At 39.7% G+C, this 72,089-nt stretch overlaps 1 protein-coding gene and 1 long non-coding RNA gene across 6 annotated transcripts in view; both read left to right on the plus strand.

Annotated features, from left to right (window-relative positions):
• Nucleotides 1–1,237, plus strand: part of LOC136571514 (uncharacterized) — a 4,131-nt gene extending 2,894 nt beyond the window's left edge. The window contains exon 2 of the long non-coding RNA XR_010785710.1: nt 1–1,237. This exon is cut by the window's left edge and continues 761 nt beyond it. This is a non-coding gene — a long non-coding RNA (uncharacterized lncRNA).
• Nucleotides 1,238–5,450: 4,213 nt separating this feature from the next.
• On the plus strand, nt 5,451–47,582 carry EMSY (EMSY transcriptional repressor, BRCA2 interacting). Of its 5 annotated transcripts, none has more exons than XM_066571964.1 (20): nt 5,451–5,547; nt 6,519–6,627; nt 9,965–10,064; nt 10,702–10,776; nt 12,992–13,167; nt 14,410–14,562; nt 19,118–19,377; nt 23,821–24,088; nt 26,143–26,418; nt 28,549–28,698; nt 30,452–30,625; nt 33,047–33,183; nt 34,771–34,944; nt 35,849–36,047; nt 37,344–37,508; nt 37,770–37,925; nt 40,702–40,853; nt 42,302–42,865; nt 43,706–44,218; nt 45,853–47,582. In XM_066571964.1, exons 2-20 carry the CDS (start codon nt 6,558–6,560, stop codon nt 46,045–46,047), a joined length of 3,957 nt encoding a protein of 1,318 aa, XP_066428061.1. In that variant the 5' UTR covers nt 5,451–5,547; nt 6,519–6,557; the 3' UTR covers nt 46,048–47,582. The 5 variants fall into 5 exon arrangements, with proteins under 5 accessions (XP_066428061.1, XP_066428057.1, XP_066428058.1 ...); XM_066571960.1 differs by lacking the exon at nt 14,410–14,562 and adding an exon at nt 39,612–39,671 and having other exon boundaries at nt 37,767–37,925; nt 43,850–44,218; XM_066571961.1 differs by lacking the exon at nt 14,410–14,562 and adding an exon at nt 39,612–39,671 and having other exon boundaries at nt 43,850–44,218.
• Nucleotides 47,583–72,089: the final 24,507 nt, after the last annotated feature.

Here is a 72,089-nt window from a genome sequence, read left to right on the forward strand (position 1 = left end):
TATTTTAAGCTTTCTTTGTTTAGTATGAGCAGGATTAAAGCTGTCTTTTACATGAGAAAGTCTTGTCATCAAGTAGTCCTGACCAATCATAATAACATCTGCTTGAATTGTTTGCCTGAATTCTACCTTGGATATGTAGCTGAAGTAGTTTTGAGTAGTCATTTAAGCTAATACTAAAGAAAACTGCTGCACCTCGTTGGTTTGACTTTACTTGGCAGTCACCAACATTCATGGACACTGAACTGTATAAATGTGTTAATCAGATAAGTAATCTTTTTTAAAATAAACTCAGGTTAGATTTAGTCCAGATAACTGCCGTCTGATCTGTGGTGCAGGTTGCATAAATGTTCATGCTGATACAAGGAAACACAATAAAGAAGAGAGCAGGATCATTTTCAATTGTAGCAATAGTACAGGAACATGATTGCATAATGTTAGAGTGAATTTTAAAACACTGAAAATTTGTTTCAGTAGGAAAAAATTACTTCTCACATAACTAATAAGAAAATTGTATGTTCTGCCCAATATTGAAAGACCTTTTCACCTCCAAATTGCTTCACAAAACAGAAGTACTGGCATGCTAAACTCCTTTCTGGGGCTCTGAGCAAGCCAGACCAGAATGGCAGTATTAAAATTAAATTAGCCATTGCATATATTTCTGAGCTCCCACTTCTGACCAAAGTCTCCATTGATATTGGTTGTATCATTTGAAGGACTATACAAGTATGTTATGGCTGTTACCTTCTAGATATGTGTATATTTGCATAGGAGCTATCGAAATGAAATTAAATTAAATTAAGTTAAATTAAATTAAATTAAATGAAGGCAAGGACTTGTTTATAAAGTGGACTTACTGAGGTCTGCTGGATGGTGATTTTTATGAGGACATCATTCTTAAGTGCTTTCTACATAATGGAAAGAAAATAGACTTAATAGTTTTCAAAACCCAGTAGTGATACTAGAAGCACTTTCTTTAAAAATAAAATTTAGTTTATATTACTACTTATTTAGAAATTTCAAAAATTATCTTCTGTTGTAGAGTGCAGAAATCGTGAAATTGTTCTTCTTGCACAGTAGCCTCTGAAGTGTACATATATATTTTAAATAATCCTCTTGATTATTCAAGTCTTATTCACAGTATGTTTCCAAGTGTGTCTATAGAACATTTAACAGGGATTATATACTGCATTAGTGTTGAACATATAAGCTGTATTCTAATAAACTATTCTTAAAGGAATTTTGTGTGTTAGTGTTGCTTTTCTCTGTGTTTTCAAAGGTTAGTTGTATCTTAAATACAGGATTCCCTTTCACATAATAGTGGGTATAAAATAACTTTTTCTGTTTGCTTCTGGAAATGGACTGTATTTCTTTCCCAAGGTGAAAGTTCATATGCCTTAATTTTCTGAGAGTACTGTTAGTGTGACAGAGTACTCCTGCAGGTTTCCTGCTATGAAAAATTTATTTGCAAGAGAATATTTAGAGTCTGAAATGCTTCCATGATTCTTTGTACTGCTACATTTCTTTTCCAAGCCTTACAGCCCTATTGGGATAACCCGGGTGTAAGACCTAAATGGACATCAGGTTAATCCCACAGAGCTAGTTTTGTAGATTTGTATCCAGAAGTGTCTATTCACAATAACTCTGTGAACCCCAAGATAACTCTGTCCACAGGGTTCACAGAATCACAGAACCAGGAGGTTGGAAGAGACCTTCAAGATTGAGTCCAACCCAGCCCTAACACCTCAACTGAACCATGGCACCGGGTGCCACATCCAGTCTTTTTTTAAACACATCCAGCGATGGTGAATCCACCACCTCCCCAGGCAGACCATTCCAGTACTTTATCACTCTTCCTGTAAAAAACTTTTTCCTAATATCTAATCCATATTTCCCTTGGCGCAGTTTAAGACTGTGTCCTCTCATTCTGTCAGTTGCTGCCTGGAGACAGAGACCAACCCTCACCTGGCTGCAGCCACCCTTCAGGAAGTTGTAGAGAGTGATAAGGTCACCTCTGAATCTCCTTTTCTCCAGGCTAAACAGCCCCAGCTCCCTCAATCATTCCACACAGGGCTTGTGTTCCAAGCCCCTCACCAGCAAGTAATTTGTTGGTGAGTTGATTTGAACTTTAAAGCAATAGATGCTCTGTGGATGGGTTCAAAGTGCAACTTGAAAAAGAAAATGCAAGCTTCCCTAGAATACAGGGCAAATTGGCTCCCAGTGTGACTGAATTCTGCTAATTGCTGGTCTGGGATATATATCTGGAATATATATATATATATTCTTTGAATGGCAGAAGCTTGTTAGAGATACCCAGTGTTTGTATAACACACATGTCGCCATAGATAAGGACTCAAGTGGCTCAGTGGAGCAATAACTTCAATACTTTGCTTCATTCCTTAATTTCCTGTTCTGAGCAGGCAAATTTAAGTGTTCTTTGCCAATACAGCAAGCCACAAAGAGGACTGAGGTTTTTATCTGCCTCCCAAGATTGCAGAGGGTACCAGGTTTAATTCCTGCTTTGATATGTCGCAAAATGTCACAAGTGATTTTTTCATTAGCTGAGGTTCCGTTGTTGAGTTTGCCTCAGTGTAGCAAACTGTTTAAATAGATGCTTAACTCGATACACAGTGGCATTTTGATGCATTTTTTTAATGTTTGCTGAATTAAGATACTTACAGCTCAGAAGCTCTTAGGATTTTTAAAACAAAAAGCATCTGATTAATAGAATATGCTTACAATAGGGGGGGAAATATCTATTAATTGGCAACACAAAGATATCTTTAGTAAAAGTAGTTGAAATATCTTTGTGATTTTAAATACAAATAGTCCTGGCTGACAATCTGTCTGACAAGGCTGTGTATAAAAAGCTCCTCTGTAAGCTGCCAGCACCGAGGTATTGTTGTGGCTTCTGCTTTTCTCTTAGCCAGGAGGAAAAATGTGATGGGAAAATGTTTGAGGAGGAGGAGAGATTACCAGTGGTCTGAGGGAAGAAGAATGCCATTAAAACAGAGATGCTCATCTTAGGAAAATGTATTGAGTCACTGAATAACCTATTAGGATAAGTGGAAACTCCATTGATTAAGCCACTGGGAAACAAAGGCCAATTTAACTCATATTAGAATCTAGTCTATTTCTCTCTTATGCAAGACATGGAAGATACTTTAAACTATCCTCAAATTCCCTAATATATGAAATTATCTATCGTGTTACGTTCATCTTAGTATCAAAAGCATAGTGGATTTTTTCTACTTCTTTCTCAATTGCTGGCATACTGAAACAAATACAGTTTTTCCTTTGATTTTCCAATTATACTTTTAAAATTACTAGCATAAGTCTCTTGGAAGCTGGAAATTCACTGTTTACCTGATAAAAGCAGCAGCTGTCGTAGCTGTGCCTGGTTCCCATACAGTACCAAGCTGAAGCACCTCTCTTCAATCCATGAAAAGCTGTTCTGAAGAAAAGGGATTATTGCAGAGCCTGTATCAATCAGGTTGCAGTGATGCAGGGGAGATGCAGTTAATAACCCAGTGAGAACTACGGAGAGGCTGCTCCACTCATTTCCTATGAGCCCCTAAAGAGCTGAGAAACACAGCTTTGTCCCGGTGACCTGAGCTGCATACAAATCACCTCTCTGGGAAAATCAGAGCTCTTCCTTGGGCCATCTCACAGCTGAGGCTTCCAAGCTTGCTTCCTTCTCTCTTCCATTGTCTTTGAGGACAAAAATAAGTGTGGTGAGACAGAATATTCTGTTAGCATCCAAAAAGTGTGATTAATTAGACCAGTTACTTATGAGATTCATATTGCTTAAGCCAATGGGGAATCTGAAATTTTTGAGTTGTAGAGAACATAATAAAAAGAAGTAGAGATTTCTTTCCCTTTCTGAAAGGAGGAACAGATTTTGTTTAAATGTATATAATTGAGCAAATTCTTAAAAAGAATACCCAGCAGCATGCTTTTATAAAATTAATCATGGAATCCTGGAGTGGTTTTGATTGGAAGGGGCCTGAAAGATGTCCTGGTTACAGCCCCCTACCATGGGCAGGGACACCTTCCACTAGACCAGGTTGCTCCAAGCCCGATCAACCTGGCCTTGAACACTTCCAGGGATGGGGCATCCACAGCTTCCCTAGGCAACCTGTGCCAGGGCCTCAGCACCCTGCACATAATGCCTAGCTGTTATATATCATTGTCTGTTGTTAGTTTTTAAAGTGCATTATAAAAATGGGAAATGAAGGCACAAGAGAGATCACAACAACTTGAAGAGTGTTGCTCATCAGGTCACCATAATATTTGATCATCTGAGTTATAAAAAATTTGATCATTTGGTTATAAAAATAGCAATATAATTAGAGTAATAAAATTTTGGACAATTTGGATTAGGATAATATGAGACAATAAAAACAAAGAGTTACGGACATCCAGGTACCTTTTTCTGGGCAAAATAAGCCCGAAAAAGGACACCCATTAACAGAGGATTAACCCTTAAAAGCAACAGCCTGTTGCATATTCATACACCTCATACATGATGCATAAATTCCGTTCAAACACAGGATTCTGTCTGGTCAGTGTCAATTCCTTCCTCTGAATCCTGACGGCGTCTCCTATCCTGAGCGAGGCGGGAAGTTTGTTTCTCCTGATAATAGGGCAATAAATTCTCTTTCTCTGAAAGATTTAGGTGTGCTGTGGCTGCTATCTCGTTGCAAGTCCTTTCTTTTAAAAAAGTATCTTACATAGCATAGTTTCTATTTTAACATTTTTATAACCTATGTTTAAGACACTACTTAAGAAATTAATACAGCATAACTTTCTAACATAGCACATATAATATTCATTTTAATATTTGCGAAAGCCAATCATAAAATACGCATTTTTCACAGGTGGTTGCTCTTCTTGGGGGAACAGAAACACCCGGAGCGGCTGTGACGGGGCTGTAGGTGCGGAATTTATTCCCTTATTGGTCCCTACAAGCGCTTCGCTGCAGCCCCGCGCGCCACCTGCATCCGTTTCAAGTTAGAAAACTGCAGATAGCCCAATGGCGTTGGGGTGATGTTCTCCCCTGCCATATTTCGTTCCAGGAGTGGTGGCCAGCTGTTATTTCCTAGACTTCTGCGGTACGCGGCTGCGTTCGAACCGCCCTAGCGCGCCCCAGCCCGGCAGAGAACGCGCAACGTGTTTTGTCCCTTCCGGCTGCCCGTACCCGCCCGCCGAGCCACGGCGGGACGGTGGGCGCCGCTTCCTACGCATTAACACCGAGAGAACTATCGTTCCCAGCATGCTCCTCGTCAATGCGCATGCTCATTGTTCATTCGAGCGTCCATCTTGGCACCCGTTTCCTCCAGCTCCTCACGGCAGAGGGGCGGCAGAGACTACAATTCCTAGCGTACCTCGGGGCGCCCGCGCATGCGTAGCGCTCCCGTCCGCCATCTTGGCCCGAGTAAACGCCGTCGCCGCCGCCACTAAACAAACCTGAGCCCGGCAGTGGCGAGCGGCGGGGGGGAGGGGTGCGGCTGCTGCGGAGCCTTCGATGTGCTGGGCACGGCCGGGCAGGTGGGTCCTGCTCCCCGCCACACCTGGGGCGGTCCGCCTCAGGGAGAGGGGCAGCTCCGTTTCCGGGACGGCGGGGACCCGCCGCCCCCTTACGGGCCCAGGGCAGCGCCCCGGCCGATGCCGGGAAGCAGCGCCAGCCGCCGCCCGCTCCCTCTCTCTCTTTCCCCGATCCCGGCGGGAACGCAGCGCCACTGGCTCCGGCCAGTCCCCAGGGCCCAGGGCCGGGCAGGGCGGGCGGGGATGCCCGGGTGGCGGCTGCCTTCGGGCGTCCTTGTAGGAGACCCTCCCCCCTTCCGAGCCCACGCTGGAAGCTGCGACGGCGTCGGGGCTTTTGTTCCCGGTGCCCAGCCCTCCCCACCCCCGCTCCTTGCCCGGCCCAAGCCCCGCTTGCCCAACTCGCCTCCGGCTGCTCTTTTCCCTTTATTATCCTCGTCGCATCGCGGAGATGCGCCCTCTCTCCCCGCCACCCACGAAATCTCGCTTCGTTGGGATCCAGGGGTTCCCGTGTTTGGCTGATTTTTTGGGGGAGGGGGCTGGTGTTGGTATGTGGAGAGCAAATTTTCACACATCATGTTTTTGCTATCCTGTCATATAATATATGCTGGCGCAAAACGCGTTCTCCGGGGGGAAGGGGAGCGTGCGGTTCGCTGGAAGAATTCTTTTAATAGGTACTCTGCATAAAGAGAGGGAGGAGACTTAAACATCATTTCGGAGAGCGTTTCAGCCTGAAAAAAATAGGCTTCAGAAGGAGATAGGACACTGTAAAAAGGCTTGTGTGATGCATTTGAGCTAGAGAGCATAGGAAGTGCATGCTCTTGTGAAACTGCCGAATTCCTTCATGCCACTACAAAGATTGTGGCGGGGATGGGAGCGAATGTGTCGGTGGAGTTGTGAGCAGGCTGAGGAGTTCACATTAATCGGCTTGGGAAATCAATAAATGATGGGCTTGAGCGTTTATATTCCTTTTGCAGCGAGGCTGAGCTCTGTGGGAGCACAGACACAAGGGAAGGATGCCTGTGGTGTGGCCTACTCTTCTGGACCTCAGTAGGGATGAGTGCAAGAGGATCCTTCGCAAACTGGGTACAGTAAGATACAATTTGTGGGTCTGTATTTTGCCCTTTTAAGATTTGCCTTCATGCTGCTTGCATGAAATATTTTAATATGTCTACAGGCAACTTGCAAGTAATCTCCTGTGTTTTCCATGTGTCATTGGTTTGACAGCCCTGGCTTAAAGTTATGTTTGGCTGACACTCTCAGCCCTGGCAAAATGAGTAGAGAAGAATTGTTTTGATGTGGTTGAATCTCTCCTGGATGTCCTAGATGCTGTGTTGCAGGGCTGGGTTTTTCTGTCACTGTTAACATGCAGCAAAATTTTCAAAGAGAACCTTTGGGGTTGGTTTTTTTTCCCCCAGTTCTGTATTAGACACCTTTTTGTACCCCCAGAAAACATAGTGGAATCCTGGTTTAATTGTCCCTGTAGGGATGAATCAAGTATTGAAGTTATTATTGTGAAGACATAAAACAGGATTTAAAAAAATGCTATTTGTGATTTGCAGTTACACAGGTTGTCAGGGAAGTGGGAAAATGATGTCCTCACTCAACAGCCATAACCACAGGAATCTTTTTCATTGTTTCAAATGTAGCTCAGTATTTGAGGCCCCTCCCCAAGACACTGGAAGATATTTTTGTGCTCTGTCCTTGTAGATCTAAGTGTATGAGAGAGATGCTTCTGTGTTTTGGAAAGTACTAAAACATTTGCTCTTTCCTCACTTAGCTGCTTTTGGCTACTGCAGGGGAGAGAATCCTTTGTTAGACCTTTGCTCTGATCCAGCATAGTTGGTTTTGAGTTCTTATGGCTGAATTTGTGTAATTAAGGGTTTGGAGTTTCGCCAGTTAAATGATACTGGATGAGAAAAGAAAAAAGCCCTATATTTTTCAGTTTCTTCTGAGGACCATAATCTAGGAGATGATGTCAAGAAGAAAGTTGAGGCTCCCTCTAACTTCCTGTGACTGTCAAGTGACAGCTTTTTGTGTTCTCATTTTGTTTGACTGCTAAGAGATGGTGTGCTGTATTTCTTAACTGTACCAAGGTTCTCATACATGGTGGAGCCATCCACTTTATTTTTTGAGAGTTGAGAATTTATTTTCCCTCCCTTTGCCCTTTTTATTTAATTTGTTGGCAATGTGGGGTATGCATGCTGTTGGAACAGTGATACATGTTGCACGCAAGGTTGCAACAAGCTGTACTGTCTGTTAAAGTGACAACCCTAAGTCTTAAACAAGGCTCAAGAAGTACAGAAACTAGGAGAAAGCTCAGAGTGCCAAAAGCTTTTGACCAGATTTGTGCTACTAAGTTTCATTAACGTAGCTGTGCTGGCTGGAAGCCTGGAAAAAAAACTTTCACCCGAGCTAACAGTGGTGTGCTGGCAGAACCTTGCTGGTGCAGCTGAGCCAAGCAGAACTGCAGCTACACCTCCTTCCATGACATAACCTACGCTGAAAGAAAGGGAAAAATAATTCAAAAATAATAATTTTTGTTTTGCTGGCATGAGCTATGTCCCCACAAGGGGGCCCTGCCTCTGTGGGCTGAGAGGAGGCACACCGCAGGACTGGGGGTGAAGGAGCACAGGCAGTGGCAGCAGTAGCTGTGTGACAGTCACATGCAGCAATAGCCATCTACTTTAGAGGGTCCTGCTTTTCCAGCTCACAGCCCAACATCTAATTTGGCTAATGGTACAGCAGTAGTGGGAATGCTCTGTAAAGAGTGAAGCAGGGATGTAGGTGAGGCTGAAATGCATCTTGAGGAATGCAGGACCTGGTGTTGGTTGTGGTTTATTACTGAACGAGGTGATGATTGTAGCACCTAACACTAGCAATAATGATATTTACTTGCCAAACCCATTTTAGCTAGTTCATGTGTTTTGTGTTGCTGCATAAACACAAAAGGGAGGAAGTTACAGCTGTTCTGTAATCCTTGCTAGCTTCCAAAAGACCAGAATGTGCATTTTTACAGCTATAGTGTAGAGGCTCTTTATTTATAATGCAAAAAGAAAAAAAAAGTCTGCCCTCGATAAATAATTATATGGTTGCATCTGAGAATTACTTTGAGTTGTTAACAGAGGAAAATAATAAGTATCATGAATATTGTACCATGGTTGTCTAAATAAATATTGATATTAGTAATAACCATTGCATTAATTAGTGAATGTTTTATAACTGAAGCTGTAAATGCTTCTGTAGGTCACTCAGCATCCCTGTGCAGGCTGCATAGTTAACCAAAATTACTCTGCTTTTTTGTTTTATCTGCTTAATTGGGACAGGAGAGCAGAACTTCTTTTCAGCACAATTCCTTGATTTCATTTGGAAATTAGCTCTTTGGAATCCTAAACAGAAACTTTTCGGAAAAGCGTCAGTCTTTTTTTTTTGGCAGCAAATTTCAGCAATGTTAGGTTTTGGCCTGCACCTTTTATTCTTGGTTTTGGGTAACTGGGATCTGTTGTGGGGTTGTTTGGGTTGGCTGTTGAAATGGAAGTGTCAAATGAAAGGCACCTGTGTAAGGATCAAGAGAATTTTTGTTTCGGGTTTCCCTAAACAGTGTGAAGCTGAGAATAGCGAGTCATTCTTTGCCAAATTAGCAGGATTCATTATTTGCATTAGATGTATCCTCACCCTGGCTAGTAGGAAAAATTTCAAAAATATCAGTAGCCTTTTACGTTTTGTTTTTTTTAAAGTGCTGTTGACATGACATCTCAGTCACCTAGAATTACAAATTTCTGGTAAATCAGTGCTGTATTTTTGTGAGTTAGTCTTTGTGGTAGTTCTATGTTTAAGAATAGCTGGATTGTTTACTTTGTGTTGAGCAGGTTTAATTCATTGTGTTGCGTTTCTTTCAGATTCAAGCAGTTGTACCATATCAAGTAAATAGGCAAAAAAGATTATGATGATCGTATTTAACAAACTAGAGCTGATGTTCTCCATGCTGATTAGGGAAAGGCATTCCAAGAAAACCAGTTGCTCTTTTGATAGTGTATTTTTATCTCAAGCCAAGCTTTTCCATAGAACTCATAATAATGATACGTGTGAAGAGAATTCTGAACTACTCTCCAAACAATTTCTTCAAGCTTTTTGCCTGAATTGTCAGGTCAGAGAGAGCTTGACACATTCATTTGGGTTTGTAAACTGGATAATCCTCTGTGATGAGACAGTTGTTTCATAGAAATGTTTTATGCTGCAGAGTAATTGACTGAGAGAGTTCCAAATCATCAATCTCTTTTGAAATAGCACTAAATAATTGAAAGACATGTTACACTTAATGATTTTGAAAATTATTAGAATGCTGTCAGTAATATGAAAAACAATATTTTTTCCCCTTTGCTGTGAGCATTAAATGGAAATATTATTCACTCTAATTCTTCAGAGCTGGAGGCCTATGCAGGTGTCATCAGTGCCTTACGTGCACAGGGAGACCTTACAAAAGAGAAGAAGGATCTTCTTGGAGAGCTCTCTAAAGTGCTTAGGTAAACCTGATCTTTTCAAACTAAGAACTATGACCTGTTTTCTTTTAAGGTGTTACATGCTTTTTCTTTCACTGGGATCACAACGTAAATCCAAATTTGGAGAAGTAATTCTCCATGTTGCCAAGGTTTCATTCCTGTTCTCCTTGGAGTTTTTAATTAGGAAAACAACCATCCTTCAGTGGTAGAAGCCTTACTGGTTCGTTGGTACTTTTTGGGATACTGAGTGTTAAGAGGGTTACAGCCAGGTTGTGAATGTACACTGGCTTGGGGTTTTGTCTAGGTAGAACTCCTAGGTCTTTGAACCCAAGGTACCTCAAGAAAGAATGCTGTGTGTCCTGTGTGAACTTTTCTGCCTTATCCTTTAAATGTATTGATCTCATTAGGAGGTTGGATTGTAGCTGTTTTTCAAGGATACCCTTTGAACAGTAATGTTATTTTCATTCTTCAGTAATATTTTTGAGCAATAATACGATTAATTCTCTCTGTGACAGCAAGGGTTAAGTGACAGTCTCTTAAGTGTAAGTGCTGTCCCCTTTCTTCTCTTAGATAAATTATTCATAAGTTTAATTTTAGCTGGAATTTTTAGATGAATGCTCATATTTTCCTCTGATTAAAATACACTTGTTTTTTTTAATAGTATTTCAACAGAGCGACATCGTGCCGAAGTTCGGAGAGCAGTAAATGATGAACGATTAACAACAATTGCACACAAGTAAGTTCCAAGTAACTTTGTCACTGATTTGCAAAAGTACCTTTTGGGAAATCCATTATGCCTTAACTGAATGGTACAATTTTGAGGATTGATGGTGGTTTAAAGAACCAGTAGTTAAAACACTGTATGGATGAAGATATACAAGGACCTAAACAGTTATTTACATTTACATTGTACCATTACATTTTGGATCCAAGGCTATCCCATTCACTGTGCAAGTGCAATGTAAGAAACAGTTTTTTGGCATGGAGACCATTCTGTAAGATAGACCAGAATAAACAGAGGATGGAGAAAATACAGATACTCCTAAGTAGGATGAACATATTTGCTTTTGTTTGTTTCTTTGTTTTGCTTTTAGTTTTATTTTAATCAGTTTGGAAAGGCTGTATTAAGAAGAAAGAGAAAACTACGTAAGAAAGACAAAGAGAGGAAGAGAGGTGGCAGATTAGTGTAAAACAGAGTATCAGCATAGAAAGGAAAAAATGATCAGAGTAGAAAAAGCTGCAGCAAGCTGATGACATCAGTGTCCACCACTCTCAGCGATGCAGCTGCTGTGCTGGCATCAGCTGGGCTGGTTCCTCCTTGCATTTGCTTTCACAAGCTCCACATGATTTTGAGAGGTGGAGGAGCAGTAGACCAGGTGGCTTTGTATTTTTGGTAATTACTTAATAGTCTTACTGTTAAGGACTGTCTTTAAACAGAGCTGCATTGTGTCTGTATATTTTTCTTATTCTGTGTTACAGCCGTTGACTTTTTTATGTTTGACTGTTGTAGCTTTGGTGTTGTGAAGAGGAAAGAAAGGAAATAATATGAATAGCAGGACACTTGTAGTTAGCAATTGTTTGATCCAATTCTAGTCAAAATCAGCAAACTGGTTTAGTGCTGTGGAAAGACTTTAAGTTTTAATTTTCAAGTTTAAAGATTTAGAAGTATGCTGTTCACCAAACAAAACCCACCAACGTCCTTACACCCCTTTAAATAAATGGGGGGGAATAGTGAAAAGCATGTAGTTATCAAATAAGGATTCTTTTCCTGAATCAAGTTTTCCTTTTAGGTAGTACTTCTAGTCTTAGCATTTTGCAAAGCATGAATAGTTTGTCCTGAGGTCTTGCACTTCAATGAAATATTATAATCCAGACAAGGTGCAGTTTTGAAGTGCTGATTTTCTTTATTTTTCCTATGGTGATTCCTTATGAGTGATGGTTGGTAATATAGTATTTGACTTACATAATTCTCTTAACTCATTAGGAAAGCTACTTTGCTACCTTTTGTACCCTTTATTTTTTGTTTTTAAAATGTATCTTTTCCTTAGCTTATGTAGCTCTCTTTATACAATATGCATATGTATGAGACATGCTGAAGCATACCAAGATTTAATAACAGAGCAGATACTCTGCATTTTACAAACTACTTTGTAGTAGCTCTTGCTGCAATTTGCTTGAAATATTTCATGTGAGAAGTTATCTTTTAGAATATATTAATACATTAAATGGGTTGATTTGCTTAAAAACATCACAGCATTGAAAAATAATTTGCCATTTTGGTTTTGCTGATTTGACAAATGACTCATGTAAAACAGTCAAAAATATTTCTCCATCTAGATAAGAATGGTGTTTTTATGAAACATTCTAGTGTGGGTGTAAGTACTGAGATTAAGAGCAAACTAGAGCAGAAGACAGCTTTCTGTTCAGAAAGATGCTGAGGGTGCATTTAAATCATCTCATGTTGAGGGTGCATTTAAATCATCTCATGTTCTGTCACCTTGTTTGGGACTACTTTTACAAGCATCAGAAACTCTTCTGTTCAGGTAAAACAAAATTTGCCTTAGAAACCGAGAGTTTTTTCCCTGTAACATAATCCATTTCAATAGTATTTTATGATATCTGTTTGGTTTCTTGGTATTTTCATAAGCCAGAAGTAGAGAGTACAGCAACTGAATAGTAGCTAACCTAATGTAGGAGGTTTGAGTATGGCATTCACACACCTCTGGCCCTTGAACAGCTCTGTAAAGCAAAACAACAAAAGAAGAGTCAACTCTTCAAATTAAAACGGGAAGGGTATTATATCAAGTGACAAAAATGGAAGGGCTTTCATGAAATAAAGAAAGTTGAGTATTAGTGCTCTAGTATGTCTTAAACTGCCTTTTACACTTGCACTATTGAAAAGAAATGTACTCGAAAGCCAAAATACTTACAGAGTATGCATTTCTGTTTAGTATGTCCGGACCAAACAGCTCTTCTGAGTGGTCCATAGAAGGTCGTCGGCTGGTGCCGCTGATGCCACGGCTCGTGCCACAAACAGCTTTCACTGTCACCGCCAACGCTGTTGCCAACGCAGCCATCCAGCACAATGCGTCTCTGCCAGTTCCTGCAGAAACTGGAAACAAGGAAGGTGAGAGAAAGATGGAGCTCTGCTTCAATCTATGGGAATGTAAAAACAACGTCACAATAGAAACTGGTGTCTTAGATTTTAAGTGTTAAATATTAAAGATATTTTTTTGAGGCCTGGTTGGACGGGACTTGGAGCAACTCAGTCTAGTGGAAGGTGTCCCTGCTGATGGCAGGGGGTTGGAACTAGGTAGCTTCAAAGTTCCTTCCAACCCAAACCATTCTATGAACCTATACAAAAAAATCCAAATCTTTCTTACCAAACATTATTCACAGAAATATAAAATATCTCTTTTTTTAAAGATACCTTTGTGGTATCTGCAGCATTAATCTGACTGCTTTGTATTATTGACACTAGCAACTGAAATATAAAGAGTCCAGTTTGTCAGGAAATGACATTCACTGATTAACTTCTTCAGCTCTGTAAACTTTAAAAACTTGGACTAATGGCTAGATTTTGTAAAGCTCTGTAAGTGATGAAAGCTGTTTCAGAATGTTTTGTTTTAAGAGTGCAAGTAGGTTTTGGTTAAAATCAAGAAAATACAACTTGGGGTTTTTTCCTTCAGATTAAATGTACTATGGGAACAAGTAAAAAGGTTGCTTTCTGCTTTTCCTGTGCTTTCTAAATAATGGTAGTACACATTCCAACTAGCTTGGCTCAGCAGGCTTGAATTAGGCTTCATACAACTGGGGAATGTGTAGCACTTCTTGAAACAAGCTGTTTTACCCTGGTATTGTGAGAAGTACTGCATCATTGTGTTATTACTTAAAAGCAGTGGTTTAAAAAAGCTTATTAGCACAATCAGTTCTTCACTACTGAACGAATATTTTGGTTTTTTCAACTGATGTACTGTTGAGACAATAACACTTTTCTGTCAGTTACTTGTCTAGATGTGATCACTTATAGAAAAGCAAAAAGATCAACATATTGAATTAGTGCTAAAAGTAAAAATAACAAATTATAAAGTAAAGCAAAGATCAATACAAAATTTTCACGTTGGCAGCACAGATTTTTGGGGATGGGAGGACAGGAGTTTAGATTTTTGTGTTGTCTTTGAAGACCATTAATCTCATGGCCATGCTTAGCTCAAACTGGGCAATATTCCACAGTAACAGGAATGCAGAGGCAAAACCACAGATAGTAAACCCAGTAAGTCTTTGGCTTCCATTTCAGTTGTAAAAATAGTGATAGAATAATGGGATTCTGCACTTCAGTTATATGGAAGGTGTCTTTTCTCCTCTTCAGTGGTGGTTTGCTATTCCTACACAAGTACCACTTCAACCCCAACATCTACCCCTGTTCCAAGTGGCAGTGTAGCGACAGTGAAGTCCCCCAGACCTGCCAGTCCAGCCTCCAATGTAGTCGTCTTGCCAAGTGGAAGTACTGTTTACGTCAAAAGTAAGTGATACTAGCACCTGATTAACAAAAGGGAAAGAGAGGGAGAACATGGCTGAGGCATAGACCAAATTAAACACTCCAACATTGGGCAAGTCATTTCAGGCCTTTGTGCCTTCGTTTAGTCTAGAGAGTGAATTTATTGCTTCCCTTTTTCAGATAAATAGTGTTCAGGATAAATCCACTCACTGCAAAATGCTGCAAGGACGACAAGTGAAAAATAGTTTGAAAATTAAATATAGACATTTCTGTATATCAGTGAATTTCTGTTCCATCTTTTTGAGAACTATGCATAGTAGTCACTTAGTTGAATTAGAAAAGGTCCCTCTTTTCCACTTTCACAGTTGACATAGAATTTTTTTATTTTTGGATGTGGTTTGGCAGGGGTTTATGCTTACATACAGTGTCTGGCCATTTTGTGATTTACCTGGAAGTCAGTCTTAGTGAAGCTTGTGTTACTTGGCAGATGCAAAAACTTCTTACAAATTCTTACCAGAGACCCATCTTCATATAATTAAATCTGGAAATTCAGGACATAAAATCTAGAAACAGTCTTTTTTCTTCAGAGGGTGTATGTGTCCCCATCTTTGTTTGGCTAGCAAGTCAGCTAGTTCTAAAAGCAGATTATGTTCTCATATATATGCCCTCATCATGGGTAGTTTTATTTTACTATTAAAATGTTTCCTTCAGTTCTTACTTGATTCTATCAAAACAACAAGTAAAGATTAATAGTAGATAAATGCTATTTAGAAGTAGATAAATGCTATTTTTATGCTTGCTCTGTATACCTTTAATATTTAAAAATATTTAATTATTAAAAATTATTATCTTTATGCTATATCTGTACATCTGCATAAGCTTCTAGGTAATCAGAAATGCCACTTAGTACATAAATTTAATTTTACTTGCAAAAAAAACCCTTGTTAATGGCTCTGTCAACCCATGAAACCCTTTCCATTGAGTTTTCATTTTTCTGATCTATGCACTAATCACTTGGGTTTAGTTTGAAGATTCAGGGGAAAACATTCTTAACATCTTAAAATTTTAATGTAGGCTTTATTGAATTACTACATGATAATGAATATCAAATAAGTCTAGGCACATGATACAGGGATGATAATTTTCATTGTCTGTCCCTAGATTTAATTTTTTTCGCCCTACTTCATGTGCTTTGTTTTGTTGTTATTGTTTTTATTCTTTTTTTTTTTTTTAAGGAATTGTGTGTCTTTCAGAGTATGTGACACCAGTCACATTGATTTTAACAAACCTGCTTAGGAGCAAATTTGGGAGATCTGAGTTACAGTCAGGTCTTTGCCACTGGTCTGTGGTGTAATCTCTTCCAAGTCACACTCTGATTGAACCATTAACCTTTCCATGACTCTTCCTTACTTATCAAGTGTGAGTTACAGTCAAAGCTGTATTACCTTTTAGCTAAATGTCAGTGGAAAACCTTGTATAGCAATTTCTAACATGAAATGATAAGAATAATATTCTTGCAAAACCCCAGGAGTGAAAATAGGAGGTGAAATGAGCTGTACTTAACATAAAATAATGCTCTGCTAGTTTAATGTTAATTTCTGATGTCTTGATGGATTGGTTGATGGGGTTTTTTGTGGATGAGGACCACAAACAAAGTTTTCTCTATTTCTTGGTGCCCCACCAAAATAACAACTGTGTCCTAACATGCTAGCTGCATGTGGATTTTGGATTTAAATGGATTCTGAGATTTTTAAATGACTGTGCACATTCAATATGATTAATGCAGTCATAGTTACAAGTTTCTATAGTGCACTCACAGTAATACTTAGAAGCCTGTCCATAATAAACCTTAAAGTTATGTAATCAAACCTCTGCTTTATAGAAGGAGATCACCACTAGGCTTATTCAGGGGCGTAGGGTAAATTATTGATTAGAATATTTTGATTGATTGAGAATAGGATATAATATATTGATTTGAAATCTGGTTTTATAGATCCACACTTCACTTGTACTGCTACAGCCAACTAAAGCTACATTTTTGAAGTTTGCTTCTCTTCCCTAGTTCATTTTGCTGTCTCTGTAGATACAGTTGTCAGCCTTTGGACAGGTACCTGCAAATGAGCTGCTACTCCTGCTGAGAGAGAATACCATTTTTCTACAATTGCCTGTTGTGGTGCTGGGCAGTTTCTTGTCCATGTTAGGTCTTGGATCTTCACTTTTTGAATGCCAGAATATTAATTTTAATTAGAGATTGGCCATAATTAGATCTTGGCCCTTACTAGAGATTGACGGCCAACCAAGTTTGCTTTGATCACCAGCAAGACTGCTTTTTGCTGTGGTGGTGCTCTTTGTCTTTAAGCTCCATGCACATGGAACAAGATTTTCAATCATCTTTTGCATAGGCAAGATTGTATCTGTTCAGCTTCTCCTTGATTGTTTTTCTTTTTAAACGGTTTGACACAGGTTAGCATGGTAAACATAAATAACAGGATTGCAGATTTGTCAAGATTGGAAGGGACCTTTAAGATCATCTAGTCCAAGCATCAGCCCAGCACCATCATAGTCACCCCTAAACTACATCCCCAAGTGTCTCATTCAGATACCTCCTGAACACTTCCAGACTGTTGTCTCCCCAGGCAACTTATTCCAATGCCTGACTACTCTTCCAGTGAGGTTTTTGGTTTTTTTTCTAATACCTACTCTGGACCTCCCCTGGCACAATTTAATGCTATTTCCTCTTGTCCTCTCACTTGTTACCTGGGAGAAGAGCCCAACCCCCATCTGGCTACACCCTCCTGTCAGGGAGTTGTTGAGAGCAAGAATGTCCTCCCATAACCTCCTTTTCTCCAGTCTGAGTCCCCCCAGCTTCCTCAGGTGCTCCTGCTGCTCCAGACCCTTCCCCAGCTCTGTTCCCTTCTCTGGAAGCGCTCCAGCACCTCAGTGTCTCTCTTGTCAGGCAGTGCCCAGAAGTGACCCCAGGACTGGAGGTACTTCAGCAGTTCCCAGCATAGGGAATGGTCACTGCCCTGGTCCTGCTGCCACACCAGTGCTGATACAGCCCAGGTGCCATTGTCCTTGCCCACCTGGGCACAGCTGGCTCATATCCAGACAGCTTTGGCCAGCATTCCCACGTCCCTTCCTGCCTTGCCACCCTTAAGCCACTGTGCCCCCAGCCTGTAGCTCTGCATGAGATGGCTGTGGTCCAAGGGCAGGACCTGGCACTTGGCCTTGCTGAACCTCAGCCCATGGATTCAGATTGGTCAGATCCCTTCTGTAGAGCCTTCCTGCCTTCATTGCTACCGAGTAGCTGTGAGAGGTTTGCAAAGTCACTAACCTGTGTGTGCTGGTGTTCACAGGGGTCCCAGGACGAGAGAAGAGACAAGAATCTTGACTCCATCTTTCAGAAGGCTGATTTATTATTTTATGATAAGATATTATATTTAAACTATACTAAAAGAATAGAAGAGAGGATTTCATCAGAAGGCTAGCAAGGAATAGAAAAGAATGGGATGATAATAAAATCTTGTGACTGACCAGAGAGTCTGAGACAGCTGGACTGTGATTGGCCATTAATTAAAAACAATCACATGAGACCAATCAAAGATGCACCTGTTGCATTCCACAGCAGAAGATAATTATTGTTTTTCTTTTCCTCTGAGGCTTCTCAGGAGAAAAGATCCTAGCAAAACGATTTTTCATAAAATATCTGTGACACCTGTGCCTTTCCGTAATTTATGAATCTGTTGCCTACTTTGGCAAGTTTCATTTGGATTTAAGATCCATTAATCACACTGTTATCCTTTCCTGAGCTAAATAATGCAGCAGATTTTTTTTTCTATGTGTGTAGTATATGATTGTGAGGAAGAAAGAACTCTTTTTGAACCTGGACTTCTTTTGTTTTTCATTATTGTGTGCTAGGTGCCGTTTTATATCTGTTGCACAAAATGCACCAAAGAAGGCAAAAGCTGATGAAGTAAGGCTCGACCTTCATAGTTAAACTATATAATGAAAGAAAGAATTATATCTCAAGATGCTGTATTAAGGTGAAAGGCAGAAGGGTACTGTAAGGGTAAATAAGACACGAAAGTAGGTGCAAAGCTGAAGTCTAAGGAAGCTATAGGAGGATAAACTTTGATAGTCCAGTTGCTGTAAACAAAACCACCACCAAAAAAACCCCTGAAGTAGTGTAAAAGTTTAAACTAAAATGTGTGTGGCATGATCCCAATCCCCTTGTGTGTGTAGCTTCTAGTCAAACTTCTGTAGACAGAATGAAAGCCTTGTATGGGCTCTTATGTTCTTTTAATCTCTCAGACTGAATGAAGTAACCCAGTAACTGAGTCGCTTGGGATTTTGGGTGATTTGTCCCCGATTCATGGCACTGAGTGTGGCCCATATCAAGGACTAAGAGCATCTGAGGTGTGATCCAACTTAGTTGTGACCATAAGATGTAATTTATCCTTTATTTCTTTTTATCTTACTTGAAAGAGGGTGTAAGACTCAAAGAGGATGTAGTGTTTCAGAAGGCACTGAGATCTGCAGACAGGGGAAACACAATTTAGAGAGAGTGTTTCTTTTCCAGGTGTCAGCTGCTCAGATGACGATGAAAAGCCCCGCAAAAGACGGCGAACGAATTCTTCTAGTTCTTCCCCTGTTCTCCTGAAAGAAGTCCCGAAGGCAGTGACTCCTGTCACTAAAACTATCACAGTGCCTGTAAGTGGGAGCCCCAAAATGAGTAATATAATGCAGAGCATTGCCAACTCCTTACCACCACACATGTCGCCTGTGAAAATAACCTTCACTAAGCCCTCAACACAGACAACAAACACCACAACACAGAAGGTATGTGGGGGAAGCTGCCAAATGTTCCTTTATTCTGGTTTTATCAATGAATAAGATGTGATGTTTGACTCTTCCTTTCTGTGATCTGACTAGCTGTTTTTTAAGGATTGCGCTTGGGATAAGGTAATCCCTCTTTAAAACAAGCAAAGGGAAAACCAAACTCTTGTATGAATTTAGTTCACCTGTGTGTGAAAGGACCTGGATTGACAGCCGTGGAGACTGAAGCCCTCTTTTTATCCACAGAACAGGTACAGCACAGGCAGCGGGAGTGCAAGCTTCCCCCAGACTGCCCCACCAATGTGCCTCAACCCTGACCTGAAGGGACCACTTCTAGGGATGAGAGGGGATTCAGTCTCCATGCTCATTCAATTCTTGGCCTGTCTGGTGAGACTGCCAACAAGGTTACCAGTTAGTACCATTTGTGGTGTTGGGTTTTGTGATATGGACACTAGTCCACTGAGAACTGGATCACATAGGCCACTGAACAGCCTTCAGATGGTAACAACTGTTGGTCAAAGGTAATCTTTCTTATTTCTATTTTCCTTATTTATAATTACTCTTCGCAGTAGTAGAATTCCAGGAGAGGTGGCATGGGCTTTCCCTTGCCAAGTCTTTTATCTAGAGACTAGTGTTTTGGGATCTATAATGCTTATTCTTGGAGCTGGTCAAAGTCCAGGGGCTTTATTTTCCTTTCAGTACTAGTGTGCCATTTCTCATTCTACATTAACAGTGTTACAGTGGTCAAAATCAGTTGCATTATTTCAGCTGAGTGTGCTTAGCTTTCACCACAATGCAAAGTGCAGAAAAGGTTTTCCTTGTTTAAATTTTGTACTGGACTTAGATTAAGTGCCTAATGTATGGCATGACTATATTACCACTTCAGTTGTGTCTATTTTTCTATTTTTAAGATTAAAAAAAATGAATGTTTCAGACCAAGTTCATTCTTGGTGCAGTTAAGTACAGCAGACTTTAGGGAGACATAGGGTCTCTGTGGAATTAATTTTGCCTCAATACCAACAGACTTATGCTAGGCTGGCCACTAACAAGCTTTTTTTTTTCCAACAGTGAGAGTCTGACTATTAAGCTCAAACATTTGCATTTGTCCTACTAGTCTTCTCAATTGCTTTATGACTCTTTTCGGATCACCAGAGTTCCTGTGTCTTGATTTTTGGAAACTTTAAAACCAAGTAATGTGCAATAAAGATATTGGCTTTCTGACCTCTTCCCACTCCAGGGAAGATGCTTTCATTTGATTCACTCTTCTTTAACAGTGTCCTTAATCAAATTTCATCCCTGAATACATGAGTGTATTAGAGAAATCCATGTGTGAGCATAAACCATCAAATTAAATTCAGTGCAGCAAATCCACAGCTACTGCAGGGCTTCACCTATCCATCCTGTTGCATATTAGGGTTATAATTAGTGCAGGAATAATTTTCTGCCTTAAACATCTGTAGGGTTGTATTAAGTATGGGTGTGTTATATCATGGAAGTTAAAGATGAAGTGTACCAAGTCTCCAGAAGAGTGGACTGTTGATAGGACCTTTCCTGCAGTTATGCCTCTCCACTTGTTCTGACATGGAAATTTGAGAGGTCACTTTGCATTCTTGTTATTTGACTGTCTTACTAATCTGCAGCGACAGGAAAATCAGTGCTTGTTTTGTTAGCCAGAGTAGTGTTTGTATCTGAACTTGTCACAGTGCCCTCTTTTGTTGGATTTAGATATGCCAAAAAATACAACTGGATGATTTTGGTGGGAGAAATCCCCTTTAGTAGTTTTAAATTAAAAGTCAGTTTTGTTCATTCATATCCAACAGGACATTTCCAATTTGAGTGTAATTTGTTAGATGTGAATGAAATTCTTTATTTCTGCATGCCACCTCTTTGAATTGTTTCGACATTTTAGTAGGTTGGAGGAAGAGCTGTCATAACAACTAAAATGTCACAGCTCCAGTTTCTGGGTTCTCTTGTAATAAAGTCACCTGTGTAGGACATGGAAGGAATCTAGCTAGTGAAGTTTCTGGCAGTTATAATAACCTTATTTTTTCAGGGAGTAAGTTTTGACATCTCTCAAAATAGAGCTGACAGGACTAAATTCAGTACATGTTGGGAATTAGATTTTACTGTAACAACTAGAACCATTAACAACAAAATTACCACCTTGATTTGTTTGTGTGTGTGTGTGTGTACGTTTAAAGTCAGGCAGTTTCTCTGCTGTAAAACATGGGATGCAGTTTTGGTACCCATGATGAGATTATTTGGATCATTTCAACATATATGAAGAATAGTATTTCAGAAATACAGTGGTTGTGATTTGAACTTTAAAACTTACCTTTTTACCTGGATTTTATGTTTTCTGGATATACTTCATGCATGTGAAAATAACCTTCACTAAGCCCTCAACACAGACAACAAACACCACAACACAGAAGGTACTGAACTTTGCTCTGCTCTGTTAATTTTGAAAGATGAGATAGAATAGACAGACACAAACCTGCTTAGTCACAGTATAGCAGTCACTGTTGAACTGTAATGCTTTAAAGGCTTTATTCCTTCCTTGATTAAATAAAGTATTTTTAAATGATAATCATGGACTTAAGGAAATGCAGTTGTCTACAGGAGTTGTGATTATGCCCAGTTTCATTGTACATATCTGTATTAGTTTTGATGCTGAACTTGCCCTGTTTAGTATAGTTCATATTCACTCTAACCTATAATTTGCCTTTTTAATCTGCAAGTTGTCCTTTGACTGTGTTCCTAAACTAGTTAGTCTGGGTGGAATGGAGCTGACCCTAAACTTCAGACAGTTGGAAGTATTCCTAGTGTAAAACTGACAGTTTAAGAAACAGGATAAAAGTCCAGAGGCATATCATAGAATCCTTTCACTTCCAATTCTCACACTAGAACAAGCTGTGTCATGTTTAGCTCATCTGCATGGTTGTAGCCTAAGAGCAATTTGAGAAAGGTGTTTTAATTAAATCAAAATCAGGCAGAATGCAACAATAGGACTGATGCAGAGAAAATGTTCTCACTGGAGAATGCAACCAAGTAGAAAAGCAGCAGAATGTGGAAACCTTGTCCTTCAGACACGGATTAGTTGTGGTCAACCTCCTATAGCTTGTAGGGTAGTAAGGTTTTGATTTTCCTCAGATCAAGATATTAAAGATTTATCTGAGCAGCAGAGACCATCAAACTAAGAGCTTGGGCAAAAGGAGAGGCCAAATCAGCCATATTGGTGAAATTTGCTGCTTTTATTCCATCCATGTGGCTATTTCCCTTTTATTTATTTTTTCTTTTCTTATTTTTCTTTAAGCAAGTTATAAACTTGTAATCTCTTGATGCTTGATTTGTTGCTTAAATCTGTTTCTGGTGCCATTATCGTATTATTTCTTTATCAGGCAAGGTTTCAGTAGTGCTTGGCTAGCAACATAACACTTTGTGTGAGCTGACACAGGTTTTCTTTGCCCCTTTTGTGCCTTCTTTTTCTATTGGATTTTGTTACATTGAATCATTAATAAGTTTAAATTTTCAAGGTTTTAATAAACAAAATATTTCTTGGGACAACAGCATTATTAAAGTAATTTCTCAATATTCTTGCATGATAAGTTGAAAATGTTGTATTTTTGTGCTTCTTTTTCTATTTTAACTATGTAAGTACAAGGAGGGACATATAAGTTGAACAAAAAGGATTTTTTTAATGTAAACAGTACCCATATTCAATACTTAATAAATGTTTAGTTTCCTAGATGAGTTGCACAAGGACAGACTTCTTCCAATGCTGTCATGAATTCTGTGTTTTTCTATGTCAGATCAGATTCATGGAGTTGTAGTTGTAACTTTGCACTGGGGTGGTGTTTATTCTCTTCAGACAAATCTGAAATAATTTCTTGCTATTGAGAGCACTAAGTAAAGCAGAAATTGCTTCAAACCTACAGCATTTTTCTTTCACTGATGAAATATTATTTACAGCCTTGTGGATCAAAAGCATTTCTCATTACTGACTCAGCAAGTGCTTGTTGATTGTTAAAGAAAAAAAAATCTATTTTCTCTCGTTGCTGTTTCTTGATATTTTTGCAAGGTTTGGAAGAGTAACACTTAAAACTTGCTGGAAATCCATTCAATTTCTCTTAAAATGGGTTTCAAGCTTCCTGGCCCAGTTTAATGAAGTCAAGTTCATTCCTGTCTGTTTGCCTTCAGACATGAGATAATTTTACTTTATTCAATAGTAATTGTTTTGCTTAAAAATCCTAATTTTAAGGAACTGTTTATCACCACTTCTTCAAAATAGTTGAAACTTTTCTTGTGAGCAAATGTGATTGACAGTTTTAAAAGCTCTCAATAAACATGTATCCCTAAAACTAAATAGACAGACATGTTACTGAAATATAGACACAAGGAACAAATGAATTTCTTCTTGTTTTTTTTTTTTTTTTCTTTTTTTAGGTCATAATAGTAACCACCTCTCCAAGCTCAACTTTTGTACCCAACATCCTTTCCAAGTCCCACAACTATGCAGCAGTTACAAAACTTGTCCCAACATCAGTCATTGCCTCAACTACTCAAAAGCAGCCCGTGGTTATCACTGCTTCCCAGTCCTCTGTGGGCAGCAGCAGCAGCAGCTGCTCCACTCCCTCCTGCACTGCAAATACCATTGCTGTGACTGCTGTAGTGTCATCCACACCGTCAGTGGTTATGTCAACAGTAGCACAAGGTATGGCAATTCTCTTATCAAGGCTTTTTCACAGAGGAATTGGACTTTGCTTTGAGAATAGCATTGGGGAGATGCACTTTTTGTTTACATATGAGTAAAGCACAGGCCATGTGAAAGAAATCTGCTGAGGAAACTGATCCAAGAGGCTTCACAAAAGTTCTTGTTGAACTGTTTTCCTCTGTACTTCAATAGTTAATGCGCAGATCCTCTTTTTAAAGAGGATGTGATGCAGTGGTGTGACCTAGCTCTAAAACAATATGACCTCAAAATGACTGGCTTCAAGAACTTTGTCTGGTGCATAGAAAAATGTACATTTTCAAGGTGATTGCATCTTTAAAAGCTCAATTTACAAAAACATGTGAAGTTAACGTCAAGTAAATACAACTTATTAACATGCCCAGATGACAATTCTGAAAGGTAGAAGTGTTTACACCTTTTTATCAGTATCTTTTATCAGCATGCCAGTTTTAAAGTTCTTTATAATTAAGACCTGAGTGGGCCTGATTAAAATTCTTAGGTTTCTGATTTCAAATTCCAACTGTGTATGCTAGCTTGACTGTTTCAGCTTCACAGCCACCAGCTAGCATTTAAAAGGGAAGCTGTGAATGAATGAATGAATGAATGAATGAATGAATGAATGAGTCTTAGTGAGCAGCACTTGAAAGAAAAACTGCCTGACAATTACAAGTGTCACATCACAATTTTTCCTGGTCTGTATTTTCCATTCTTGCTCCATTCCACAAAACATTGGATTGCCATATCAAGGCTGAGGAGGTATTTTCCTTCCCTATTGCTTATATTGATATAATCAGATGTTAATCTGTAGAGCAGAAGGGCTCACAGCAGGCTTTCATATTGTTTGAACTGTTGATTCTTAGTTGGGTTTGATCATGGAGGAGGCTTTAATTCTAAAGTACATTAGGTGGAGTATCTCTCCACCAGTTTTTTTTCCAAGACTGTCAGTGGCATTGCAGAAGATGCTGGTGAAAAGTTGTGTGACATGAACTGGTAATATCTTCAAATGTGAAGTTAAACTCATGAATGAAAAGAGCTGCCCAAGGAACTAGTGTAGTCACCTTAAATGATGCAGTGAGAAAAGGGTTGCTTATTTAGATTGCCAAAATTGTATCTTTACTATGATTTCAGTCATTATCACTGCCATCTGTTTCTGTTTTCCACTGCAACTGGGATTTAGTTAAAAAATTACTTCATAAGATATGGACTTTATTTGTCTGTTTTGGTGTTTATGGATGTGTAGTTTACAATTATATACAAAGTCAGATTTTGCTGTAAATGCTGTGACAGCTATGTAAGGGAATGACAGAAATCAGTAATAAGATTTATTTGGGAACTTTGTCTTTCCATCTTACTGCAGACTTCTTTTAATTACTTTTGCTTATAAGATCACCTAACCTAACAGCCCAAAACAGGTTGCCCACAGTTTTATAATTTACATACAATCACTTGATTTTTTTTTTAATTCCAAACAACTCTTTAGCTAGCACATACTCCCTTCCAATGAGGATGGGTTTGATATTTGACATTGTCCTAATGCCAACTTCTTGCAATTGTGATTTTAGAATCATTGAATCACAGAATATTTTGGGTTGAAAGGGACCTTAAAGATCTAGTTCCAGCCCCTCTGCCAGGGGCTAAAACACCTTCCACTAAACTAGATTGTTATAAATATTTATAAATACAAATATATCTATATCTATATTTAAAATACTTTCTCTATAGGTATTTTGCTATCTTGAAGCTTAAAGATGAGACTTTGAAAATATTATTGAATTATGGGTATTACAAAAGGTGCAGAAATAAACTGGGTTTGTGGTCTTTCCATTAGCTGCTGTTCTGCTGCCACATTGAAAATCTGTATGAAGCTCCATTGCCTCCTAACAGAGCACTTCTGCTACATGGGAGCTTTATTTCCTTACATATATCAATGTATTTTTCAGTAGTAAAGATAATTGAAATGTAAGATTATTTTAGAAATTATAGTATTTTTCTTTCTCATTGCACTGGTGAATCTTAAACCCTTTACTCTTTCACAGGTGTATCTACATCAGCAGTTAAAGTTGCCTCTACCAGACTACCTTCCCCGAAAGGTTTGGTTGGGAATCCGACTCAGATCTTAGCACAGTTTCCCAAACAGCATCAGCAGTCTCCCAAACAGCAGCTGCACCAAGTCCAGCAGGCCCAACAGCAGCAGCAGCAATCGCAGCAATCGCAGCAGCAGCTGGTGCCGTGTTCTGCAGCCCAGCAGCAGCCACAGCAGTCTCAGCTGCCAGCTGGCATCAAGCCCACCATTCAGATCAAACAGGAATCAGGTAGTTGGAGTTGATCTTGGGTCACGTTGATGAGGTCTGGCTGCAACTCAGGAAAGCAGGGCAGAATTCTGCCCCAAGATGTTTATGGGGGAGTGGTCATGAAGGCATGATCTCTTGAGTAGAGGATTTGGCTTCAAACATGAATATAAGTAGATAGTGAAGGATGTTTTAATGTTTTCAAATAAGAGTAATTAAAGAATTTGGTTCTTTCACTCTTCTTGTTTGGTTCAGGTATTACAGACTATGCTTTAGGTATATATGTTTTTATCTTAGAGGTTGAGAGGTATGTAAATAACTTCAAAAATAATGTGATGGGCAACCTAAAACACACCAGTCTTCTGAAGATCCAAGAGTTGTTCAACTATATCACCTGGAAAAAGAAGTTACTCCATGTTTTAATTATTTTCTTTGGTCCAGAAATCAAAACGTACTTTTGAGGTACTTGTCAAAACAAATAATTAGATCTGGAAGTTAGACTGGATTCTTTTTGTGATATTGATTCATTCAGCTGACTTTGGGCAAGTCATATTATCTTTCTTTCTTGGCTTCTCTCTGCTGTAGCACACAGTTTTTATCTCAGCAAGAAGTAGTAAGAAATAAAGTTTGCAAAGTTAACCATTTCTCAAATAAGTGCTATAAAAGTGCAAAGTATTTTTATGTATATTAATATAAAATCAGTATTTTATTTTAATCCAGTCAGTAAAAATCTTATTTTATATCATACTATTTAGATCAAACAATGAAAATAGACCATGGAATGAAAAAATAAACAGCCCTACTCCTTTGATAAAACTACCTACTCCTGTCCTTTGATAAAACTACCTTTTGGATTATAGGACCATTGCTTAAGAAAAGTAATAGCTACTAATTAAGACATAAAAAAGGCTTCCAGCCACTGAACAATATCAATGTGAGCTTCATTTCCTCATCTTCTACAATGAATTTCAGCTCATTGTGCTTTTTAGTTAAAAGTTTCTTTGGAAATAGCATCTGATACCAATTCTTTCTGGAAGGTGTGAATCAGTTTTCATGGAGACTTTACTTTTTATCCAGTTTGGATGATACAGAGACTTCAATTTCTCTTTCAGTTTGGAGCTTACTTGCTCTGTACTGCTTTTATAGTCAGTGTAGAGAGAAGAAAACCTCTCTGGAGGATGTTCCACATCTCAAGTGGACAAGACTTTTCACCTAGGAATACTTGTGTACAAACCTAAGTGCTTCATCTAGATGGGATTCATTCAGGCTGTATGTTCCATGGCATTTGGCCACCACAATGCCATGCATTTACCTCATCATGGAACAGATCATAAGATGCACATCTCCTGGATGTACTTTTGAACAGATGTTGTGAATCCACTGGTTTGCAACTGAGAAGTGAATCTGAGAAGTGAATCTTACAGAGGTACCATTCCCCAACATAAAATGAAGAGAAAGGGAGCAGAATCCTGGAGGTACTAAGGTGCCCTCATCCTTCATTCTTACTGATCTACTCATAGCTTAAGCCAAATATCTTTGTGGCTTTAAGATGACCAGTAAATCAAGGGGAAAGTGAGCAGTTTACTTAAGTAACCTTCCCTAGCCAGTGTCACAGTTGCTTCCTTATAGTCACTAATACTCCTTGTACAGAAATGTTTTATAATTTATTCAGGATGGTAAAGTTTGTTTGGGCTTATGACACATTAGGATTTATAGACTGAATTGATGAAGAATTACTTTGCTTCTAGATGGTTCATAGTATATGAACCTATTCAGTCTTGGTTGTAACCTGTTGGCTCCTGGGAAAGTTCTGGTTTTTTGTATCATGTACCAGGAAAAATAAAAAATAACATCAACAAATCAGTGATGGAACGGACAGTGAAAGTAGCTAAGAACTGAAACAGGCACATGAAAGGCAAAGATGATGACTTTCTTGGTATTGCAAAACAAACAAAACCCAACTAAAACTAAGCAAAAAAAAAACCCAAAAAACCAAACTCAAAAAGTAAATAATTTTTTTCATTATCAAGAATATGTGGGCTCAGAATTGAAGCCTTGTGGGGCTACTTGCCCACTAGGCCTTGGTCTGAGAAAGCATTTCAGAAAGTAACTTATCGTGCCTGTATTTTAACAGTGACCTTTCTCCTTTCCTAGGTGTTAAAATAATCACTCAACAGGTGCAGCCCAGTAAAATCCTTCCCAAACCAGTTACAGCGACCTTGCCCAGCAGTAGCAATTCACCCATTATGGTGGTTAGCAGTAATGGGACTATCATGACAACTAAACTGGTCACTACTCCCACTGGTAAGTTATGGCTCTGAGAAGGGAAGGGAGGGTAAATCCAGACATACAGGTGATCAAGCATGGTTTCCTAGGGTTAAAAAAAAAGGCACTTACCTCTTCTGAACAGTGGGCACAACAGCACATTCACAATCCTGTTGTTTTATATTCTAGTTCAGGATTTTTTCACTGAGTGCTCTTTTATTCCACTGTTGGAATTGGTACACAAAAATACCAATGTTCCTTCCCCACTGGGTTTATTTTTAAGGAAGTTTTTATGCAATCTATACAGATACTTTGCACTTCTGTAGTACCTTATATTACATGATTTATACTGATTTAACTCAAGCAGACAGGTCAGCACCATTCCTGTTTTGCATAGATGGACTTCAAAAGAAATGTGACTTGCTCATAGTCCTGCAGTGAATTTATAAAAAGACCAGTAAATTAAAATTTAAGCTCCCAGTGTTTTTCTGAGCATCTGGTTGTATTTGTGTTTCTAATAGATAATAATGCAGACTGTTCTGATGGTAAACTTGCATGAGGAAAACTTAAAAGGTAGCTTTATCCTGGTTTTCAGAAAACTCTTCATTTCCTTATTTTTTTTAGCATGGGCTGGGAATATTAGAACCATGAAATTGTTATGGTTGGAAAAGCCCTCTAAAATCATCAAGTCTGACCATTAACCCAGCACCACCGTGTTCACCACTAAAAACCTTGTCCCAAGTGCCACATCCACATGGCTTTTTGAATGCTTCCAGGGATGTTGATTCTACCACTTTCCTGGGCAGCTTGTTCCAATGTCTGACCACCCTACCCGTGAGCAATTTTTTCATAATATCCTTCCTGAACCTCTCCTGGTGCAACTTGAGGCCATCTCCTCATGTCCTTAGCATAAACTAATGATTAATACTCTGTTTATAACTTTTAAAGTAGCCCACAGGTACATTTTTGAGTGCATTAGAAAAAACAAATGTTTTGCAGTTTCATTTCATTGGTAAGATCTGTATTGTACTCTCTTGGATGTGAACACATCTTTCTGGATGAAAAAACTGCTTTCCTCTTTGATCTTTAGCAATTAAGGGCACTATCTCCAGCATTACAAGCAAAATGGAATTTCAGTGTTTGTGTAGCTGTTGTTATTTTTTAACAAGTTTCTTTTGTGGACTCAGTTCTCTTTGCATTTCAGAAAAGGACTAGTTCTAAAAACCAGCATTTATACTGTGTTGAGAGGTTTCTTTTGTGCTGCTGTATGCTAAGTCCATAAAATAACATCATTGTTGCAAATATTTTTTCTAAGGGTGTTACTTAAACTAAACATTGGTAGTTCTCTTTTTAAGCAATCTATCATATAGGAGAAGTGTCGTTCCTGAGAGGAAGGGATGAGTTCTGTTTGTGTCATCAGATGCCTGACTCCTGGGCATCTAAGGGAGCAAGAGGCAAACCTACAGGCAGAATCTGCACATCTATTAAAAATTACAGTCTTGCACACAAGGACATGAATTAAAATAAGGCAGTCATGGAACATTTGTTAAAATACTCAGAAGACTGTTATGTTCAATTTAAATTTAGTATATACTTGAATATTGCTCTGTGGATTTAAAAATTACTAGAAGAATTAAGAATTAAGAATTTAAAGGGTGGTAGTAGATTGCAGGCTGGGATATCTTCAAATAAATCTGACACTTTTCTCCTAAACTAACATATTTTTTCCACAAACATTAGTAGAGGATTGTGTTGTAAGAGTGAACTCTTTTTTTCTCTCTCTTTAAAACAGGAACTCAAGCAACTTATACACGGCCAACAGTAAGCCCCTCTCTGGGAGCTCGGATGGCTGGAACTCCAGGGGCTGCTACTTATGTGAAAACGACAAGTGGTAGCATCATTACTGTAGTACCAAAATCCCTGGCTACTCTAGGAGGAAAGATCATCAGCAGTAATATTGTTTCTGGTAGGCATATGAGTACTGTTGTTACTGGTAAGACTTTTATTTCAAAAGTAACTTTGGGCTTGCTTTAATTGTTCAGGGCTTTTCTGTGGGTTACATGCTCGAATAGTTATTAGTACCTTTATTGGAGAATTCAGAAGGAAAATAGCTTGAGCATGAAGAAGAAGGTAATAGGTAGAAGTTGGAAGGTGGAGTGTTCTTAAGGATTGTGGTAGTTCTTATGTTTAAGAAGGAAAACAGCAAATGTGAAGGAAAACTGGGAGGAAAGAGAAATGTGGGGTGGGGTATGTTGTACAGAGGACAGAAAGATCAGAAAACACTATTGGCCCAAATTCAAAACATTTTATAATCTCAGTGCTGCCCTTCTCTGTTCCACTGCATATCCAAAGAACCGGAATAAAAATGTACTGTGTATGTTAAACTCAGCCATGCAGTCTCCACCTTATTTTGGTATTTTACCAGTGGCAGCCTGTCTTTCCTTTAGGCCATGTTTCCTTTAAGCTTTCCCTCCCAGCTTTGTGCAGACTGTGCTGGTTACCTTTGTTAGACTGCTGATTAGCCATTGGTCTCCCTGCTGGTTATGTGCTGGTAGAGGTTTCCCAGAAAAGCTGTGGCTGCCCCAACCCTGGAAGTGTTCAAGGCCAGGTTGGATGGGGCCTGGAGCACTGGTGTAGTGGAAGATGTCCCTGCCCTTGACAAGGGTGGAACTGGATGAGCTTCTAGGTCCCTTCCAACACAAATCATTTGGTGGTTCTATCATCTCTGAAGATAGGGTTTCTTTGGGACCAGGACCAAGCACACTGATAACGGTGACAATTTCTTGTATAATTTAGGACTTTGTTGAGCAAAGACCCAACATGGCACCAGCCAGCTCCAGTCACTGCAAGGTGCTGCTCAAGCCATCCAGTAAATGCACTCTTGGGCTGTAATCTGGTAGAGCAGTTTTACAGGTTTTGATTTCCACAGAATTATATTTACTGATGATACAGCATCTTCTTTGGCAACAAGTAAATTTTTTTTAGCCTGTTGTGGGTATAGTGAATTATTAAGACAATATCTTGTAATATACACTTGTAATAAATTATACACAAGTGGAAGTATTCTCCTGAGCAGCAGCTAATGTGGGGAAACCTGTGAGTGATCCTGATGAGGATAATAGTGGTTGTCCTGAAAGAACACAAGTTTGGAAATCATGCCTGCTTTTTTCTTTTTGTTTGCTTAATTGTTTTTGCTAAGGGAGCAGTCTTTAGATGCCTCTGAAGTCAGTAGGATTAAATAAATCATAATCTTGTCTCAACATGTCTTCCCTTTCCCAGAATTGGTAGAATTGTTAATCTGAAATAGGTTGTGAAGAATTTACAGGCATGACTACTGAGTAGAAGGTAGTAAAGGGAATCCTTGGGTTTGCAGCTCCGTTGTGACTGAATGGTGTTTTCCTCTGGAGAAAGGAGAAATTGTGATAAAAAGCTGTAGCTTTTTATCATTGAGTAGCTACAACATCATCAACAGTATCATCAACATTGAGTAGCTACTGCAATGGTAGTCTGATAGCACTGATGACTGATTCCAGTGTATGGACTTTTGTAGACTCTGGAAGGCTGACCAGAATTACCTGTCAGTGCAGGTAACTAAAAACCTGATAAAGGGAATGGAACTAATTAAATACTAACATAGGAATAGCTATAGCCAGGTCAGCTCTTCAAAAAACAAAGAAACAAACAAAACACAAAAAAAACCAAAACAAGACAAAAAAAAAAAAACCCCAAAACAACTAACCAAAAAAGAAAAAAAGCCCCCCAAAAATCACAAAAGAAGAAAGAAACACAAACCAGCAAAAAACACAAAACCAACACGCTTCTAAACTTAGCTTTTATGGACTGGTTGTGAAACAATAGCTTTTTTTTTTCTTTCTTTCTTTCAATCCACTACTCATCACTTGCATTACAACTGAAAGAGGTGGTGTTTCTCTTGACTGGAGATACTCTTCTATAGATGACCTCTGTAGAAGAATCTATGTACCAAGGATGTATTTGTCTGTGCAAATAGGAGCTTGAGTTGAGTATTAATGATGTCCTTATCCCACCCTAACTCCAGCCTTTGACAAGTTCTACATGTTTGCTTGAGAAAGCTGTGTTAGTCTGCTCTGTACCTTGTGAGAAGGGGTTGCCTGTCCTAATGTAGAATACATTACATTCCCCTGGGCACACCAGTTTTTACTGTAGGTGAAAGATTTCTTGAATTGGCATGTAATCTTTCCATGCTGAGTTGGGTAACATGAATTCCCACTCCAGATGCTGCTGGTTTCTTGATGTGCTGTCAGATTTAAATACAATGATTCTTCTATAGCTCACCAGCTTCTGTGGTGAAAGGAAATATACAAAATGTGATAAATTGCACATTATTTTTTTTCCCACAAAAATTTAGGAACTACGACCAAAATCACTACAATACCAATGACATCAAAACCCAATGTGATTGTTGTGCAAAAAACTACTGGAAAAGGAACTACAATTCAAGGGCTTCCAGGCAAAAATGTTGTCACAACACTGTTGAATGCTGGGGTAAGTGTTTCAAGTCTCAAATTAAGAGCCTGGTGACAAGCTGTGTGGTGGCTGCTGCTTGTCCTCCATTCTGCTAAAGGCTCAATTAAAAGCAAACTGTGCATGAGCTCCTTAACAGATCTGGCATGCCTTGATGTCAGGGATCTTTAAAAACTGACTGTGGTTTGCAGAACATGCTTAAAGCAAACTGGGGATGTTTTCAAAGATAAAGGAAAATATAAATTTTAGAACTTCTTTTCCCATGGATAATGATTTTGTATTGCTGGAGCAAATAAGTGGATGAAAATTACTAGAATAATTTAGCCTATTTGCTAAGTGAGAATGAGATGAAAATTACTAGAATAATTTAGCCTGTTTGCTCCAGTGAGAACCAGGGTCCTGTGTTAATAACTTGCATCTCCAGCTATTTTTCATTTGGGTATAAAGGGCAGAAATAAACTGACCTCACAGTAGGGGAACCACTTTCAGTTAACGTGGTGTGTAACATTGTGGCATCCTGTGCCCTGGGTAGTGCATAGTGGTGAATTATTTTTTGGGTAATCTGAGGTATACCCAAGAATAAAATTAAGTTTCTGGCATCAACTGAGCTTATCTGTAAGTACTAATAAATAAAAATGATCAATGTTCCTAGATAAAACTGTGAGATTTAATATCTTATTCCTGTAAAAATTTAAAAGGCTGCTTGAGTAGCAGAAAGGGTTTTTTTTAATCTTTTATGGGGTTTTTTTTAAGTTTTGAACTTCCCTAGTTTTAGAATTAAAGGTGTATTTGCAGACAAGTGCAAATATTATGATGTTACACAATAGTAGCTACCAAAATGGGATGGTATTTTTGAAACACGTATGGTGGGATTTCCAGCTATTTCATGAATGTTGGTAGGAACTGGCTACTACTGTGCTACTCACTTGGTTTGTTACTATGCAGAGCTTAAAAAATCATGCTCAATGTCTTTGCTCTTCTTAAGCTATCAGGACATGCTCAATGTCTTTGCTCTTCTTAAGCTATCAGGAGTCTAGTCATATGTAAACACTATTCTGTAGTTGAATGATTCCTGTGAAAGTGCTGTGAATCTGGATTTTTTGATGAAGTGAACTTTTAATTGAAAAAAGTCCATGCGTAATTAATATCTTGGTCCTGCAGACAATGCAAAAAATCTATATTTAAATGATGTTTTAGAATCTCAATTTAAATCTTTTTTTAGAATCTCAGTTCAAGTTTTGTAGATGTCTTGCCAAACTTAGTGTTAACAGAAATTCGTGGTCTTTAAAAAACATGTGTGAAGGATTTGAAGAAAGTTCCAATTTTAAAAACTTCCATGTCTTTTAGTTACTTCTTTTTATTCACCCCTTCAGAGCTACTTGAAAGATAAGGTAATGGAAAAGTGGATTTTGGTAGCTTTTTCCATTCAAAACCATAGGGGTTTTTTGTTCTTGATTGTGTAATGTGTTTTCTATCAAATAAATGTAGTTGTAGCAGCAGATTTATTTCATGGTACACACACTCACATATAACTATATTTTTTTTGGAAAATTGGGTCTCACTGAACAATTCCATTAAGTTAATCTGTAAACTTTGACTTCTCTACAGGGGGAGAAAACTATTCAGGCAGTGCCAGCAGGAGCAAAACCTGCTATCATCACTGCCACAAGACCCATCACAAAAATGATTGTTACACAGCCAAAAGGAATAGGGTCCACGGTCCAGCCAGCCACCAAAATCATCCCAACTAAAATTGTTTATGGTCAACAAGGGAAAACACAGGTACAGTGAGGACCCCTTTCATTTTTTGGAATGTACCCCTAAATTTTAATGGGAAGTAAATAATTTTTCAATGTGTTTCCTCATTTGTTCCAGGTTTAATATATATCTGTGGGGAATGAGAATTAGTGGCGTAATGAGGTGGCCTCGATCCTGATTTCTCAAGCACAGTATCTGCATTTGTTAGCTTTTTGTGAAGGCCTAGAGCAAGCCAAAAAGATTTACTAAGCCTTTTCTGGAGCTGAAACTGTCTGGCCATGGCTCCAGATACTTGTTTACATCTTACAGCTGATGGTTTAGACCATTAGAAATAAAGATGCAGAATCTGGACATAGGTCATTCATCAAATCTGAGGTTTTATTGAAGTTTATTTTCTGCTTAATACCTGTTCTGGCTGTCCCTGCAACCTTGTGTAGTTGGTGGGGCTGTATACAGAGAATCTGGCTTATTTCTGGATGCTTTCAGTTTCAGCTTTTTCTCTGGCTGCACTTAGTATTTGGAAGAACTAAGCTTTTATGAGATGTAACATTTTGTGTGTTTTGGTTGTTCAAGACTGTATTTATTGTGGAAGTGCTTGTCCTTATCAGTGCAGTGCATGTTCCAGCTCACTTGCATAGCTTTCTCTTACCACACTGGTTTTATCTAGTCCTGAAAAATAACTGTTTAGTGGTTTATTGTGTTAAACACTTCCAATTACTGAGTGAGAAGCACATTCTTGTGCATTGCCATTTACTTGGACTTTTTGGTTTATAATCAAAGTTGCTGAATTTAGAGGTAGACTTTCTAAGTAAAATATTAATAGTATGTAGGTGGTGTACATAGATCTGAATGGCACCCTGTACTCTGATTGCTCAGATCTGTTTTCTTGAGTGCTTTTACTATAAACAAAATTTACCTTTCTAATTAGGTCCTCATAAAACCAAAGCCAGTGACATTTCAAGCAACAGTTGTGAGTGAACAAACCAGACAGCTGGTGACTGAAACGTTACAGCAGGCTTCAAGGGTAGCAGAGACAGGAAACTCATCTCTCCCGGAAGTTAAAGAAGAACCACAAACCTACACTGACAGTAGTTCTTCTTCTACAGAGTCTTCCCAGAGCTCTCAAGGTCTGTGTTGGTGTCACATAATGTATGAGTGGACTGTCTTCCAAGCATGCCAGCTTGCTCCAGAGAGCTCTATGTGTCTCCTTTTAGCACAGGTTTCACCCCACCTGTTTGCCGTGAAGCACCGTTGTTCCCGTACTTTTATATTTTTCTTTCTTTTGAGCTACTTACTATATGCTTTCATTAATCGTGAAGAGTGGTGATAAAGGTGTCTTGCTGGGCTCCAACTTGCTGTTAGAATGCAATCTGTTCCCTCTTCCTGCAGAGTCTGCCAGAGGTGGGCAGGGTAGCAAGTTATGGAGGTTATTTTGGCAGTCCATGCTCTGCCACTGCCTTTCCAGATTGTATCAAAGCATCTCTCTGCTGCATGTCTGAAAGCTGCCATGGGACCAGCACAGATCTTGGTCCTTTTATAGATGTGTACATGCATCAGGACATATAGCAGACGTACATCCTGATGGGAATTCTGCCCTGGCTTCAAGCCATGATACAGATCCAGCTCTTTGTGTGTAAGAGGAGCAGTAAATAATAGGGCATAAACAAAATCCAACCTGTGTTTGGGAGTGACCATGACACTTATCAGTACAGCAAATTAAAGCAAGTGTCTCAGTGAAACCTTTGTACCTTTTCTATATAATTTCGTAACTGTTGGTCTATATGGCCATCTAAGTAAGTTTTAAAAAAGTTCTGAAGATTCAACCAACTTACCAAAATTTAGGTGCTGTTAGTTGAGAATACTGAATACATGTTGATCACCTGAACTGCTAAAACTTTCTGGAAAAAAAGTTTAATCCAAGGCAAATTCAACATACAAACAAACCTGCTTGATTTTTCAAACAAAATCTTCTACAAAAAACTAAGATAGAGAACTTTTGGTTTTTTGCTGGAAACTGTTCATAACATCAACAGTGTTTTACTTCAAGAATCAATTGAAATAGAAACTAAAGTGTTGCAGAATGAGAGTATGCATCCTTGGCAATGTTCAAAACTAATAAGTAATGAGTAATTTGGTATAATTTTGAATTATCACCCTCCTTTAAAGCAAGAAGTTGGATGAGAGCCCTCCAACCCAAAATGGTTGTATGATGACTTGAACTGGCACAGGTTGCCCAGAGAAGCTGTGGCTGCCTCATCCCTGAAAGTGTCCAAGGCCAGGTCAGACATGGCTTGGAGCAACCAGGTCTAGTGAAAGGTGTCCCTGCCCTTGGCAGGGGGTTGGAATGAGATGAGCTTTCAGGTTTCTTCCAACCCAAACCATTCCATGATTTTATGATGTGCCTTTGGTTTTTTTGCAAACAGATTCTCAGCCTGTAGTCCATGTGATTGCCTCAAGAAGTCAGGATTGGTCAGAACATGAAATTCCTGTGGACACAAACCCTACAATAATTTACCAGGATGTATCCAGTGAATCTCAGTCAGCTACTTCCACAATAAAAGCTTTGCTGGAACTTCAGCAGACAACAGGTCTGAAAACCCATAAGATTGTTTAGGATAACTTCAGAGGTTATTTTTTGCTTAAGCAGGCTTTTTGTAATAAGTTTTGTAATTGAAAAGCACTTATCTTGAATCAACTTGATTCCTTCTTTTTTATCCTGTATCAGTTTGTTTGCATCTATAGTGTTCACTATATTTAATTAAACTAGTACATTTATATTGTAGGTTTATTTTATTGTGAAGGTTTATGTATTAGCATTGATTTTATGCTTTGCCTTTCTTCTAAAGCAGTGAAGGAAAAGTTGGAATCAAAGCCAAGGCAGCCTACCATTGACTTGAGCCAAATGGCTGTTCCAATCCAGATGACTCAAGAAAAGAGGCATTCTCCAGAAAGCCCTTCAATTGCTGTTGTAGAGTCAGAACTAGTGGCTGAATATATCACAACTGGTAAGTGTCTAAGGTTAGTGTGAGGGTGGCTTTGCAGTTGAAGTCTGAGGACTTAATTTTAGAGTTTTCTTACAATAGGTTTTACTTTTGTGTTTTTGCTGTAATTTTCTGTAGAGGAAATGAGTATTTTCTTCCACTCCTGAGACCCTGTGCAGGGGACAGAGATTGCATCTGCCTTGCTGGGCCACAGGGGAGAATGTTTCTAACTGAAACAGAGTGGTTGCTTCAAGATAGCCCACTTGAGTAGATTTTCCATTCCCTGGACGTAGAAGACAGACTGTCCCAGCACCCTGAAAGGAAAATGTGCAGTAAGAAGAAAGTAGAAAATTAAGCTAGAGGAACCATAGGCTAGATTTTGTACTTACTGAAATGAGTCAGACATTGAGTTTGTTAAAATCCATTTAGTCCCGACTTAAAGCAAGGTGTGCATTTAACAGGGTAATGTAGCCCCAGTTTCTTCATTTTCAAGAAAGCCTTGAACTAATAAATATGCCCTTCTAAAATATATAAGTTACTTAAATTCATCTCTTTAAATTCTTGACTCCTATTTGGACATCCATTTTGTGTAAGTCCTTTCTCTTGTCTCTCTGATATTCCCTACTACCCCAGAACACTAGCTATGAGACACTTTCCCATACATACATGAAAGGATCAGATTACCTGTTTCCCATTTTCATTTCTTAAACCCATATTGTTGGCCTCTATATTATTTGGAAAATGAAAGCAAAAACAAATTCTACATTGGAAAAGAGAAATAAAACTTAATTGTATTAAACTGTATTACTACATATCTGTAGCTCCATGATTTTAGTGCTAAATGTCTAATCTGATTTTTTCATTTTGTTCTCTACTCTTCCCCTTGCTCCCATCCCTTGAATGGCCTGAATTTAAGTTGTGTGAAATTTGGGCTGGGGGGATGTTATTATTTTTCTTTTGAATAGCACTTACTGTATCTGGCTTCAATTTCAAATATTTGAATCATGTTCCCTTGGATCTCCTTTAGAACAAACTCCAAAGTATAATAAATGGTGTTAAAGTGCTTTCCAATTAGCAGTCAAATATCTTCACTGATACAGATGTTGTGCATTGGGCTTCTCTTCAAGGTTCCAGTTTTTGATGGGTCTTGCTGTGAAAATTGATGTACAAGAGGGCCTTTTGCAGGGAGGATGGAAAATTACAGTTAGTGTCTTTGTAGACTTCAGTACTTTTCTTTTTTCTTAGAAACCATACAAAGTGCAATGGCTAAAAATTTCCTGGAGATATGGAGATACTGTTTTAAATATTAGAATTTCTGTAAACATTGATTTGAAATGTGGCAATCTTCCAGAGAAGTGCAGACTCCTATGGGCTGGCAGCAGCAGGTTCTGCTGCAGCACTAAACTGGTTATTTTGCACTTAGGTTTTTGTCCCTTCCCCCAGTTTCTCTGAACATTGCCAAGGAATGCAAGTAACTGAGTTTCTTTTTGGTTTGATTCGTGCTTCTCTGAATTTATCAGTAACCCACATAGCTATATTTTCTGCTAAAAATTCAGTAGTAAGATAGTAAAGAACCTATAGTCTGTTGAGAAGTGTCCTGCATGCGCCTAGACCAAAGGATTTGGGAGCTGGGATTCAGAGTGTGCTTCCTCATGAGATGAAGGGAACAATTCACACATCTTAGTGTCGCCGTTTTTTGTCTGTCTGCAGACTCAGGAAGACAACACTGTATTGGTTCACATTCGGAAGAATATCTACACAACCATATAGGTTAGAAACTTTATTTTTAAATTAAGTTTTCAATTGTGTAGGAATTGTTGGGAGATATCCAGGATAAATCTGGCACAGCATGCAGGCCAGTATTGATGTAAACCAACTTTCTTGGAGTGAGAAAGTAAAATTATTATATTAATTCAAAATTTGACCTTTCTTTAAAAAAGACATTTCGGGAAGGTCACTAGAAATTTTTTAATTTTAAGTTACGTTACAACTGAGTTTAAACTTTGCTTGTTCTCCTTCGGTGATTAAATACTTTGTAACTAAGAAATTAGATTACACAAATATTTGCATGTTAGTATGGACAGACATAAAGAGATTTGGATTCATATCCTGTCAGTGATTGGAATATAGAATTTTTCTGGTTTTTTTTTTCCCTCAGCAGCACATGATTTTTCTATCAATCCACTGTTTAATTACAGGCCTATAACTATAGCTCTGTAACTCAAGTTAGATCTGTTCTCAAAAGTGACATAGACCCATAACAAGGTCTACGTTTTTTGATCTATCATTTCTGATCAGCCTCATTTGCTTTAATAAAACCCAAACATTTTCTAATCTATCTTCTTTTGCTAATCTAATCTTGTTAATTTTCCAAATTTAGTTTATGCTCACCTGGTGAGCAAGGCTTGCTGTTCGTAATTGCAGTCAATTGTGGACGTGCTTTTAACAGTGTAAAAACGACATAATAACTTGTGTTCTACAGCAATATTCTAGTGCTGTATAAAGAACCCAGCTGAACATCACATATAAACTCTGCTTGCAAAATTGATGTATTGGGAAAGGGTGGCCAGAGGAGGTTTGGACCAAGTGTCGTTAGGAAACAGACAAAAGCAAAATCTCAGTTTAAGAGGTTTCTCAGAATAGATCATGAAGGCTGACACTAGCACACAGTAAAAAACATTTTCCATGCTTAGATCTTTTTCACTCATGTATGCTTTCAGTTGAAGCTTAACTGCAAAGCAGACAGTTGAAGTTCCTGCAGTTAGTTCTGGAGAAGTGCCACTGACCTCTTTACTTTCAGTCAGTCATCGGTCCCAGCCCCACCAGTCATCTCAGCCCCAGAGGACTCTGGTGCAGCACGTGGCTCAGTCCCAGACAGCAACGCAGACTTCTGTTGTGGTGAAATCTATTCCTGCATCCTCCACTGGCGCCATTACCCATATCATGCAGCAGGTTGGATCCTTTCTTTTCCCAGAAGGCTATAAACACCACTAGGTCATATAAATTGCCTAGGACCAGGGCTTATTCTGAATGGATGTATCATGGTGCTGCCACCAAAAATGTTCAGCATACAGGCAAATAAATTATTTTAATACCACTTCAGTAGCCAAAGGAGAGGAGGTTTAGATCAAATATTAGAAATAAATTCTTTACTGTAGGGGTAGTGAGGCATAGGCATGGGCTGCTTAGGGAAGTTGTGGATACCCCATCCCTGGAAGTGTTCAGGGCCAGGTTGGACAGGACTTGGAGCAACCTGGTCTAGTGGAAGATGTCCCTGCCCATGGCAGGGGTGTTGGACTAGGTGGTCATTAAGGTCTTTTCCAAGCCAAACCATTCTGTGGCTGTGTTTTGATGGTGAGGGTGGTTGCAGTATTGCAGTGGCCTGACCTCATTAGGTTATATTGGTGATAGTGTAGAGGGAAGACGGCTGAAATGGAAACTGGTCAGTATACAGAGCACGTAGTATCTTTTCCATTTGATGTCTTTAGTTTGTGGATAGGAAAGCTTCTCTGAATCAAAAACTCAGATCATATTTAGATCAGGACTGTGGGGATTCTAAACTATTCAAACAAGAAGTGCAGCTTGTGGTGAAGTCTTGCTGAAACCACTTGAATGACTTTGATCAGGACCTGCTCAACTCTGCAGTGCTTTAACTTGTGGAACTTCAGCTGCAGTCCAGAACAGTACTGCATTAGAGTTAAAAACTCATGTCAGGCAGTATATTTTTACAGGTGTATTAGGCTGTTTGATCTTGCTAACACCATTTTTCAGTGCATTTATACATTTTGGTTTACAAAGCATAGGTTGCTCATTCCTTCAAAAAGACAAATGTTTGTGTAATGTCCAAGAAAAATTGCAATGCAATTTTGAGAAAGGAAGAAGAAGAGAGGATCTCTGCTAAAATAGGACAGCCTGTAGGGGGGCCCTGCAGAAGAGACCCTAGAGAAGATGATTAGGCTTTCAAGAGGCAGAATAAAAAATTATTCTGCATAGAGACTCTAGCTTGAATGAGGAGCTGCTGACTCAGCCACCTGCTACTCCCTGCTGTTTCATATCCAACTGCCAGGCAACCTTAGGGAGCTTTGAGCCTCAGTCTGAAACAAGCAAGATCCACATAATCCAACAGAGGGTTAGTTGTGAAGCTCATGTTCTCACATAGAGATGTATCACAGTTTAACATTATAATAATAGATCTTGATTGCTTATATATTGTGAAATACCCATGTAAGAGTATCTTTTTATACATGCATTGGAAGTCTGTAATGGTAAAAAAAGTTAAAGTAGTCCATTTGAAACATTAAGATTTATTTCTATAAAAATTATTCTATAACATTTCTATTATTTCTATTTCTGTTCTTATATTTCTCTTTACTAACTTGCTCTAAATTCTTCTTCTTAAGGCCTTAAGCAGTCACACTGCATTTACCAAACACAGTGAACAACTTGGAACTGAGGAGGGAGAAGTGGAAGAGATGGACACCTTAGATCCTCAGACTGGCCTGTTTTACAGATCTGCCCTGACACAATCGCAGGCACAAAAGCAGCAAAAACTGAGTCAGCCACAGCTGGAACAGACTCAACTGCAAGTGAAAACTCTGCAGTGTTTCCAGACTAAGCAGAAGCAGACAATCCACCTGCAGGCTGATCAAATCCAGCACAAACTCCCACAAATGCCCCAACTTTCCATAAGGCATCAAAAGCTAACCCCCCTGCAGCAAGAGCAAGCACAGACCAAACCAGATGCACAGCACCCCCCACATCATATGATGGCCAAAGAAAGGCAACTCCCTACCTTAGTGGCACAGCCACAGCAAACTGTAGTACAGGTGCTTGCAGTAAAAACCACGCAGCAGCTGCCCAAACTGCAACAGGCACCAACGGCACAAAAAATCTACGTGCAACCCCAGCCCCCCCAGAGTCAAATGCAGCTACCTGCCTCTTCAGAGAAACAGCCAGCAAGCCAGGTAACGGAATATTGATAGCATGCAAAATACACGTCGCTGTTCAAGGAAAAAAAAAATAAAACACCGACCCTGTCGCTGTTAGCAGTGTTTTGTCCTGGCAAGAGAGAATCCCTCATTCCGCTGGTAGTAATTAGCCCAGCAGAAGGTTGACACTAGGAGAGAGAAGCACATGTTATAGGGGAAAAATCCATAGAGCTCACAAATGTATTTTGTTGGACAGTTTTTCTTAATTTCAGCCACCACTGGTGCACGGAATTTGTCCCTAGTTATTTTCTTTTAATTTTTAGATAATGACGCATTCGTAATTTCCATTCCCGTAGCACTTTTTATTTCTGTAGAAATAAAGGTGAATACACTGCAGTCTCCTAAGGCTCTCCATTGTTCCTCTTCCTTTATGGTTTACATCTTCCTGAAGTTATATGGCTTTCACGTACAGGAGTATTTTGATTTTCCTTGGGAGGGAAAAAGGCAGAGACTGAGGAACATGGGAAAAAATGTAGTTTGACTAACTCCAGAAAAGTACAATTTTTTTGGCCCTTTCAGGAATAGATGTGACAACTAGCAAACATACCAGGGGGCTGTAAATCCCAAAGGAAAATTACGCTGCTGTGGTATTATACTGCTACAATCCTTATCTAGCAGCCTAAAAAGCTGCTTTTCCCCAGGCTTCAATTAACTGTTGCCCTATCATTGCTAATTCCTTTGTTAAAACACTGAGTTTCAATTGTCTTCCTACTAGCAAGTATGTTGTTTGTGCCATTCTTTCCTTAGAAATTTTGATGAGGATTTCAATAAAAAATATATTAACTGTAATATGCACAACAAAAATTTGATTTTCAGGTGCAACATCTAACTGTAATGCAAGGATCCACTGTTACAGAGCTAACTTTAGAGGGGCACGAGCCTCCTTTTGTTTCAAAGGTAGCAGGTGGCAGTTCTGTGCCCAAACAGGCATTGCTGGTTACCAGCCTATTTCCCATGCAGGCATCCACGGAGACATCAGTAGCAGATATATTGAGAGTGTCTATGGTGGAAGCTCAGATTGATGCAAACATAGAGCACACGGTAGTGGATCCCCCAAACAAGGCCACGTCCACTAGTACAGCTGCTAGTGAAGCAGAGTCGTCACCTTGTACCCAGGGCCCGAGGGTGGCTGCAGTAGGGATGACGGCACCTTCCATCCCCCAGCAACAGACACATGCAGAATCCAGCTCAAGTCCTCCTGCTGTTGGTCCTACTTTAACAGAGAGGAAACTCGAGGCACGAGGAATACCTACAACAAACCAGTTTATACACATTCAGAATATATCACAAAAGAAAGCTGAAGAGAGCTCTTCAGAAATTGTTGTCCAGGTAAGAGAAGACTGAGCAAATAAGGCAAAGATTGAGCACAGCAAACACGTGTCTGATGCGATGATAGTCACTGAATGATGTTTGAGTACTCCTGGGTTTATTCCCCAGGTTTTGGTTCTGTTTCTACTCTTAGCTTGTAATCAATTGCTACATTGAAGTGTAATTCTTCTTAATAGGGCTCAGGTTTCTCTAGTACTGTGTATCATTTACTATGTCCTCAGTGTCTTCCTTCTTCTAAGAAAACAACCAAACTCATCCCATTTTGCAAAGTACTTTCATTTGCAATGCTTAAAACTGCTTCAACACTTAGTATGGAGTTATGTTCTAGAATCCTTTATACTATCTATTAAAGTTGCTTCTGAGTGTAAAATTATTGACATTGTAGGCTTTGCTTACTGGAAAGGTTCAGCAAATAAGGTCTGAAATCAGAAGAAAACTTTTTAACTTCACTTAGGGTAAGAGCACTTCTGAGATAAAATTACTATTGATCTTTAGCCTAAATGCTTTGAATCATTTCCTAACTGCTATGCTTGATATTTTCGTTGATTCTGCTGCCTTAAATATGATGGTTTATGTTGTAATAAGTTGTCACAGTGTCAACTGAGGAGTGTATATAAGTTTTCCAAGTGGTGTAATGTGAATTTTTGTAGACAAGTTGGTATGGCTTATGTTCACACAAATAGTAGTGTGGACTGAAATTGTTTTAATAGGTATCATGCTTGTGTTACAGTGAAAATACTTCTGATGTGGGAAACAATTTGTGTACAAAGATTTCAATTTTTTCATGATACTTTGTGAAGTCTTTACTGGGGCTAACTTATCTTTTGTAGCAATTACCAGTTCTGTATTCATTTTTAGTCCTCCTTATATAGACAAAGATAGATTTCTGTTTTACTTCAAACCTGTATCTTTTGAGAATTGGTGCTATTTATCATTGTGGCATGCTATGAGCTGTTTAAAAAGTCAATTATTGCCCAGAATTTCAGTTGTATGAAGTCACAGATTTAGCTTTTTAACCTGTGAAAGTACAAGTAAAAATAAACATAACAACAACAACAATAATAATAATAATAATAATAATAATAATAATAATAATAATAATAATAATAATAATAATAGAAATAAATAGCAATTGTGTTTCCTCAGCCTCTGAGCTGCAGCTCTGAGCAGGGCCAGAGCTTGAACTCTGTTGTACACAAGAAACATAATCCTCCTGGAGTGCTTGGACAATGCACTGCCTGGTGGGATTCTTGGGGTTGTCCTGTGCAGGGCCAGGAGTTGGACTCCATGGTCCTTGTGAGTCATTTTAACTCAGGTTATTCTCTTATCACCATGTCTTGTCTAAAAAAGATCAGGCTGAAGAAAATATTATCTCTGCTTTGGGTTTGCAGAATGGTGGATGATGGGCATTGGTTATGCTGTCACAGACCTTTAGGGAAGATCAAAGGCCTGGAGAGCAAGATTATTCAAATTTTACCTTTCAAAACCCAATCCAGTGAAAGGCTGCTTTGAAGCCTCAGCTAGGGAAAATTGTCCTTGGAGACCAAATAATCCCTTTTCCACAAATCTGTGCTTGCACAGATGCCTTTACCTTCAATATTGTTCATTAAACTTAAATATTTTCTTTCTTTCAGACTATCCCTCACTATCCCATCCCTTGTCACTCCAGCTCCAATGTGGTGGTGGAACCCAGCGGGCTCCTGGAGCTCAACAACTTCACCAGTCAGCGCCTCGATGATGAGGAGACAGCAATGGAGCAAGATGTGGACAGCAGCACTGAGGATGGCACTGAGCCCAGCCCCTCTCAAAGTTCTCTTGAACAGTCCTAAGGAATAGAGACACTGGAGTGTACTTTAAAATATCTTGGGATTTTTGAGCATCCAAGATGCCCTTCTATTGTGATGTCTTAGAGCACTTTGCCTATTAGAATTGTTCATTGGACTCTTGAAGCATCAGTAGGTTTTAACAAGACAGTATTGCAAAAGCTGAATCTTAAAAATGGTTTTGGAAAAAAAAAGAAGAGAAGATGTAGGTACCAAGATTTAGTAAACCTGTGACAGTGGAATGTACTCCTGTTCAGAAACAAATCTGTAATGAATTCTACAGCTTGTGCTATTGAAGCCCTTGCCCAGATACTGAAACAGCTTTAAGTGAAAAGGGATCATTATTTTGCTGTATCTTTTTAGCTGTTGAGCAAAACACCATTAAAAAAAAGAAAACATTCAATAATTTTTTTTATTTTCAAATAGCATGTGAGAGAAAAAATGTCTCTGACAGTGCTGGAAAAGCCCCAGGAATTTTGGAGTTGGTTGGCTTTCTTGCACTCATGCTCACTTAAAAATTTTTTTCAAAAGCTTAGAATATTTTTTAAAATTCTTGTTGGTGAATGTTTGGAAATAAGCAAAACTGCTAACTGGTAGCAAAGTGGATTTGCTAGTGGAGTTTTGTTTTCATGCTTTACAAGATGTAGGGTAATAGTAGATGAGGCATTTCTTTCTGCCATAAGCATACAAAATGCTCATCTACTCTAGTTAACCTTTGATTATTTATTTAAATATGAAATTTAAAGTGAGACAAGTTGTTGAAAAAAGTTCCTGTGAAACAGGCAGTTGTATTAATTCTAGTACAAACCAGGGAGAAGGAGGTGCATTTTGCTATAATCAGTTTTTCAAAATTGGGGATAAATAGTTCAACATCTTTCCAAGTTGAACTTAAGAATTTAGAAGTGAGCTAAGACTTCTAAAAATCTATATTTTACTCTTACATGCTGTTTTTAAAATTGACCATTTGGGGACTTTAAAAGCTTAAATGGGTGTACAATGGTGGGTTTCCAAAATTAGCCTTATGCCTTGGCTTGTTGAAGCAATACATTGGGGTTTTGTGGTAGTTACAAGTCACAGAGAGCGGTTTGGGTTCAGATGGGACAAGAGAACCAGTTTTAAATAATCGAGACAATACTTTTTTCTTTTCAAAATGTATATAAAACCATGTTTTTAACTGTTTTGTATAGATTTCATTATAAATAACTAAGCATTTTATGACTTTGACATCATTTAATTGTATATAAATGTATAAGCCTAACTGCCCACGTTTTGGTGCTGAAGTACTGTAAGTAGATTTCATCCAAAATCTAATACAGCTTTTTGCGTCAGTCTTTTCTTTTTAAATTGTCATTTTACTATTGATATCGTAGTTAAGGTTGAATTCCAACTGGAGTAACTCAAACTGAAAAATACAAACCCTGAAAACCATTATCTAAGCTGTTCTGAATCCACCTATGTTAGAACTTCCAGTAACCCCTAGAGGGGGCTCTTGGTTTTCTCTAATGTCAGCTGTCTTATAAACTAAGTCACTGGGATCTTCATATACTTCTTTTTCCTTCTGTCTTCTTTTTCCATCAGTGTTAGTTCTAAAATAGTGTAGAATGTAATTGTGGAGAAATGTCCTGACACATTTGACATGGGAATACTGGAATAATGGGTTATGAAACTTACAATTTTTGTGTTACCTTCGTATTGAAATAAGTATTGGTTTGGATTCTGATGTCCATACTGCTCAGGATTGAAGAGAATAATATGTTTAAATGAAACATTCCACATTCCTTTCTTTAGTTAAATAATAACCCTGCCAGTATGTCATTGTAGGTAGTTAGGGTTTTGATAACTATTCAGGAGATTTTACTCTTGTTTTAATGAAACCACAGCAATCAACAAAAGTGAAGAAGTTATGCTCTAAGTTGTGAAAGTTCCCCATTGCTACAGGATGACAAAAAGAGCCTTAATACTGATGTCATTGACAGTGGACAGTCTGTTGTGCTTTGCATAAGTCAGCATAAGGAGTGGTCTGTATTTCCATACCCAGTAGTGAAGGGTCCAAAGCAGGTGACACACACAGTTCTTCTGGCTTGGATCAAATTTTCATTGTCACCTGGGTTCTTGAAGTGCTTTGAGCATCCCTGGTATATGTAGGACTGGAAGGCCATGAGAATATAAGAGAGAGCAAGACTTTCTTAAACACTTACAACTAACAACTAAAAACATTGCCCTAAGTTTCAGTTTTAGGTGAAGGCATATGCTCTCCCCAGCCAAAAATAGATATCAAGAAATAGTGTAAGTTGAATTGAACACCTAATGGATTCACTCTGTTGTTGAGTTGTGGTCCAGTTTATTCTGATGTTTTATGTAAGACTTTTGTTTGCCTCTTTAGTGATGACTGGAGCAAAATCATCACTATAGTCAACTCTAGTGGACTATTTGACAGTTCCTTGAAGACAGCAGGTTGTATAACATCTTAAAGCTTTTCATGTTTCTGTGAGAAGGGATTGATTTAAGGTTGTCAAGTTGAAGCACATGGTGGGGATATCTAGGGGTGATGTGAGAAATTTAGAAGGAGGAACTTTGGTAATCAGTGTGTTCATTCTTGACATTCTTCTCTTGCTGCTTTCCCAAATTTCAACTTGTTTTTCTTCAGATTCTTTTATTGAATTTGTGTGTTTCAGCACTTCATCATATGAATACCTTTAGAAATAAGAAATAGACAAGATGAGCTAAAATGTAGGGTAGATACAGTTGGGGTGTTTTTTAACATTATTTTTATAAGGACAGTAAGGTAAGGTGCTTGGAGCATTTGGCCTTCTCTCCTTTGCGTGAACTCCAGGCCTGTTCTCTTGTCCTGCCTGCCAGATGTGCAGCTTTTTTCCTACCTGCCCTTAGGATACTTCATCCCCCTGTAGCCATGTATCCACTTCTCACAGCCCTATAAATATCATCAAACTGCTAAAAATAAACCATCAGAATGTAAAACAATATTTGCATATCCCATGTCCCTCATAAGCTGCATCTTCATTCCTGAAATTAATTTGATGTCCTTTCTTGGAATGGAAGAAGGAGTAGGTATGGTTGTGATAATTTTTGGTCCTGGGAATTAGTAGGCTTGTATCTTATAGGCTTGTATCTTATCAGAAAAATGTGGATAAATTGTAGAGCAAGTGAAATGGCATTAATGAGTTGCTTGGAATTCAGCAGTTAAATGAATGTGCTCTGGTGCTGCAGCAACACACATGGATTTTCAAAAAAAGGATGCTAAGAAAGTGAACTCAAGTTAGAGGAAGTACTGAAACTAGGGGGAATTTATGTGTCCTTTAAAAATGCAGGGAATCACAGAAGACTGCATCTTTTCTGGAAAAGTTAAACCATTGTGTAACTGTATTTTCAGTCTCAGTCTTTCTCCGACTTACAAAACAAAGCCCTGAGCTTTTGAAATTTCAGGGAAAAATAGAAAAAAGGCCCTTAGGACCCTTTGAACAGCATAAATGATTAAATCAATGGGATTTAAAAAAAAACAAAACAAAAACAAAAAAACCAAAACCATCTATCTAAAACCTTCTTTAAAAAATCAAAAATTTTGAATAGAGACGATATGCTTTTGTTTTTAATGCAGAAATAGTTCCTGAAGTCTAATGATTTCACAGGTGAAGGTCGTTGTGCATCCCCACAAAGGCAGATGATTTCAGCTTGGCAACATTGAATCCAGAGAAAACTGGTCATAATATAGAATAATGAACTAGAAAAATACTGCTTTGGGTTTTGCCTGTATTGGAAAAAAAGTATGTTTAGCACCTGCGTGTCTATGGTTGGCTCCTTTCCCTAAGTTTTGAAGTAAACCATGAAGTATGTTTACATGTGCATGGCTTCCGTCCAGACTGTGGGACTGAGTTTTTTCCCCTACTCCAAGTCTGTCCTGAGAATCTTTGAATCTGTTTTCTTCCAGCAGAAAAGAAACACCTTATGATAAATTTAGAGGTTAACATAGCTTATCAAAGAGAAAGTTAGGGAAGAGGTACCTTTAGGTGTATTTGTGGGTTCTGTTGCAAGAAGAAATTGTTATTGGGGCATTTCAGTCTGGTATAGAGGCACAGTATCATCATCAAAATGATTTGGGTTGGAATGGAACTTAAAACTCATCCAGTTCAACACTCCAGCCATGGGCAGGGACACCTTCTACTAGGTTGCTCCAAGTTCTGTCCAGCCTGGCCTTGAACACTTCCAGGGATGGGGCAGCTTCTCTGGGGAAGCTGTGCCAGGACCTTGACACTGACAGGAAAAAAAAAATCTTGAAAAAAAAAAAAAAACCAGTTGTAAGATTGAGGATAGTTAACTGGGGTTGACAAGGGGTATAGTATTTTCTATCATTTGCAGTCTTTTCTCTGCAATCAGCACAGATGCTGCAGTTTGAAATCTACTGGTCTTGTATCTCCAATATTGGCAATTGAGAGTTGCATTAGTATGCTAAGGATTCAAACTGAGAAAAAAAAGGAGAACTTGGTAGTACCTTGAGGCGTGTAGAGCTATGACTGGCATGCAGAGATAGTTGATCATCTTGGATAGGTTTGGGGGGTGGTGTTTTCACTGTACTTTGGTAAAAAGTTGCTGAAGTGTTAAAATAGGAAAATCAGTACCTGGAAAATTACTCATTAATGCTAGAGAAAAGGGCTTTTGAATTTACTTGGTACAGAAAAGATATTAAGAAGTTTTCAAGCACTGTGGACTGAAGAGTAATCAAATGGTCTTATATAATTTTTGAAGGCCAGGACTGCCCCCTTAGCAATGGATTGAAACAGGATGATTTATAAGGTCCTTTCCAGCTCAAACCATTCCATGATAACTGTTAGAAATGTCCAATACTCCAGACCTGGTTCTTATTAAAACTTCCTATTATTTTAGTTTTGCTTAATCTTTGGCCTCTTCAAAAAAACAAAAAAGCCTGGGAGGTTTTTTTTTGTTTGTTTTGCTTTTGTTTGTGGTTTTTGTTGTTTTTTGTTTGCTTGGGGTTTTTTGGTTGAGGTTTTTTTTAGGTTTCTCAGTGTTTTCATTAGCTTTCTAGCTCAGTAAGGTTTTTAGCAGTTTTGAAATTTTCTGTGATCCTGTTTCCTGTAGCCATTATTAAATGGATTTAGAAAAGCTACTCTTGTCACCCAACTGGGAGTGGGTGATTAGGACCATGGGCTTTTTGGGCTATTAATGAACCCTTCAGAAGTGGTAAGCATGTCAACCAGTCTCTTATGGGCTACATATGAGTTTTAGACTCCATAGAATGGTTTGACTTGGATGGAAGGAACCAAGCTTATCTAATTCTGTCACTTGAATGCCCAAACTACCTAGAATCGTTTCTGATGACAGTTTTAGTAAAACTTTGATAATCCTTTCCTGTAAGAGCCTAATGTATTACTCATTAGAGCAAACATTGTTCAGAAATTGTCTTTTATGGTAAAAAAAAAAAAAAATCAGCTTGTCACAGCTCTTAAAACTGTCCCAGAAGATTATAGATCTCCAGTACTTTGCGACTTCCTTCATGTCAAGCTCTACCAGAAGCCAGCTAAAGGCTCTGGAAGTCTCTTTGCACAGGTTTTTTTACTGTTCAGGATGCTGCCCAAGCCTGCATACAGCAAAGAGCTGGGAACAGTTCTTTGTGCTCACACATCACTGAGGTTGGCAGGAAGCTCTGGAGATTATCTGGTCCAACCCTCTTGCTCAAAGCAGGGTCAGACTGCTCAGGACCATGTCCCTGTGGGGTTTTTGGAATCTTAGCATGATGGAAACTCAACAACCTTTTCCAGTGACCACCTGTGCATTATTTTTTCTTCTTTCCTGGTATGTGCTGTGTTTTCTGGTCTTTCTCTTGGTTTGTTTTGGATGTGAAATAAAAATACTGTATTAAGAAGAGGTTCACAATGACATAAGAGCAAACCACAGGGAAGAAGCACAAATTTAGTGAGAACAAAGTGTTGTAGCTGCAGTGTTCCCAGAAAGAGGAATATTTGTTTTCCCCTCCAGACTTCAGCTTGTTCAATTCTCCCTGCAGCCACTTCAGGACTGCAGAGACACAGGTTACTAACAAAACACTGTCATCAGATGTCACTTTCTAGTATCTCTTAATATTAAAAAGGTGTCCAGAGAAAGATTTGAATGCTTGAAAATATTTTCCATCTGCATCAATTTACAGGTGGATACAATAGCTGTTACTGGGCATTGTGCAGCCTTGGTTTTTGCATGAAAATATATAATATAGATCTCTAGATGACCACAGCACAGTTTTAGCTCTTGATTTACGTCTTTTGTTCAAATATACCATGTAAATATGACATATTCAAGCCCGCTATTACTAATTTGAGAACTGGAGGGCTGCCTTCCCTGTGAAGCAGGGATATTGGTCAGGGTGGAGCCTTGCTAGAGCCATTCCTTGAAGATGCTCATATTCGTTTGGTTGCAGATTGTGTTCCCCTCTGAGTTTGTCCTGAGGCATGAATGAGTTCTCCTGTAATAAATAGAATTGAGGAGACCAAAATCATAATAAAAATCTGCTAAAGCATCTTAACCCAGGAAGATGCTGCAAAGCAGAGCTTGATAAGTACAGAGAACACAGGATAAAGCTTTACTACAAATAATTGTTATCAAATGGCTGTTTTATAAATAATTGCTATGAAGTTTAACTGATAGTAGGGCATGGACTCAGTGAGCAATGGCCTCGTCTGATCAGCCACTGTGAAAGTACTGCAGAGCTTGGGGTTACTTTTGGTTAGGGTTAGCACAGGTCATTTATGGAAACTTATTGCATGGAAATAAAATAAGAACCTCAAGCTGAAAGAAACAGGTTGAGGAACAGGGGTTGCAAACTTCAAACTTGAGGATAAATATAACCTGGATCCTTTGAATTCTTTCAATCAAGGTGCAGATGGCACAAGAACAACTCTGGCCCCAGAGCTTCAGTCCCATTGCAAAAGTTGGGGGGAAGAGTTGATCTGGTAAATTGTTTTATTTGGATGTACATGGTATGTACAGATGGAATGTGGGAAACAATGGTGTACAGATGCCAGCAGGACAACTGGAGGGGAACTACCAAAATCCCCTACAGAGAGCTGCAGCTCCTGTTATGGTGAGACACAAACCATGGTTTGCACCTAGATGGTTGATTTGGTAGTGGTACCCTTGTTTGCAAAACTTAAAAGAACTCAAAAAATTACCAAGTTCCTGACCAAGGTGGGCTATGCCCCCATTGCCTCTTTTCTCCTTACCTTCCACACCTAGAGAAAAAAGTTTAAATTACCCAACTTCATTGTTAAAGCTACTGGAATCACTTTTCCTGTCCAACAGCTTTTTTAGGAGAGTGAGGTTCATTTTCACTACAAATCACATTCTTGATCTTGGTTCAGGCAGGAAGGGTGTCTGTTGTCATCTTATTGCAAAAGTTCCATACCTTCTCAGTGATTTCTCATGTGCAGCCCCTCACAGACAGCCAACAAACTCCATCTCCCCTCACCCACCTAACCCACTCTTTTGTAGCACTGTCTTCTTATTGGACACAGCTGTGGCCTATTAAGGGCAGGCCTGTTCCTAATCTTTGGTGATTAGTACAGCTGCAACTCCTCAGGTGTGAGACTGCCTTCTGAGATTCTCTTACATTCTATCCCTCCACAAGGTGTCCTTTGTGTGATTTCCAAAGGACTTCATGATTTCCCTTTCTTTCTGTCCTTTCCTTTCTGGACTTTATGGTCATATTGCAATAATCTACAGCCTAGAGATTAGCAGGACAGCAGTAATGTAAGGAATGGAGGTTCTTAGGTCAAACCTAAATTAAGTTCCCCTTGGAAATATCCAAGAAATTCTTTAGTTAGTTAGGATGACTGTAGAAAAGCATGAGACAGCTTCCTCAGCACAGGGCTAGAAGATCTGGATTTCCATGCCATGGAGACTGCCTCACAGAACTGAGCTTTGCTGTGGGATAGGAGACTGGAATAGGCTGCCTACAGAAATGATAGAATCACGATCCCTGGAAGTTTCCAAAAGATGTGAACGTGGCTTGGCGGTGAATACAGCAGTGTTGGGGTAACAATGTGACTCAATAATCTTTTCCAACCCAAACAATTGTGTGGTTTATGGTCTGGGGGAGGGTGTGTGGCACTCTGAATGCATGGCACAGACCAAGGTGCTGATGTTGTGTTACACATGCACTAATTCTTTGGAGAGACACATGAGCTACTGCACAGGTCAGTGGAGTTCACTGGGCCATTGAAAAGCAGGAAGGAAGAAAGAGAATGCCTTCTGTAGCCTGGCGAACACAGCAGGTGAAATGACATATGTGGTGTTTGTGAGGGTCCCCAGGACAAGGTGAGAGATCAGAATTTGACTCCACATTCTCAGAAGGCTGATTTATTATTTTATTATATTATATTAAAAATGCTGTACTAAAACTATACTAAAGAAAGAGAAAGGATACATCAGAAGCCTTTTCAAGAATGATAATGAAAGCTCATGACTGACTCAGAGAGTCTTACACAGCTGGCTGTGATTGGCCATTAATTAAAAACCATTCACATGTTTGGATAAACAATCTCTAGACCACATTCCAGAGCAGCAAAATATGGAGAAGCTGAGGCTTCTCATCTTGCCAGGAGAAGAAATCCTGGCAAAGGGATTTTTCAGAAAATATCATGGTGACAGACATAAAAACTTGCAAACTTCAGGTTGTTAACCTGAGAGATGTGGTTGAGAGACATCAATCATGCAATCATTATGACTCTCCCATGAGATTGGTAAAGAGTGCTGGATGTGATGAAATTAAGCAGTAAAAATCAAAGACAGACATTATAATGACCCCCAAGGACCTGTGGAGTCTCCTGTGAGGAAGCTAACCCGTTTTCACCCTTCACCTTTCTTTTTGGCAGGGTGCTACACAGTCCTCCACAAATATATGAGTCCGCACTGCAAAAACTTTCCCCACTGCCAGACATCCCATTTGCTGCTGCATCCTATGACAACTTAAAGCAATGACAGCTCCTGCATTATTTTTTGAGCTCCCTCATGACCCCTGGAGTATAACAGGCAATGGAAACACCAGGATGCACTTGGACAGCTTGGATTTTATTCCAATGGAAAATGGTGATTGTTTCTCTTACAGACTTATGAATCTGTTTGTAACCTATGTTTCAACTTTTTGGCTTGATATTTTATGAAAATTCAAAGTCTTATGATTTGAGTAATATTCCACTCACCCTGCTGATCATAATATTTCTTGTAGAGTTACAAGTTTCCACTAAACCAGTGCAAGAAGCCCAGTGAAACAGAATAGTCTCGCTTCTGAAATTCTGGTGTGTGTCTTTCTGGTGTGACTTGTCCATCAGACTTGTCTCATGCTTCCCTTGGCTGGATGTGTTTTGTAATAGCAACTTAAAATAACACTCACTATTGCTGCTGTTGAAGTATCACACTAAATGTTGTTTGGTATTTAATTTCTTGATACCAAAATACTTTTTCCAACTCAGGAGAGCTTAGTGTAGATATCTTCTGGTTTGGCCTGGCAGGAACCCAGCCTACAGAGGTCCATAACATGTTCCATGCTGTGCACAGTGTCTTGGCTACAGCCTTGTTCCTTGTAGTTTGTGGCTGTAATGCCCCTATTTTGCTATTGTGGGGTGTTCAAATTTGTCCTGTTCTTTCACAAACATTTTGAAAAATTTCTTCCTAATGCTAGTGCCTTGTGTTGGTCTATCTTCTCCTCGCCAGAGAGGAGTCACCAGGGGGACTGCTCAACCTCACTCCTGCTTTCTTTCCCTTACAGTCTCGTATTAGCACACAGATTTAGTTTTCTGTTACTATTATTTACTGTGTTATTGCTATTCAGGGAACACCAGTCCCTTCTAACTATGTAGGATACTGTTTGTTTGTGTAATAGAAAAGCAAGGAGTCTCTGCAATTTCTAATGCACTAAGGACAAAGAGTAGCTCAGGGCCATGAGTAGTGTGGATAGGTTAAACAACAAAACTAAAGGCCAATTACACTCTGGATTTCATAGAACCATAGAAAGGCTTGGGCTGGAAGGGAGCTCTGAAATCATCTCATTCCAATCTCCCTGCCATGGGAACACCTTCCACTAGACCAGGTTGCTCCAAGCCCCATCCAGCCTGGTCTTGAACACTTCCAGGGATGGGACAGCCACAGCTTCTCTGGACAACATGTGCCAGGGCCTCACCACTCTCTGGGAAATGAGTTTCTAATCTAAAATTCTCCTCTTTTAGTTTAAAACCATTGTCCCTGATCCCCCCTGGATTTCCATGGGTTTCTCTGCTACAGCTTCAATTTCTGCTTGCTTTCAGGTACAGCTACTCAGAATTCATTGTTTCATATGAAAAAAGTAAAGTTTCGTTTTGCCAAAACAAGATAACTTGATTATAATGGAAGTGAAGAAAGACTGCTGTTTGGAAAAGACCGATTCTTTTAATTGGATGTTTCATTTTTGAAACATGAGCTCATGATGTTGTATGTTTCTGTTTTTCTTTTATGAATGATGAAGGGTTTCGCTGGCAGGAAAACGTAGGTGAGTTTTAAATTCAACATATGATTTCACTCTGTCCCCCTCAAAAACATACAATAATTGACGTAAAAGACAAATCAAAGGGTCAGGTGCCTTTATTGGATGCCACCTGCATGAAGCTCTCTAGGAATGTAGCCAGGCTTCTCCAGCCACGCTGTAAGCTCTCTCTTGTTTTCCAGGAGTGTAAACAATCCCATGCAGATGTGTCACAGCAAAGCTAAGCCAGAACAGCCCAAACTGCATCATGCTATAAATGGTTTCCTGTGAAGAACAATACCTAATCAGTTTTTATGTTGCAGTTTGAGGGTGGTGGCAGGCTAGTCTTCTTCTTGATCTTTTGACAAAAGAAATAGCTCAAAAAAATCAAGTTAATACCAGAAAATCCCCAAATTACTTAATTTGGTTATGCCATGTACCATGACACTATAAATATGAATTTTTCACAATGAGAATGAATTCTTCACTATGGGTTTGGAAGTACATGATCTTTAAGGTTCCCTTCCAACCCAAACCAATGTATGATTCTAGGTGTCAAATGCAACAAAAATAATTACTCTTCTGCATTTAATTTCTTATTCAGCTGTTCATGCATCTCCCATATTCTGCTTTTACGGGTGAACTTTTGTCATAGAACTTCTAAGCACAAAAGGCTTGTGCTGAAGCAAGGAAGCCAATGCTGTATCTGAATCACCTAGCAGTGGCCACTTTTATATCAGTACTGAACTGACAGTCTAAAAGCCACTAGGGAGTGTGGTTATTTTGGGGAAAATGTGTTAACTTTCCCAAACTGTTCAGATGGTGGGAAATACAGGTGGACCAGCTGTGGCTTCCAAGTTGAGAAGTATGCAGGAGTCCTTTGCATGTAGCCTATGGAAAAAAGCCCACATGAATGGCTGTAGTGGACCAATATCTTGCCTCTCATCAGGACCCATCCCACTACTGTCTCTCATGAGCAGACTCAGCAGTACGATGCAATGTGAGCTCTGCCTCAGCTTGGCACATTTATAATAATGGATTTCTTTTTCCAGTGCAAAAATGTTATAATAACCATGTGGTTGTGGTTTTGTGTGTGTGACACTTCTCCATTATATGGCAGCTGGGGACATGATTTAGTGGTGAACACAGTGGTGCTGGTTTAATGGGTATTCAATAAACTTAGGGGTTTTTTCCCAACCTTAATGACTCTATGATTAGTGTCTTCCTTGTCCTCAGGCCTTTTTTCAGATAAACATCAGAAGGTTGTGATCAGTTCTTTCCTTTGGGGAAAGCATGATTTTGTGGTGAAGAGGCTTAAAAAGGGCTCACATCCCCAGAATTTCTGTGACCCCAGGCTAATAAATCACTTGCTTTTCTCTTTGCCTTGGCTCCCCAAGCCTTTGGCCATCTCCTTTCTCCACAGGGTAGTGCGAAGATAAAATCCATTTGTGACTGAGTCACTTGGATACTGTTGGCACTTGGGACAGAAATAGAAAAATGCATCTTCTAGAGTGTTTTCTCTGGTCTCCAACCCTCCTCATGTAATTAACCAACCACTGTGTCTTTCCTTGGGCCAGTTCAACATCCCAAGCTGCTGCTCATCTGGTGTCCTTGCTCAGCAGTTCTCTACAGGGCCCTGCAACTTCTCTCCCCAGCTAGCAGCTTTTATTTGGTAAATCACTCTCTTCTAGCACAATTCCTCCCTTCCCTGCAATGTTCCTGGTGATGCCTGAAGAATAATACCCAACTAACATTCTCTTCCAGGGCCTTCCTATCTGCTTATATCTGCTTTTCAGAGAAAGCTGTGCTCAATTTAGCCTTCTTTTGCTACTAGATTATATGTTATTTATATAGAGAGAGATTCTCTGATTCTCTGTCTATAACCTCTATCACTTAATTCAAATCCAAGTTTATGAGTTTTAGACTAAAAATCCGCAGAAGTCATAGCTATGACTGTACAGATACAACCATGCAGTCATGTCCAAGGTGTTTGTAGTTCTGATACAGGATAAAGTGTTTTGCAGGGTTAGCTTAAAAATATTTAGCTGGGTTCAAAGGGACTGTGCATCAACCAGTCCATGCTCATGGTAGTAGAGCTACACTGGTCGAAACTGCTTATGAGCTTCAATTCCATTAATTTTTTAATATTTTAAACTGCCTTTTGCTCTGTTCCTAGCTGGGCACAGGATCTGAGATTAATGCAGAGAGAATGAGCTCCCTCCAGCAGCACCAACGTAACAGAAGAGAGCTACCAGCAATTGATGAGTGGGGAGATGGGGGGATTAAATACAAAAATAAGGAAATCCATTTTAAAAAATTCAGGAAGACAGGTTTGGGTTTTTTTCCCTTTTTTTTTTTTTATGCCTGTGCTTGGTGCAACAATTCCCAGGAAAAAAAATGAGGGTAGAAAAACAACAACCTTTCACAAGCCAAAATTTTATTATTAGTAGAAAAGCAAACTCCTCTAACAGCAGCTGCTGTTTTATATGTTGGCCTTAAAACACATAGTATTATGAAACTTGGAATAATATTTAGCAACTGCAGTGTGAGAAACGATGCTCACTTTTAAAATTTCAAAGGTTTATTAAACCTTAATACAACAAAAGACTGAATAAGGAAAGATACAGCGCTGGGACCATGGAACTAAACCACCATGTGCTTGTCCACAAAATGTATGCTCTTTCATACCACTGGTGTTGCATCAGATAACCCTAGGCACTCCCAAAATCTGCCAGTTAACTCTTCTTCTCTGTCCACTGGTGGAGACTCCTCCCTTGCAATTTGATTGAAGATCAGGTGTGGAGGCCAGAAAACCGGCTGAGGACAAGGTTGCTGCTCTCCCTTGTAGAACCAGCCCATAAGCCGTAACCTCCATGCTTATGGTGAGCAAAAGGATTTCCCCCAGAACATTTTGTTACCCTCTGTTGATTCTTTGTACCACATTGGTCCTTCCCCTTTGTTCCAGCCCCTTGCCTTCATCCCAGCCATTCCAGTGTTCTGCCTTGCCCCTCACTATTCCTATATAAACCCCTGTTCTCCCTGCATAACTATAACATAACTCTACATCAATAAAACTTCCCTTCACATGCACATAATATTTATGTCCTAATTACGAGAGCCAACCATCTCATTACTGCTATCTGTAATAGCAGTAACCCAGTTATTTTTTTTAATAGATGTGCACTTACTTCTTGTTTATAAGATGTCCCTGAGCATCTGCAATATCACAAAAATGTATTGTCATGACAAGGAGATTGGAGGAGATTGTTTGCTTGGGGTGGTGATGATTAATTACAGTTTGATTTACAGTCTAGAAAGTAAGTTAAGCATGTTAACACTTTAGTTGAGAGGTCTTCAGCTAGTCCATGCTGACTTCAGCCATTTGAAGACTAAACTCTGGTCTGCCTTTTTTATTCTTGGTTTTAATCAAAATCAAATAATTTTTTAAAAACTTGTAATATGTTTATCTGTTTGCACTATGGTTTTTGACATTATTTATACTGTGTTTTATTTGATGATGTTACCTAAACCATGCAAACTGTCTGGAATTGAACTTGAGTGTTTATAAAAAATCTGGTATTTACCTAAAGAGCTTTTAACTCAGGAAGTCAGAACAAAAAAGGGATCAGGAGAGGGCTGTGTAAAGATTCCAAGTTCAGTGCAAATTCCCATGCAAGGATGTCCTAGAAGATATCTGTGCCTGACTGAGGAATCTCATGCTGCTTGTGGAACTGGGGCCAAGTGCTTGCACAGCTACTTGAGTGACTGCAGACTTACAGCATAGGCAGCAGCTGAAAGGACTGTTCCTTACCAACCTGAGCCCTGAGCACCTTCACTGACATCTTGGAGGCAGCAAGACTTAAGTCATCCAGTAATTTAGCAAGATGGGCAAAGTTCACAACCAGTTTCTGTGCTGGTATAGCTGATTTCATCACTTCTTGCAAAAGCAGAGAAACAGCAGAGCCTGTATCTCAATTTGACCATCTTTGTGGCTGCCTTTTGCCAGTGTAGTGTAGGGACCACCTGTGTGATAGATGACTAATGCAATGAGCAATAACTCTCATGATTAAAAGGCAAATATCATGCATAAATGTTAAGAGAAGTTTTATAGATTTATAGTTATGTTTTACCTCCCCTTGTGTTATTATCATGGGTGGCCTGGGTTTGGGACATTTGGGAGGGTCAGCTTGTTACTATGGCAGCACTTGACCTCTAATCAGGATTTGAGGGAGAGATCTCCACCACTGGACAGCAAAGGAGGACTCCATGGACAGAACCTTAATGGCCATAGTCTCTCCTCCATTCATCCTGCAGACAAACAAGAGAATTCTCTCCAAAGACCTATTTGGCAGCTTCCAATGGCTCCAACATTTTTAGCAGAGAACAGGAGGGGGATGTGGAGGTGTGGAAACCCCCGCCCTGAGCAGTTTGTACAGTAGTAGCAGGGAGTGTTTGTGATAGTAGCCAAACAACCCATTCACCTGGAGTGTGGGAGTGTGTGGGAGCAAGTCCAAAATCAATAATACCCAGAAATATAACAACAACTAGCACACATATACAATTAAGCCTCTCTGCCTAAAATATCAGCTCAGAGCACTATCAGTTCAAAATATTTACTTACTTAACTTCCTACTAAAAATAAACAGATTAAAGTCACAAACCTACTGTGTGAGTAGGTGGGGGAAAAAACATCACGTGTGAAGCGTAGCCTGTGATATAAATTCCTCTGTGATGCGTTCAGGCTTCCTTCCCATCTCACCCACCTTGCAGCAGTTTAGATTGAGTTCCTAGACAATTCTTGCCAACTAATACCAGGACAGTGAGTCTGCTTTGTGTCTATGTTGTTTACAATAGTCCATCGCTACTTCAGCCACATTTCCAGGCAAAAGTTACCAGAAATTCTTACCTTATTTTGGGATGGGAAAGTCTGTGTTGTGCTGTGACTGCTGAAGGGAATACAGACAAAACACCATGAAAAAATAGTAGAAAATTTGTGAAGAAATCAGGAATCTGGAACTCTTCCCTTCCTCCCAACTGAATCTTCTATACCAGAACCAGAGTCAGATCGTTCCTCAGCTCTCCTTTTGACCTTGTTAAGTCTAGGATGTGTCAGTGTTCTCTGCTGGGTCTGGCTGAGAGGGCTCTGTGCTCCTGTGCTTGGGCAGGCAGGGTGTGGGCAGAAAGCCCTGAGACAGACCTTAGAATGCACTGTGAGAACACTCATCTCTTGGGAAGCTGCTGCTTCTTCCTCCTGTGCCATGGCAGAGATGGGAGTGGTGTGTACCCTCTCAGGAACTGCTGGTTCAATGCATGGATAGCTTGAGCACTCAGCTGGGTACTCCAAGATCCTCCCAGGCTGTCTTCCCAAGGACCAAGCAATCCCAACATCCCTGGTGTCACCCCAGCAGCCCTCTGGTAGAACAGTGGTCATTGGTCTGAGTAGAAACAGGACATGAAACCTGAGTGAGACACAGATGTGTTGGGTACAGGCCAGCTGTAAGATGGCTACCCCAGTGCAAGAAAGAAACCAAAAACCTCTTGCCAATTAATCTGATGTTCTTGAAAAAACTGAGGGTGTACATTTATTTCAGAAACTTAATAGGAAACTAAAGCTACATTGAATGCAGAGGATCCCTAACTTCATCTGAGCTGATTGTCTACCAAAGTGTCTAAACTGGGGACAGCCACCTCAACCAGGGCCCTGCTAGAAGGCACTTTAGCTCCTTCCTCACACATCCATGCAGGTTTTCTTGCTGAGGAAACCAGCACAGGAAGAGCAGAGCAGAGGTCTCCTTCCTACACGCATTTAGGAGCGAGAAATGCTGCCTGTACCTGCAGTTTTGCTGTTTCCTGATGCCCATCTCACACTCCAACCATTTCAGGACATAATGCACATAATAAGTGACCTTCTGCCAAAAATCCCATTTCCTTCCACACTCTTTTCCAGATATGGATTTCAGGAGCAAGCTTGGGCATCCAGGCATTAACTAACTTACACTTAGAAGTATAATCTTCTGTTGGATCCCTGCCTCATTCAGGATGTAAATTCTTCTGCTCTTTGTCCCCAAGGAGACTATTAGAAACACTATCTTGGTGCACCCATACAACCTGCACGGGACAGCAAATGGGTGGAAGGCCAAGTTGTGTAGCACAGATTGTTAGCCAGTGTCTCCTGGATGAAGGTTATGAGACTTTTCACTTGCTTTGAATACTTTGAATATTTTGTGGTTGTTACATGACATGTTCTTTTCTTAACTGTCCCATACAGGACCACTGGTGGTGTTTTTTTGTTTGGGTTTTTTTGGTTTTTTGGGGGGTTTTGTTGTTGGTTTTTGGTTTTTTTTTTTTTTTTTTTGGTTTGGTTTGGTTTGGGGGTTTTTTTGGGTTTGTTTTGTTTTGTTTTGTTTGGGTTTTTTTGGTTTTTTGAGGAGAAAATTTATTTGTGGTTTCTTTCACTAGCAGAAAAAAATAGGTAACAGTTCTTTTGATATAAAACTAAAATGAAAAATCCATCATGAAAAGAAAAGGGCTTTGAATAACATCTTTCAGACTAGCTCCAAGAAAGGCAAACAGATCCCCCTATTTTTTAAGTGATCCACAGACCTGGACATCTGTCCCAAAATATTCAGGCTCCAGGCTGCCAGTAAAAGGAGGACTGGAGGTTAAGGGCTTGACCTTCCTGAAGAAACTGTACTTGGCCAAAAACTACTTTGGCTCAAAGGCTCACTGGGGGATGGACAAAGTTTCAGCCCAGAGCAGAAACCGATGGCAGCAGCCTGCTCAGATGCAACATTTTAACTAGAGATTTTTTGAGGGGGTTTTGTTTGTTTTGTTTTTCTATTGCTTCTCTTTGCAAAGTTGAAACTTGTTCAGTAACACTCTGTTTCAGTCTTTTATATGGATTATCAGACACTTAAGAAAATCAAACAAACAAAGAAAGAAACAACATAAGTTCAGAGTCAGCAAGTTTGTAATGAAAGGTGGACTGGTGACCTCTTCACAAACCTTCAGCTGAGATTTTGGCAGAACGAAAAATAAAGAGCTGTTTTCCTCATTTGCAACCAACATTTTTAAGTTTCCACCAGCTACACTGGGCACCAAATGGGCACTAAATGTTATTTCCAGCACAATGCATGGTGTATGACTTCCTTGACAAGGCTGTGATTGTGGAAAGTATTGTACCTCATTGTCTTTAACTAAACACAGGTGAAGATCACACAGGTGAGTTTATTCATAAAGTCTGGGATTACTTCAGCTGTCACCATAGAACAGAAAGATGAACAGAACTAATAAAGTAATGAACTTTAAAAAATCCTCCTGAGGCTTCAGCCCACCTATAATTTGCATAGTGATTTAACAGAAACTGCACTTGTAGGGAATATGGGGCTCTGAAACCAGTTATTGGGTTTCAGATAACTGGCAGATGCCTCTCCATATGTCTAAGTTAATGTCTACCTAAAGGAACCACTGAGTCTGACAGCAAAAGAGGGTGTCACATTGAGCTCACAGCCAGGACCTCAGAGCTGCAGTGTCTGACCCTGTCCATAGTTTTAAATTGTTTATTTAAACCCAAACTGCGATTCTTGGTCCAGCTCAGATGTAACCAAGTGCAACCCACCCCTCTGACCTTTTAAAATTTCCATTATTTATCTCTTCTGGGATTAACTTCAATATAGGACACACAACTGTCTCCTAGGCTAAACCTGATAAACTCCATAATTTCTTTTATGCCTAATCCACCCTCATCTCTCACACCACCCTTGAATTCCCCCCAAACTAAGGGAGTGGGTTTCTTTATCCAAAACCCATGAAGTCCTGAAGAGGACTCACAGTATCTATGATGATGTCTATGTGTTGATACCAAGTTTAGGTTCTTTCCTGTTTTACATTAGTGGAGAGAATTTGCTCAGGGGCTTCAGTCTACAAAACACCCCAGCTGGCACCTCTAATCTGCATTAGCATTCAGAGTGAAGGCAAAGGTGTTGAAGAATAATAGCAAGATGATTGTTCCCTTAGTGTAGTGCTCTCAAAAGAATGCTGGGCAGGACAAAAGCTGCTTTGCCTGGAACTAGCCCAGATTCACAGCTGGAGGGGATTGACTCACGTATAGAAATTGAAGGGCTGAATAGAGTGTGAAATGAAATAATAATAATAATAATAATAATAATAATAATAATAATAATAATAATAATAATAATAATAATAATAATAAAGTCATTGGCTTTTTTTTTTGAGGGAGGAAATTAGTTTCTGCTCAGGCTGAGTGGAATAAGTGGGTTGGAATAATGATAAGATGTGACTGTTGACTATATTAATCAGTGTATTGGGTCAGCTGGAAATGCTGGCTCCACTTCAATGACATAAATGGGGAAAAAATGGATTCAGGGCTCCTGTTAAGCAGCACAGGGAGACAGTCAGTGATGTATCATACCTTTATCCCTGCACACCAATGTAATTTGCCCAGTGGGTAAGTAGCCATGGAAAGTGAGTCCAGAGGAGGCCACAAGGATGTTCCAAGGGCTGGAGATCCTCTGCTCTGGAGACAGGCTGGGAGAGCTGGGGGTGTTCATCCTGGAGAAGAGAAGGCTTTAGGAAGACCTCAGAGACCCTGCCAGAGCTTAAAGGGCCTCCAGGAGAGTTGGAGAGGGTCTTTGGACAAGGGCCTGGAGGGACAAGACAAGGGGGAGTGGCTTCCCACTGCCAGAGGGCAGGGTTAGATGGGATATTGGGCAGAAATTTTTGGTTGTGAGGGCGTTGAGGCCCTAGCACTGTGACTGCCCCATCCCTGGAATTGTTCAAGGGCGGGTTGGGCAGGTCTTGGAGCAACCTGGTCTAGTGGGAGGTGTCCCTGCCCATGCCAGGGAGTTTAGAACCAAAGATCTTTTAGGTCCCTTCCAAGCCAAACCATTGTTATTCTATGATGAATATTTCTGATTCATGTCCAATCTCAGTGCTTTAGGTTTTTGTTTCTAGACCAGTGCTTGCTCTTTCCCTTTTTTTTTTCCAGATTCACACCAGTACAGTCCATGGGACTCAAAGTTTTTCCTGAAGAAAAAGTGGCAAAGCATCAAGGGAAACTGGTGGAGTTATTAGTCCTCCTAACTCAGTTTGTAAGAAATGCAATCAATATGTCACTGTCCTGCATGTTATCCACTGTGGATATGTGGATAGAAATAACTACTAATGACTAAGCCGATTGGTTCCTTCCTCTGCAGCACCAGGAAACCAGCACAGCACAAGGTTCATTGGCATTTACCAAAATCTTGGTTATCCTGGAGTTTTCTTTCCCAGCATACCCAGGAACTGTGAACAGCACAGCATTGTTGTGGTCATTAAGAGTTGGGCATTGGGTACTTACTGAATTCTATGTCTAACTGCCTCCCCCTCCTCAATACAGACCAAAGCTGCCAATTGCCTTTGCACAAAAGATTACTCTTGATCTGTCTCTTTTCTTATCATCATTTGCTTTCTTCCTTATAAATGCTACATGCATCTCACAGCAAATAACATAGGTATCTGTGTGTGCCATGACATAAGGCACTGGCTTCTTCTCTCCAACACATTAGTATGTTGGGAAGGATGAAAGTTTGACAAGAAAGTCTCACAGATATGTATGCTTAGCAGAAAGATTTTTAAATGTAGAGTCTGATTAAGGAATAGAGATAGAAGCAAGTTTTGATATAGAAGAAAAGAATTGCAGAGCCAGTCTTACTGGATAACCAAGAAGGCAAAGGGTATGTTAGTTAGAAGGGGGTTTTATGGCTTATATCAAAGGATAAACCCACCTCAAACAAGAAGATGTTTTTACCAAGCAAGAAGACAGCACAGGCAAACAAGTCTGCCAATGTTGCAAGTAGAAAAAAGGTCTCAGAATTCTCCACTGCAAGAAAACTGAAACACAACTTCTAGCTTAAACTGTAATGTACTAACTTTTAGTGACTGGAGAATAGTAACATGAATATGGTAATTACAGTAGTTATGATAGGCTATAGGTAAAAGTTAAGGGATAGATTGGTTCTTCTGTATTAAGATGCTCAGCAAAGAAAAGTATCTAATGCATTGTAACCAAAACCAAAGGGTGTCCAGGCCTGCCTGCAGCTGGAGCTGACAGCTGTAGGCACAGGCTCTGTCACCCACGACCCTGGACTGCTGTGACATCTTGGATACAATAAACTGCATTTTGGAGAGCAGCCTGGAGTCTCACATCCCTCATTTTGACTTACATTAGTCCTATCTCACCTTTGTAAACTCTTATGAGCTTTCTGTCTCTTACAGTATTTGTTTTTGGCCTGGAATAGCTGGGGAATTTCCACTTAAAAATTATTTATCAGGAAACCTACATGGTAATTCGTAAATGTCTCAGTCTTTTAATCTAAGAGACAAATCTTATCTGGTGCATGGGAATAATGTGTAGGCGTTGCTGGTCAACATGTTTTTCTTTGTCCTTTCTCAAAGTCACGCCTGACTCCAGGGCTTTATGCAAAATGTTGAATTTCACAGAATCATAGAATGGTTTGTGTTGGGAAAGACAGTAAAGACCATCTAGTCCAAGCCTTCTGCCACAGGCAGAGACACCAGGTTGCTCCAAGCCCCATTCAACCTGGCCTTGAGCACTTCCAGGAGTGGAATAGCCACAGCTCCACTGGACAACTTGTGCCAGGGCCTCACCACCCTCACTGGGAAGAATTTCATCATATAAGCTCCCCTTCAGTTCTCTGTAAGGACAAGAAGGAGGATCAGTGGGGGCCCTGAGAGATTTAACTGCCTCAAAATACATCAAAACAACATTGTTGGGGGGAAGGTGGGTGACATAAATTTGTAGCTTTACCCACACAGCTGCTGGTGCCCATGTGCTGTGCTGCAGCTGAGTGCCGTGCCTGGCTGCTGAGCTGCTGAGCCCCGTGGTGGAAATGTTGCCAGAATTATTTTTGTTTTTATATATTCTCTGTATTCTTTAGACATATATTTGTAGCTCTGTAGCCTATTATTGTGTTTGTAGCTTTTCCCTGCCTTTTCCCTAGGCACAAAGACAAAACACATTGCAGGTCTCCAAGCCCCGGGGGTACAAGACTCCTATCCTATCTTGGTTATTCCTGGGAACCAAGGTTGAAATCAGCTCTTTGGGACACATTCTCCTAAACAAAGCTTAGTTCCCATCTGAGGAGGAAGGATTTAGAAGGGGGCTGAACCAGGGAGGAATTGCCTCACTACTTTTGTTCCTAACTGGTGATTTTTGTCAATTATGGTAATTTGCTAAACTTTTAAAACTGTATTCACCCTGTGTCAGGGTGAGCATTTGGGCATTTAGGCATTTTCCATATCTGGCCCTTGCAGGTCTCTAGTAAAGACCAGTCTTTATATTACCTCCCGGACTAATATTATCTCCAAAGTGTGTTGCTTCATTTCTAGGTTCTTTCAGGCATCAGTATCACCTCTCGTGGTGGTTTCCAGGCTGTTAATGAGGCAGTACCCAAAAACAACCTCTAAGGCACACCCAGGGGATGTCCCACCTTGCACACGTTGAGATCACTCAATGTGTTTGAGTGATCACTCAAATGTGGGACGTTTCTGTCTGGAGGTTGTGCAATTGTCCTTGCAGCAATGTCTGGAGTCCAGTCCCATCCCATTCCCTTCTTGTGCAGGTCAATGGAGCTGGGCAGTGATGGAGGAGTGTGGTCATATCTGAACCAAGCAGCGTTGCCAGGATGTGTTCTTTGTGAGAGGAATGATGGATTTGTCTTTACAAACAAGCTGTGGGTCTGCTGGTAGATATAACTAGCACTGAGAGATAAAAGAGACAATGGGAAGGGTTCCATTGACTGATGAATGGAAAAAGATATTTGCTTTTACAAATAAACTTTAGGTTTGCTGAAAAATGAAATTAGACATTGAAAGATGAAAGAATTAATAAGATTTTAAATTTTAATTCCATAAGAATTAAAAATTAAAAGGGAGGAGTTATACATTAGAGGGAAATCTTTGGGATCAGGCCTATCGGGAAGTCTGTACCTCTCCAGTACCTCAGCCAATGGGGAAAGAGAGAAGGGAAATGTGCCCAGGAAATTAGGATAAAAAGGAGGCTGCAACCTCCAAAAATTTGAGAGATCCCAGAGAAATGCCCCATGGCCTCTCCCTTTATTCAAATAAAGCCAAAAAACTACTCCTCTGTCTCCTTTTTGGACACAAACCTCTGGTGTTTGTGGAGTAATTTTGCTAACATTAGGTGTCACTTCACCCGTGACACTTGTGACACCCCTGGCACCATTCACTGCACTGCCCAGTTGACTATTTTGATGTTGGGTGGTGTGTGAGCAATGCTGCCCTGAAGCCTGGGAGAAGGGATGAAGTGGCAGAGCAAGGATTTGACAGAGGCTGGGCTTGAAATTAGCAAAAGTCATCAATTCTGAAATCCTAATCCTACCGATGTGATTTTCTAGTAGATTTTTTTTGAGACAGCTTCTAAGCTCAGTTTTGCACAATAATGGTAAAAAAAGTAGAAGCTCTTTGCTGCTCAAATTACCCCTGAACTCAGTTGTCTGAGCCATGTTTGGCTGTATGTTCTGAGGCAAAATCCCCATGTATTGTGTGACAGATACAGGTTTTGGTAGCCCAGATGTTTTCAAAGTTGTCTCAGCTGTAATTAGCTATTGAGGACTTGTGGCCCAAAAAGGTTTAGAACTATTTCAAATTATTTTCCCCTAATTTGTGATAGTAATTTCTGAGAAGGGCAAGACATACCTGAAAACCCACTTCTGCCTTTGTGCGTGGGTAGAGTTTTGTGTGAGTCTAGGCTGGTCTCAGTCACCACAATCCCCCTGCCAGCAGATCTGGAAGGTAAAAAGTCCCCCAGACCTGCTCCTGCCACCACAAGTGATGCCACTTGGAGATATGATGCAATGTTTCCTCCAGCAGCAAGGTCTCCATTGCACAGACTGCTTCCATTTCTTCATTTCCTCTGACTTAGCCTGATGTTGTCTCCTGCCCTCACTCCTACCTAGCGACCTTTGCATCCTCAAAGCACTTTCATTTTAATTACTTTTATCAGTGCTTGCTTGCAAACCTGTTGTGAGAACATCTCATTCCTGTGTGCAGTAGAAACAGGGTCTTCACAAAAAAGGGGATAAAGTGCAATATTGCAGCATCACACAAAATTAACTGCTTATGAACCTCACAGATTTACAGGCCTGAAGGCAACACTTAAACTCTTCATTCCCAAAATCTGTAAGGGATTTTGAAGCCTTGAGCATGGGATGGATTCACATTAAGCTTTGCAGAGAGATCAGGTTTCTTAAGATGCTGTTCCAAATTTGGCAGAAACTGAACAGAAAGAAACACCACTTCTATCTAAAAGTTGTCTGATAATCAGTAATATGCAGAACTTAACAGGTAGGAGCCTACAGAGCATGAAAAGGTTAAACAAAGGACACTGTGATGTCCTAGGCTGAATTCTTCTGCCTAGGAGAGGCCTTCTGCTATTCAAACTGTGAGGGGACTGGACATCTGGGATGTGTCTGCAGTGGGATGCATCAGTGAGTGGTAGTTTCTCCCTAAGAATTTGTTGCTGTCAAGATAAATCATCTTGTGCAAGTCTTTGGAATATTGAAAATAAAATTGGTCCTTCTTACCACATTTTCCCAGAATGTGCTCCCACCACAAAGCCAGAAGAGAGCAATTCACCTAAGAAAACCACTGACAATTTCACCTCAAATAAGATTGCTCAAACCAAGGCCAGACACACTTGTTGCAATAACTTGCCACAGCATTTTTGCCTGCATTTCCTCTTTTGAGGAATTTTTTTCATACTTCACATTCAGCTAGTTACAGCTCACTTTATTGCTTGCTGTTTTGGTGCCTCTAGAATTCCTTGGAGGTAGGTGAGATTTGTATGGCTGTTGGAGTAAAGACACTTCAATCTGCAGGGCTTGATGCAATGCTTGGTTTGATCCCAACTCTGTTAACACCATATGGTAGGGCATATGGTATTATAATGGCACCCATTATCTCATGGTGATGGATAAGGGGTGCCAAGAGTGTTTTGGGATAATACCTGTGTGCAGGTCATTCTTGAGGGATGGGAGTCTCAGGACACATCGTCTGATCCAATGATGTGTTCAGTCATAGCATATCATGCTACACATGTCTGCGCTTGATACACAACTTAAGAGCTCTGTTGGGGTTAGCTCTGAGGAGCTGGGAGCTGCTGGACACCAGAAAGGACACCAGCTGCCTTGGAGATGATGACCAGCAGCTTTGGCTCAACGTGGTGTGGGTGGGAAGAGCAGAGATGGGAGCTGAATCCCCCAGCCCTTGTGAGTGATGACTGCTCTGCAATGTGCTGTGCATCCTAAGATGCCTGGGGGGCAAGCACAGCCTTTCCATCGCCTCCAGGCCACTCTGGATGAGGCCCAGCATGTGTCATCGTGGCTGTGGCGTGTCCCATGTACACATGACTCTGTTACCAAGGAAGGTTTCTTTTAAGGGTGCAGCTGATTGTGCAGCAAGACTGCGGAATTACAGGGAGGGGACAATGTAAGCTGGTTAATCATTTTAAACCCCACATTCTTCCCCCCACTTTTCTTTTGAGTTTAATTTTTTTAATGGTCTGTAGGGTTTTGTGCCAAATATCAGTTCATTGCGCTTTTTTTTGAAACTTTCACAGTTGGGGACTTTCCATGGTTATTTGGAAAAAGTGATGTAAATTGTAAATCATGTCTTAATTTGACTTAAAATATCTCAGACAACATGTCTTCATACTGAAGATAATACATATGCTCAGAAACTCAGCAACTTTTGAAAACTCCCACCTGCAATAGGAGTCCTATTTATTTTTATAAAAAATAGTTAAATTCTATGGCTGATCCTAAAATGAGATAATTAAATTTATACATCAGATATATCTTTTTTCTCCTTCCTGACTGATAACAGGACCATACAAGAGAATAACTGGGGAGAAATAAATGGCTGTTGAATAATTTTAATGGGATTTCAATAAGCAACTGGTAAGTTAGCTACCTTTGTTTCGATTTGTTGGTCCAATAGAGAAAAAGCATGGCCTGGAGTTCAAAACCTATATCTTCAGCTAAATACAAAATAATGGAGTCATAGAATGATTTGGGTTGCAAGAAGCCTTAAAGATCATCCAGTTCCCTGCTTGAATGTGTGACTACTCCTATCCATAGGTGATCTTACCCACTTGCTCTTCCTGCTCAGGGGGCCTGTAGCAGAGCCCACTGCAATGTCACCTGTCCCTTTCTCTCCTTTGATCCTGATCCATGAGCTCATCCTCATCCATCCCCAGGCAGAGCTCCATGCACTCCAGCTGGCCACTGACAAGACCCACTGCTGTCTGTGCTTCCCAAAGATCTGTATCCCACCATTCCAACACTCCAGGCATAGCAGCCATCCCACCACATCCCTGTGGCCCTGATAATTTTCCATTGCTCAATGTGTGTGCATATCTCCTCTTGTGTTCCCCATGCTGCATTTGCACTGAGGCATTTACGCTGCCTTGGTGGCTGGAGCAGCTTTG

Source organism: Molothrus aeneus, chromosome 2 (assembly GCF_037042795.1).
Source record: "Molothrus aeneus isolate 106 chromosome 2, BPBGC_Maene_1.0, whole genome shotgun sequence".
Classification (NCBI taxonomy): domain Eukaryota; kingdom Metazoa; phylum Chordata; class Aves; order Passeriformes; family Icteridae; genus Molothrus; species Molothrus aeneus.

Bases quoted from the DNA above. Each gene is read 5' to 3' on its own strand.
- EMSY (XM_066571964.1), top strand. From the start codon at position 6,558: ATGCCTGTGGTGTGGCCTACTCTTCTGGACCTCAGTAGGGATGAGTGC. The intron at 19,378-23,820 runs GTATGTGGGGGA...TTCTTTTTTTAG, and splicing joins CAAACACCACAACACAGAAG to GTCATAATAGTAACCACCTC. The intron at 26,419-28,548 runs GTAGTTGGAGTT...CTCCTTTCCTAG, and splicing joins TCAGATCAAACAGGAATCAG to GTGTTAAAATAATCACTCAA.